Genomic DNA, 68,978 nt, shown 5'->3' on the forward strand with positions numbered 1-68,978 from the left:
ACTTTGAACCTAAGGCTAGAGAGGGTTTCTCTGGGCTCTATGAATCTGATTACCCTGTAAAGTTATTTTCCATCCTGATTTTACAAAGATAATTTTTACCTTTCTTTAATTAAAAGCCTTCATTTTAAGAACCTAATTAATTTTTCCATGTTTTAAGATCCAGGGGGGTTGGATCTGGACTCACCAGGAATTGGTGGGGGGGAAGGAGGGAGAATGGTTAATTTCTCCTTGTTTTAAGATCCAAGGGTTTGGATCAGTGTTCACCAGGAAATTGGTGGACAAGTCTCTCAAGGCTGCCCAGGGAAGGGTTACAGTACTTGGGGGGAAGTAGACAAAGTTTCCCAAATAACTCATAAATAATTTGGGTGGTGGCAGCAAAACCAGATCTAAGCTGGTAGTTAAGCTTAAAGGTTCTCATGCAGGTCCCCACATCTGCACCCTAGAGTTCAGAATGGAGAAGGAACCTTGACAGGGGATTTTAGTGAGACACTCGATCTCCATGGAAGGACTCAAAGTTTGGAGAATCTGCTCCCTCCCTGGGGTAGTTGTTGGGACGGTCAAGTCCTCTCCTTGAGGAGAACCTGCCCCTTATTTCCAGTCTAGATTTGTCTCTCTTCATCCCCCAGCCAGCGGCGCTCGCTTTGCCTTTGTAGGGTGGGTTAAACAGCCTCTGCTCCCGAAATCCCCTCCCCAGAGAGGTGCTGATAGCCCTGGACCAAGGCACCTCCCTACCGCCTTCGAGCCCTGGACCAAGGCACCTCTCTACCGCCTTCGAGAGAAACTGAACAGCTCCGGCTCCTTCTGTCTCTCACTCCCCTACAGGAGTGTAGCAACCGCAGGTGAATTATTCCTCAGTTCAGGGCTAGTCACTTTCATTGGCTCATAGAATGAGGAGAGCCGGGTTCTGCTGGCTCATTGGGTCCATCGTCCGGAGCTAAGATTTCTGCGCTAAGCGGTGTCCAGCTCACCCCGTCCTGCAGGAGGCTGGATCCCACCCCCTCGGCTGTCAATCTTCTCACTTCCAAATAAAGTGCCCCCCTGTTCTCAGGGAGACATGGAGCCCTGCCTCAGTGTATTTTCTACCCCCGAGTGTTGTGTATTCGGTGTCTGGGGTAACACGTAGGCGTACCGCTCACGGGACAGCGTGCCAGGTGCTGTACAAACAGAGCAAAACCCTGCTCTCCTGCCCGACGAGCAGCTGAGCGAGCCGTGGGGTGTCTGGACAGGAGAAATTTCCCCAGGGTTGTCCGCAGTCCTGGGGGTGGTTTAACTTGTCGGGTGCTGAACTTCAGCTGCTGCCCAAGGGCTTGGTTTTCAGCGGTTGGGGGGTTTGCTCCAAATCAGGTCTGGAGGTGGCGCCTCACGGGGCAGCACAAAAATAATCAGTTCCCAGATCACTGGGAGGACATGAAAATCCAGGGTTGGCAGGCAGCTGGTGGGGGGTCCAAGGAGCGATGGATCTCAGGATGCACAAGGCGCAGGATGGGGAGTAACCAGGGAATGGAGTCGTGCTGAGATCTAGAGATAAATGGGGCAGCCTCCTGTGGCTGGGGCTGGAGGTGGGGTTTGGTGTTTGGTTTTGTTCTGTGATGAGGTAACCGAGACTGAATTTTTTTTATGAAGAACCACAGAGAGAGACAGACCCAGAACAGCCAATGGGCCAGTGGGGCCGGTGCTGTGGGAGACCCAGTTTTAAGCCCTTGCTCCGCTTGATTCACATTGGGGCATTGGGGCCAGCCCTGAGAGCCAGGGGAGAGCCCCCACTCTGCCCCTCTGCAGCACAGTGCCCCCTACTGCTGCCCTGAGGCATCGGGGCCAACCCGCCTGGGAAGAGCACCTCCACCCTCCTTCCTGCAGCATAACGCCCCCTAGTGCCGCTCTGGGGCATCAGGACAGCCCTGACTGCTAGGTGACAGCGCCCTCACCCTGCCCCCTGCAGCACAGCACCCCCTAGCGCCATGTTGTGGCATTGGGAAGACCTCCCCCCCCCGAAAGGGAACACAATGCTAGACACCATATGGATTTGTAAAATACATTTTACTTCCTTGGGAATACAAAGTCTGCTGGGTTAAAGTCATTAAACAGTTGGCACCTCACGGAACAACGATACACAATGAAACTGACATAACCTTGGAATTAATCCAGCTGTCCTGATATGTTCGCGAGCCTAGTTCTACCTGGGAGCAGGGCTGCCTAAGCCAGTGGCACAATTTTGTCCTGTAACACACGTGCACACGCGCACACATACTACTGAAAAGTTACTGCGCTAATCCTGGCTTCAATTATTTTTTACATTCTTTCCTATTTACATAGAAGCCAAGAACGGGAATTGTCCACACGACTTAGCGTAAATCGACGGAGGAGGCGTTCTGGGTTAGGCTGCGGATCTTTTACAAAGCTCTGGGAACACAAAGCCAAATATCAGGAGATGGAAACGAAAGCTGGTTGAATTTAAATTTTGGTTGGTGGGGCGGGGGGAGGGGGGATTCTGTGTTTTCAAACCAAAGAAGGCTCCAAATCGGAACAAAATGGCAAAATTTCCTGCAAAATGAAAATTTGCAGCAAAAATTTTTCTTTTTGGGTCAATGGAAACTTTCTGTTTCCATTTCAGCTTTTTTATTTGCGAGTTGACGTCATTCTGGGCTGTGGAAACAGGAGTGTCGGACGTACGAAACGGGCAGGAACATGCTCTGGGGAGGCCGAAGCTGGAGAACCGTGTCCAGGTGGGGGTGCTGCCCGTTCAGAAAGGGGTGGCCCGAATGGAGAGTCCAGGGCAGAGTCAGGAGTGCTGGAACAGGGGGGCCATGGGGCCATGGCCCCAGCACTTTCTACCAGACATAAGGGTCAGTGCCAGGGGGAGGGGAGGGGAGAGAGGAGCGAGAGGTGGGGTCTTGAGGAGAAGAGGTGGCCTGGGAGCAGGGCATTGGGGGAGGGGAGGGGAGCGGATGGGGGCAGGGAGAAAGAGAGAAGGGGCAGGGCCTCAGGAGGAGGGGCGGGGCCATGGTTCAGGAGCTGGTGGCCCCCCCACTTTTAGACAGTTTCCGCTGCTCCTGGGGAGAGCAGCGGAAAGGATCAGAGGTTTAGAAAAGTTGACCATTGAGGAAAGATTAAAAGAACTGGCCCTGTTTAGTCTAGAGATGAGGAGGCTGAGGGCGAACCTGAGAACAGTCTTCAAACATGTTCTGGGCAGGGGAGATTGAGATCAGGTATTAGGAGAAACTTCCTAACTCTCCGGGGGGAGTCCAAGGGAGGTTGTGGGATCCCGTCAGTGGTGGGTTTTAAGACCAGGTTCGAGAAATGCCTGACGGGGATGGTCTGGGGTTACTTGGTTCTGCGTCAGCGCGGGCGGCTGGCTGCCTCGCGAGGCCCCTGGATTCTTTCCACCCAGCCCTCATGTCAATGTAATTCATGTGGTTGGTTCCTTTACCTGCCAGAGCTCTGTGAAGTGGCCTTATTATCATACCAGAGCCTCAAGCTTTATTTTATTTAACATCTAATCATGTCACATCCAGCTAATCAATAAATAGAGCCTAGATCCGGGTGCCTGGAAGGGTTAACAAGGTTAGGGGGCGGTTTCTGGGGAGAAGTAAGCGCTGGTTAGAGAGCTTTGACCTTGTTAGTTTGGGCTTTTTATTTATTTCATTTTCTATCACCAGGCAAATATCTGTACAAAAATGACGCCAAAAATAAATGACGATTTGTTATAAATTTCCCCCCAGCGTGGCTTGTGCCGATGGAGCACAGAATTCCAGGAGGTCGGACCCAGACCGTGAGCACCTGTTTATCCCAGTGGGAAACAAAGATTACAGCTGTGGGGTTTTTTGGGCTCCTGATTTACATCTGAGCCACCCCCCCTCCCAGAATAACTGTCAATTAGACGTGGGATTTTCTACTGATCTAGTTATACCAGTAGGACAGGGCTGATCTGCCTACACCAATACAGCTGTGAGGGCCGTTATCCCAGTAGGACAGGTCTTTATCCCAGGATAGTGTATTCCCCTTCCTGGCTGGGGATGGCGGTGCTGATCTAAGTAGCTTTGTACCATAGACAAGTCTTTGCTCAGCAGAAAAAGGGTGTTGTTCCCTCGGCACGTGGAAAGACAGACTGGGGGAATTAGACCAAGGACTGGATGAGTTTAGGGAGGATCGACACAGGTACTTGTGTGGCTCCTACAGAGATAGCTCAACGGGATCATTAACGATTCAACGGGGCTTTGGTTGAGCTTCCCAATCGGTTCCAAATTTAGCCTCACAAAAGCCCGGGGTGGGAGGGAATTATAAACCACATTGTGCACAGGGGAAATTAAGAGATTTGGGGAAACTGAGGCACACAGAGAGGTTAGGACATACCTCAAGGTAGTACAAAATCTGTAGCCTAGGTGAGATTTAAACTGCAGGTCTTCCTGGGTCCCAGTGCAGGGCCAGACCCACATAACCAGCCATAGGGCTGTCAAAGAAGGGGCATCAGGATATGAGGCACTGCCCAGACACACAGCAAGAGATAGTCCCTGCCCCAGCTGAGATCAGGGCCCCATTGTGCCAGAAGCTGCCCAGACACATAGAGAGACAGCCCCTGTCCCAGCTGCATTCAGTCGGAGGTCCTGATTGCAGTGGGTGGGGTTTCCATGGCAGGGTGCGTGTCCTGCCAGTGCTGGGCAGGGCAGGACCTGCACTCTGCATGGGGTTGATCCCGGCAGATGGGGTTTCCATGGCGGGAGCGTGCCTGGTGATTTGGGGGCACAGACAAGTCCTGATTCTGGTGGGCGTGGTTTCCGTGGCAGAGGGCGTGTCACTGGGGGGGGCAGGGGGCGCTCACTTGACCCGGATCTCTGCATATTCTGCCAGCTCCTCCGTCAGGGTGTAGCTGTCCTTGGTAGCCAGTTTGGTGAAGTCAATGTTGGCATAGTCCACGTTCAGGTCCAGGGAGCCCTCGGGCTTGTTCAGGAGGCATTTGTCAGAGGCTGGGCGCCGCTCATACTGCGGGGAAAGCAGAGCAACGTCAGTCTGGGTACGATTGGTGTGTTCACCTTTGGGACTCCCTGCCACTGGATATTACAAGGTTAACCTGAGGGATTCCTTGTCAATGGATATTAAAGGGTAAACCTGTGAGACTCCCTGCTGGTGAAAATTATAGGCTTACCTGTGAGACTTCCTGAGCCTGGATATGATAGGGTTATCTGTGGGACTCCCTGACACTGGATATTAACCCACCGGAGTCCCTCCTGCTGAGTATTATATGGTTAACTCACAGGACTCCTTCCTCCTGGATATTATAGAATTAACACATAGGACTCCCTGCCACTGGGTTTTAGTGGGGTTAACCATTGGGACTCCCTGCCACTGGATACTAGGGGCTCAACCTATTGGATTTGCTTCAGGAGGATACCATTGGGGTTAGCCAGTCCAATAATACCATCGTTTACATACGAAACTCACTGCCACTTGATCTCTCTGGAATTAGGCTGTGGGACATTATTGGTGTTAACCTGGGGAACTAATAGCTGCAGGATCTTTTCCAATGTATTGCTAATCAGAGCTCTCCTGGGCAGGGGGTGCCAGGGGTGCAAGGACTGTCGGGGGTGTCTGTTAAGATTTTACGCCACAAAGAGACGAGACCATGGAATGAGCAGAGAGGGAAGGGAAAACACCACAACACTGCAAGGGACCTTGCTGCCAGGACAAGGGGCTGCCAGTATTCCAGGAAGACACCTATGCCCTGCCCCACAGCTGACCTGTGAGAGCTGCCCAAGCAACAGGATAGAAACCATAACCAGCGCCCCCTAGAGGGGAAAGGCCCCATGCCCTATTCCCCACCACCATGAGCCCAACAGTCCCCGGCTCTCAGGCCAGATCAAAGCTAGTACCCGCTAGGGGAAAGGCCCTGTGTCCCATTCCCTGCCCAGCCAGTCCACTGCATGACTGGGGTGCAAAGGGGGTCCCCGTGTCCAAGCCAAGGTGTGACGCACACTGGTAGGGGGTGACACAGACTGGGGAATCCAGACTTACCCTGGGGTCAGTGGCTCTCCAGGGAGCAGATCTCCTTAGACTAGCGGAGAAGGAAGAGCTGTCACTGTGTACCTGGGGGGACAACCCCTTGCTGCTGCCCCATATGGAGGATGCCTCTGGGGAGCACCTCCGAAGCCGCAGCTTTTGGACTGGGCCTGGGATGCAAAGGGATGGAAGAATCCCTTCCCCCAGCCCCATGCACCAGCCTGGGGCGGGATCATAGGAACATAAGAGCGGCCAGACTGGGTCAGACCAAAGGTCCATCTAGCCCAGTGTCCTGTCTGCCGACAGCGGCCAGTGCCAGGTGCCCCAGAGGGAGTGAACAGAGCAGGGACTCATCAAGTGATCCGTCCCCCGTCGCCCATTCCCAGCTTCTGGCAAACAGAGGCCAAGGACACCATCCCTGCCCATCCATTAGTCAGGATTATCATTGATAGACTGAACCTCCAGGAACAAATCTAGTTCCCAAGAGGGGAAAGACCCCCACATCCCATTCCCTGCCCCCCTGAGCCAGCCAGTCCGGGCTAGATTTCCTCTCCGCTTATGGACACTAAATAGTACCTGACAACATAGAGGGATCAACTTTATCTAAACTATCCATCCCCATCCACACCCCTCCACTTATCCACCCCTCCATCCATCCATCCATCCCTATACACACCCCTGCCTCCCTCCATCTGTCCATCCCTATACACACCCCTCCCTCCATCCCCATCCACACTCTCCACTTATCCACCCCTATATCCACCCCTCCATCCATCCATCCACCCCTATACACACCCCTGCCTCCCTCCATCTGTCCATCCCTATACACACCCCTCCCTCCATCCCCATCCACACCTCTCCACTTATCCACCCCTATATCCACCCCTCCCTCCATCTATCCATCCCTATACACATTCCTCCTTCTCTCCATCCCCACCCACACCTCTCCACTTATCCACCCCTCCATCCATCCATCCACCCCTATACACACCCCTCCCTCCATCCCCATCCACACCTCTCCACTTATCCATCCATCCATCCCCATCCACCCCACTCCACTTATCCACCCCATATCCACCTCTCCATCTATCCATCCCTATACACATTCCTCCCTCCCTCCATCCCCATCCACACCTCTCCACTTATCCACCCCTATATCCACCCCTCCATCCATCCATCCACCCCTATACACACCCCTCCCTCCATCTATCCATCCCTATACACATTCCTCCTTCTCTCCATCCCCACCCACACCTCTCCACTTATCCACCCCTCCATCCATCCATCCACCCCTATACACACCCCTCCCTCCATCTATCCATCCCTATACACATTCCTCCTTCTCTCCATCCCCACCCACACCTCTCCACTTATCCACCCCTCCATCCATCCATCCACCCCTATACACACCCCTCCCTCCATCCCCATCCACACCCCTCCACTTATCCACCCCTCCATCCATCCATCCACCCCTATACACACCCCTGCCTCCCTCCATCTGTCCATCCCTATACACACCCCTCCCTCCATCCCCATCCACACCTCTCCACTTATCCACCCCTATATCCACCCCTCCATCCATCCATCCACCCCTATACACACCCCTCCCTCCATCTATCCATCCCTATACACATTCCTCCCTCTCTCCATCCCCACCCACACCTCTCCACTTATCCACCCCTCCATCCATCCATCCACCCCTATACACACCCCTCCCTCCATCTATCCATCCCTATACACACCCCTCCCTCCATCCCCATCCACACCTCTCCACTTATCCACCCCTATATCCACCCCTCCATCCATCCATCCACCCCTATACACACCCCTCCCTCCATCTATCCATCCCTATACACATTCCTCCCTCTCTCCATCACCACCCACACCTCTCCACTTATCCACCCCTCCATCCATCCATCCACCCCTATACACACCCCTGCCTCCCTCCATCTGTCCATCCCTATACACACCCCTCCCTCCATCCCCATCCACACCCCTCCACTTATCCACCCCTCCATCCATCCATCCACCCCTATACACACCCCTGCCTCCCTCCATCTGTCCATCCCTATACACACCCCTCCCTCCATCCCTATCCACACCTCTCCACTTATCCATCCATCCATCCATCCCCATCCACCCCACTCCACTTATCCACCCCTATATCCACCTCTCCCTCCATCTATCCACCCCTATACATACCCCTGCCTCCCTCCATCTGTTCATCCCTCTACACACCCCTCCCTCCATCTCCATCCACACTCTCCACTTATCCACCCCTATATCCACCCCTCCCTCCATCTATCCATCCCTATACATGCCCCTCCCTCCCTCCCTCCCCATCCATCCCACTCCACTTATCCACCCCTCCATCCATCCATCCATCCACCCCTATACACACCCCTCCCTCCATCTATCCATCCCTATACACATTCCTCCCTCTCTCCATCACCACCCACACCTCTCCACTTATCCACCCCTCCATCCACCCCTATACACACCCCTCCCTCCATCTATCCCTCCCTATACACATTCCTCCCTCTCTCCATCCCCACCCACACCTCTCCACTTATCCACCCCTCCATCCACCCCTATACACACCCCTCCCTCCATCTATCCCTCCCTATACACATTCCTCCCTCCCTCCATCCCCATCCACACCTCTCCACCTATCCATCCATCCATCCACCCCTATACACACCCCCCCTCCATCTATCCCTCCCTATACACACCCCTCCCTCCCTCCATCCATCTCTCCATCCCCATCCACACCTCTCCACTTATCCATCCCTCCATCCATCCATCTCTATACACACTCCTCCCTCCCTCCCTCCCTCCATCCCCATCCACTGCTCTCCACTTATCCATTCAGCCATCCGTCCATCCCCATCCACCTCACTCCACTTATCCATCCCTCCATCCTCCTCCATCCTGCTCCACTTATCCACCCCTATATATGCCCTTCCCTTCCTCCCTCCATCCATCCCCATCCACCCCACTCCACTTATCCATCCCTCCATCCTCCTCCACCCCACTTCACTTATCCACCCCATATCCACCCGTCCCTCCATCCATCCATCCACCCATTGATCCCTATCACACCTCTCCGCACCCCTCCATCCATCCATCCACCCCATACACAGTCCTCCACTTATCCACCACTATACACACCCCTCCCTCCATCCACCCCATACACACCCCTCCATCCATCCACCCACTCATCCCCATACACACCTCTCCACTTATCCCCCGATACACACCCCTCCCTCAATCCATCCCCCCCATACACACCCCTCCATCCATCCATCCATACACCCATTCATCCCCATATTTTCCTCTCCATTTATCCCCCCCATACATACCCCTCCATCCATCCATCCATTCCCCCCACACACCCCTCCCTACCCACACACCCAGCACTCTCTGCACCTCCCTGTTCTCCCGTCATGCCAGTCCCATCGTCCCACCTCGGATTTGTCCAGGGCCCCTGGGGGCCGGTACTCGCCGCTGTACGCCACGGGCGGGTGCTCCAGCTGCACAAAACTGGAGTTTACATTCACGTTTTTCCTGGGGAGAAAGAGACGACAAAGACACCCTTGTCACTGGGCGACCCCCACAGTGGGGGAGGGGGGATTCTCCATCATTGGGCAACCCCCACAGCGGGGAAGGGGGGGATTCTCCATCACTGGGCGACCCCCACAGCGGAGGAGGGAGGAATTCTGTCACTGGGTGATCCCCACAGTGGGAGCGGGGGGGATTCTCTGTCACTGGGCGACCCCCGCAGCAAGGGGAGGGGGGATTCTCCGTCGTTGAGTGACCTCCACAGTGGAGGAGGGAGGGATTCTGTCACTGGGTGATCCCCACAGTGGGAGCGGGGGGGATTCTCTGTCACTGGGCGACCCCCACAGTGGGAGCGGGGGGGATTCTCTGTCACTGGGCGACCCCCGCAGCAAGGGGAGGGGGGATTCTCTGTCGTTGAGTGACCTCCACAGTGGGAGGGAGGGGAATTCTCTGTCACTGGGTGACCCCACAGCAGGGGGTAATTCTGTGTCATTGGGCCATCTCAACCGCCCCCCCTCCTTATGACATTACATATCTCATCACTCAATTAACAATCTGCATCGGGTAACTGCATCTGCATTAACGACATAATTTAATAATGATCTTAATAACCAAAAGGTAGCAGTTTGCTCCTGATGTATCCGTAGCTGATAGTTGCTAATGAATTATCAATCATTAATTACCCACCAACCATCTTTGATTAGGATCAATTAATGGCTAATGCCCTGGCCTGGTCAACAGGTGACTGCTAATGACCAAACACAGTTTAACATTGGTGCTTCATTAATTAGTCATTAGAAATGCCATTTAACCAGCGATTGTGGGTTACCAATCTGGATATAAATATTTATCCTTCTCCTCCAAAAATGCTCCTTAGTTTTAAGAGAAGAACCGTCATGTGTTAATTGTTACCCTGCCTTTATTTAGAGGTACCAAAAATGGAGTCCTCTCTCTGCCAAAATCGCCCTGTCTAAAATAAATGACGAAAACGCGTTTAAAACGATTGTGGCGACTGACACTTATTTCGGTGGGTGGCCACTTGCCGGCCGCCCCAGTAAAAGTGCCCCTCATTTGAGAACCTGACTGGATCGGAAGATCCACCTGCTGATGGCAGTTAGGCCTGAGGTTGGTCCAGGAAGGATTTCAGAACAGCTGCTCTCCCTTTAAGGGCAGTTCTGCCTCATACTGGCAAGAGGACGCTCTGCAATCCCGTCTGGCTCCGGCTTGGATTTGGACCCCAGCGTCACCCTGCTCCCGGGATGCCCCGTTCGTTAGTACAGCTGAACCCTGGGGGGCTCTGCACTTACTTTTTCCGCGTCTGACTCACGTAACACACGGCGGCGATGAGAATCACAAAGGCCACCACGGCGCCCACCGGCCCCACCTTCGCCCACATCAGATTGTCTGAAAGCAGCATGCAGGCTGGGATTAGTCCCGGCCTCTCCCAGCAGGGGGCGCTGTGGGGAGTCAGGGGGTGGAGGGTGCTGGTTGTGGGGGAGCTCCCAATTATCCCAGTCCCAGCCTCTCCCAGCAGGGGGCGCTGTGGAGAGAGCTCCCGGTTAACCCAGTCCTGGCCTCTCCCAACAGGGGGTGCTGTGGGGAGAGCTCCCAATTACCCCAGTCCCAGCCTCTCCCAGCAGGGGGTGCTGTGGGGAGTCAAGGGGTGGAGGGTACTGGTTGTGGGGGAGCTCTCAATTACCCCAGTCCCAGCCTCTCCCAGCAGGGGGCGCTGTGGGGAGTCAAGGGGTGGAGGGTACTGGTTGTGGGGGAGCTCTCAATTACCCCAGTCCCAGCCTCTCCCAGCAGGGGGCGCTGTGGGGAGTCAAGGGGTGGAGGGTACTGGTTGTGGGGGAGCTCTCAATTACCCCAGTCCCAGCCTCTCCCAGCAGGGGGCGCTGTGGAGAGAGCTCCTGGTTAACCCAGTCCTGGCCTCTCCCAACAGGGGGTGCTGTGGGGAGAGCTCCCAATTACCCCAGTCCCAGCCTCTCCCAGCAGGGGGCGCTGTGGAGAGAGCTCCCGGTTAACCCAGTCCTGGCCTCTCCCAACAGGGGGTGCTGTGGGGAGAGCTCCCAATTACCCCAGTCCCAGCCTCTCCCAGCAGGAGGTGCTGTGGGGAGTCAGGGGGTGGAGGGTGCTGGTTGTGGGGGAGCTCTCAATTACCCCAGTCCCAGCCTCTCCCAACAGGGGGCGCTGTGGAGAGAGCTCCCGGTTAACCCAGTCCTGGCCTCTCCCAGCAGAGGGCGCTGTGGGGAGCGGGAGGGAGGGATGCTGGCTGTGGGAGAGCTCCCAATTACCCCAGTCCTGGTCTCTCCCAACGGGGGGCGCTGTGGGGAGAGCTCCCAATTACCCCAGTCCTGGTCTCTCCCAACAGGGGGCACTGTGGGGAGAGTTCCCAGTTAACCCAGACCCAGCCTTTCCCAGCAGAGGGTGCTGTGGGGAGTCAGGGATGGAGGGTGCTGGCTGTGGGGGAGCTCCCAATTACCCCAGTCCTGGCCTCTCCCAACAGGGGGCACCTTGGGGAGAGCTCCCGGTTAACCCAGCTCCGGCCTCTCCCAACAGGGGGCGCTGTGGGGAATCGGGGGGGAGTGCTGGCTGTGGGCGGAGCTCCCAATTACCCTAGCCCCAGCCTCTCCCAGCAGGGGGTGTTGTACGGAGCGGGGCAGGAGCACTAGCCCTGGAGTGGAGCTCTCGTCTCCCCCAGCGCTCCCCCAGCCCTGTCTGTTCCCAGCAGGGGGCGCTGAGGGGAGTGGGGCAGGAGCACTGGCCCTGGAGTGGAGCTCTCGGCTACCCCAGCTCGGTCTGTTCCCAGCAGGGGGCGCTGTGGGAGCGGGGCAGGAGCACTGGCCATGGGGGAAGCTCTTGGCTATCCCAGCTCAGTCTGTTCCCAGCAGGGGGCGCTGTACGGAGAGGGGCAGGAGCACTGGCCATAGGGGGAGCTCTTGGCTATCCCAGCTCGATCCGCTCTCAGCAGGGGGCGCTGTATGGAGCAGGGCAGACACTCACTGGAGTGGTGGAACTGGAGCTGCTGGTTCTTGGTGCCGTACAGGTTGCGGGCGGAGCAGACAACGAAGAGCTGAGAGTCCAGCTCCCCACGCAGCGTCAGGATGCTGGTGACTGTGTAGCCCGTCTTCTGGGAATAGACGAACTCCTGGTCAGTCTCGTTGACCGTCACGTTCCGGGTGGGCAGCTCGAAGGAGATCACGGGCTCCGGATTGGCCAGCACGGCACAGACGCACTGCACCGTGTCCCGAGCAGCCGTGCACTTCGACTCCAAGAGGATTATGGGAGCGACTGCGGGGAGAGATGCAGCATCAGCATCACAGAGATGCAACCAGCTCTGGGGTGGGGCAGCTGGGGAACAGCCACAAATAACACTGCACCAGGATGGCATGTGCCAGAGCTGCCTGAGATGCAGCCTCATTTGTGGTGGGGCAACTGGGGAACAGCCACACATAATGCTGCATGGAAACAGTTAGGCTGGTGCTGAAATGCAGCCAGCTCTGAGGCAGGGCACAGCCACACATAACCCTGCACAAGGATGGCCTGTGCCAGAGCTGCCTGAGATGCAGCCACCTCTGGGGCAGGGCAGCTGGGGAACAGCCACACTGCAATGCCACACAGGTACAGCTCGCTGGGCTGAGATGCAGCCAGCTATGGGGCGGGGAAGCTTGGGAAAGACACACAACACTGCACGGGGATAGCCTGCATGAGAGCTACCTGAGATGCAGCCTCGTCTGGGGCGGGACATCTGGGGAACAGCAGCATATAACATTGCACGGAAACAGCTAGGCAGGTGCTCAAATGCAGTCAGCTCTGGGGCAGGGCAGCTGGGGAGCAGCCACACATAACGCTGCCCAGGGACAGCTCATCTGGTGCTGAAGTGCAGCCACCTCTGGGGCGGGCAGGAAGTGGGGGAAAAGCCCTGACACTCTCTCCCACCCGGCATGGGTGACTCACACTCCACGGTGAGGTTGAAGGCAGAGCCACGCTGGCCGTACTGGTTCTCCGCCACACACCAGTACTCCCCGTCGTCCTCGTGGGTCACGGCGGGGATCTCCAGCAGCAGCTCGCTCTCGTAGACCACCGTGGCCACGATCTGCTTCTCCCTGAAGATGGTGATGATGGGCTCGGGGTTGCTCTCGGTGGTGCACAGGATAGTCACCGACTCCCCCTCCATTGCCACCACCGAGGTGTTCACCGACGGCTTCCGCGGGGCGTCTGCAAGGGAGGGCAGGGGTTCACTGACCCACAGACCCAGAACTATAATCACTAGGCCTCACTCCCCTCCCAGAGCCAGAATAGAACCCAGGAGTCCTGGCTTCCAGCCCCACCCCACTCTAACCCCTAGATCTCAATCCCCTCCCAGAGCCGGGATAGAACGCAGGACTCTGGGCTCCCAGCCCCTCTCCTCTGCTCTGACCACTAGACCCCACTCCCCTCCCACCCAGGCACTCACACATGACGGTGAGGGCCAGGGAGCGGTTCACCCGCCCGTACACGTTCTCCGCCACGCAGGTGTAGATCCCGTCATGCGCGTGGGTGACGTTGTCCAGCTCCAGCGTCAGGTTGGTGGACGGCTCCTCCCGCAGCACGGCCTCCTCCTTGAACCACGCCAGCAAGGCCATGGGGTTGCTGTCTGCCACGCACACCAGCACCACGTGCGAGCCCTCCGTGATCTCCACGGATGAGTTCACCTGCAGGATCCGGGGCACATCTGCAGTGGGGGAGGCAAAGCTGAGCCTTAGCCTGTGGGACTCCCTGCCACTGGAGGTCAACGGGGTTAACTTGCGGGACTTCCTGCCACTGGGTGTTTGGAGGTCTGGGTATTAGTGGGGTTAATCCACGGGACTCCCTGCCACTGGGCGCCAGCAGGGTTAACCCGCAGTGCTCCTCTTGCTCTAAGCACTCGCCTCCAGTCCCCTCCCGGTGCCAGGGCCAGACCCTAGCGGGCTGAGGGGGGCGGTGCTGGAGACTCACACTTGACGTCCAGGGTGGCGAAGGCTTCGAAGAGGAAGGTGGTGTTGGGGTAGGTGACCTGGCAGCCCAGCTCGTGCCTGTCGTTCTCCCGCAAGGGCTGGAACTTCAGCAGGGACACCTGGCTCCAGGTGCTGCTCTCCTCCTCCAGCTGGCCGAAGACAGTCTGATCCTCCAGCACCTCGTGGTTCAACCAGCTCACCACAGGCTTCATGGTGGGGCAGTTATCTGGCACCACGCACCGCAGCTCCGCCTCCGTCCCCACCACTACGGCAGCCGGGGGCACAATGGTGGGTTTGTCTGGCGAGGGAAGAGGCTGGGTGAACCCAGGGACTCAGTCTCCAACCCACTGGACCCCACTCCCCTCCTGGAGCCAGGGATAAAACCCAGGAATCCTGGCTCCCAGCCTCCTGCTCCTCTAACCACTAGACCCCATTCCTCTCCCAGAGCCAAGAGTAGAACCCAGGAGACCTGACTCCAAGTCCCTCCACCCCACCACTATAACCACTAGACCCTACTCCCCTCCTGGAGCCAGGGACAGAACCCAGGAGTCCTTCTCCCAGTCCCCGCCTCCCCGGCTCTAACCATTAGACACCACTCCCCTTCCAGAGATGAGAAGAGACCCAAATGCCCCCGATACACTAGGGGGTGCTGAGCTCCATGGCACAGGGTGCATGATTTATTGCGGGGGGCTCTCTCATCACTGTTAATTCTGAGCCCCTAGAGGGGCAAGAGCCCCGTGACCCATTTCCCGCCTGCCCGAGCCAGCCAGTCTCTTGCCCTGAAGCTGGATGGCAGCCGGTGCCCCTAGAAGGGAAAGGCCTCGTGTCTCAGCCCCCGATTCAGCCATCCAAGGGGCCTTGCCCCAGCGCCCCCCACTCACCGACGATCTCCAGGTTGCTGTGCTCCGAGTATGTGTACTGGTTGTAGCCGCCCAGGTCCCCGCGGAAGAAGTACTTCCCCGCCAGTTCGGGGCTGAGCCGGCTGAGCTGCAGGGTGCAGTTGCGGGCCTGGAGGTCACCCAGCAGGCGGGTGCGGCCCTGGAAGCTCTCGTGAACGATGCCGGTGCGCGACTTGTACACCACGGGCGGGTAGTTCCGGGGGTAGGGGCTGTTGAAGTACCAGATGCCATGCACGGCCGAGGGGCGCAGCTCGTCCGGGTAGTCGAAGCGGCACGGGATGGCCACGCACGTGCCCTCGAAGGCCATAATGGTCTGCGGCATCCACGCGCTCCATGGCCCACCCAGGGTGCCTGGCGGGCAGACCAGAGCGACAGGTGCTGGGCGGTGGGGACAGGAACCCGCACGCCCGTCTCCTTTGCCCCCAACCTCTCCTGCCACAGTCTGCTCTCCTTCCCGTTGGTTTCCCCACTGCCTCTTCTCTGCCCAACTGCCAAACCTGCCAGTCCCTGCTTTGTTACCCGTCTGTCCATCCCTCTTTGTCCAGCCCTCCCTCTCTAACCATCCATCCATTTCCATCCCTCCCTCCCTCCCTGCACCTGTCCATTCATCCCTCCCTATCCATCCATCCCTCTCTCTGCTTATCCATCCATCCATCCCTCTCTCTGCTTATCCATCCATCCATTTCCATCCATCCATCTCCCCCTCCACCTACTCAACCCTCCCTCCCTCCACCTATCCATCAATCCCTCTCTATCCATCCTTCCCTCTCTAACCATCCATCCATTTCCATCTCTCCCTCCCTCCCTCCACCTGTCCATTCATCCCTCTCTATCCATCCATCCCTCTCTCCACTTATCCATCTATCCATCTATCCATTTCCATCCATCTATCTCTCCCTCAACCTACCCAACTCTCCCTCCCTATCCCTATCCATCCCTCCCTCTCTAACCATCCCTCCCTCCCTCTACCTATCCATCCCTCCCTCCCTCTCTAACCATCCATCCATTTCCATCTCTCCCTACCTCCCTCCACCTGTCCATTCATCCCTCTCTATCCATCCATCCCTCTCTCCACTTATCCATCTATCCATATATCCATTTCCATCCATCTATCTCTCCCTCAACCTACCCAACTCTCCCTCCCTCCCTATCCCTATCCATCCCTCCCTCTCTAACCATCCCTCCCTCCCTCTACCTATCCATCCATCCCTCCCTCTCTAACCATCCATCCATCCCTCCCTCCTGCACCTGTCCATTCATCCCTCCCTATCCATCCATCCTTCTCTAACCATCCCTCCATTTCCATCCATCCCTCCCTCTCTCCACCTGTCCAGTCATCCCTCCCTATCCATCCATCCCTCTCTAACCATCCATCCATTTCCATCTCTCCCTCCCTCCCTCCACCTGTCCATTCATCCCTCCCTATCCATCCATCCCTCTCTCCGCTTAGCCATACATCCATACATCCATTTCCATCCATCCATCTCTCCCTCCACCTACCCAACTCTCCCTCCCTCCACCTATCCATCCATCCCTCTGTCCATCTCTCCCTCTCTAACCATCCATCCATTTCCATCCATTCATCCCTCCCTCCACCTATCCCTACCTCCCTCCACCTATCCATCCATCCCTTTCTATACATCCATCCATCCATCTGTCCCTCTCTCCACTTATCCATCCATCCATCCCTCCTTCCCACAAAACATTTATCCACACATGCATTCAATAAACTGTTTATCCACCCACCCATCCAACAGTCCATCCACCCAACCATTTAGTCATCCATCCATCCATACGTTCGTCCATCCATCCACCCATCCAAACAATCCACCATTTATCCATCCACCTACCCACCCAACCATCTGAACAACCATCCATTTGTATATTTAACCATCCACCCAGCCAATCGACTGTCTATCCTGCCACCCCCCCACCTTCCAGCCATCCATCCCCCTCATCCAATCATCCATTCATCTATCCCACCATCCAGCCACCCTGCTTTCATCTCTCTCTAGTTACTTCTCAGACACTTGGCAGCGCCATATCTAAAAGCCACCCAAGCCACAGGTGCAATGCAAGCTATATAAAATTACAGTTCTGACCCTTGCGGCCTCCTCTTTGACTCACCGCAATGGATCCTGCTCTGGTGAGGACACCAAGCAGGGCTTCCTGTAGGGTCCCCCCAGCAGGGTCCCCCGTTCTGTGAGCGCAGCCCAAACCCGAGGCCTTTGGGAACCCTCTTCCGGCAGAGCTAGTTCAGGGCTATTCCCGTGCTGGGAACGTTAGACCTGAATGAACACTCATCTGACCCTGGAACTCCTCCCGTGCCTCAGTTTCCCTGCTGACCCAACCACCAGTTTTCAGCGCCCAGTTAGAACCTGGATACTACTCCCCAAGCTCTCATCATGGCTGGTGGGGCAGGGGAGGGGGTATCCCATGGAGAGCATCCCTCTGTTTCCCCCCAATGTGGAGAGCTGCCTCAAACACCCACCCGCAGCCCCCCACCTTGGAGGACACCCCCCTCCCACATCAGGGAGTGGGTAGTTTGTTCTCCTGGGACCACCCACGCCCTCAGTACAAAACAGCTAGACAAGGTCCAGCAAACTCAGCTCACGTGCCAGGAAAATTTGAACCGTCGATGGTGAGCTGATTGTCAGGGCTGGAAAATCAATCAGATGCACCATCCCGCCCGCTTGGATAGGTCTGTGTGATGACGCAGGGCGAGTGGATAGTTCATGCATTGAGGCATATGAGCCACCTACTCCCATTTGGCTCAATAAGCACCAGCTCCAGCTGTCAGCTGCCCCAGGTTCAAACCCACCCTCTGGAGCCAGGACGGTAAAAGACAGGATCGCTGTCTCGGGGTCCTCTCAGTACCTCCAAATAGGATCCACAAGATGAGCAGAGCCCCAGCAGCCTTCATCTTCTCAGGGGCGGTGAGGTTGTGTGAACTGGGGAGAGAGGAAAGGGGCTTAGAGGAGGTGTGGTTGGTGTTTTCCCATCTTACCCCCAGGGCAAATGTGACCTGACCAAGCAGAGAGCACTATGTGCCAATGGTGGGTCTGATCCCATCCAGCAGGGGGCAGCGTGCACCCAAACATCAGATTTATTCCTCTGCGCAGGAGGTGCTGGGGCCTTCAAACAAAGTTGGGGAGAGACCAGGGCAAATGGGCACCAAAACTAGAGGTCATTCATTGCACGCAGCAACTGCTGTGATGCCCCCTAAGGGCCATGCTGGGGATAGAACCCAGGAGTCCTGGCTTCCCCTCCCACACCCCACCCTCTGCAATCAGACCCTTCCCCTACAGAAGTAAGGATGAAATTAACTGGAGAGAAACTTTCAGGGTGGATCTCAGGGGACAGTTCTCCCAATGCAGAGGTGTGGGGGGAGCCTCTGAGGTTGGGGAATCACTTCCCAACAAGGGAAAGGAAGTGGGGTCTAGTGGTTAGAGTGGGGGGGGGCTCTTGTGAGCCAGGACTCCTGGGTTCTGGAATTGGGAGGGTAGTGGGGTCTAGTGATTAGAGCGGGGGCGATGGGGGCTTGGGAGCCAGGACTCCTGGGATCTCTCCCTGATGCTCAGGAGATTTAACCCCAGGCCCAGGTAGGTGTTGCCCCACAGGCTCTCAGCTGTAACTCTAACGGGGCAGGGAGATCCCTGGCCCAGGGGTGGAGAAATGCAGCCTCAACCCAACCCAAGGAAACGTGGGAACAGAGCAGTCGCTGCTGTTCTCACAATGGCCGCACGATGGCAGTGGGGCCTCGCAGAAAAGCAGCCACATTCACACACAGTAAACTAGTAGCAGAGCCAGAGAGAATCCAGGAGTCCTGGCTCCCAGCCCCTCCTGCCCTAGCCTCCACTCCCCTCTCAGAGCTGGGCAGAGAACCCAGGAGTCCTGGCTCCCAGGCCCTCCTGCCCTAGCCTCCACTCCCCTCTCAGAGCTGGGCAGAGAACCCAGGAGTCCTGGCTCCCAGCCCCAGCCCCCACTCCCCTCTCAGAGCTGGGCAGATAACCCAGGAGTCCTGGCTCCCAGCCCCTCCTGCCCTAGCCCCCACTCCCCTCTCAGAGCTGGGCAGAGAACCCAGGAGTCCTGGCTCCCAGGCCCTCCTGCCCTAGTCCCCACTCCCCTCTCAGAGCTGGGCAGAGAACCCAGGAGTCCTGGCTCCCAGCCCCAGCCCCCACTCCCCTCTCAGAGCTGGGCAGATAACCCAGGAGTCCTGGCTCCCAGCCCCTCCTGCCCTAGCCCCCACTCCCCTCTCAGAGCTGGGCAGAGAACCCAGGAGTCCTGGCTCCCAGCCCCTCCTGCCCTAGCCCCCACTCCCCTCTCAGAGCTGGGCAGAGAACCCAGGAGTCCTGGCTCTCAGCCCCTCCTGCCCTAGTCCCCACTCCCCTCTCAGAGCTGGGCAGAGAACCCAGGAGTCCTGGCTCCCAGCCCCTCCTGCCCTAGCCCCCACTCCCCTCTCAGAGCTGGGCAGAGAACCCAGGAGTCCTGGCTCCCAGCCCCTCCTGCCCTAGCCTCCACTCCCCTCTCAGAGCTGGGCAGAGAACCCAGGAGTCCTGGCTCCCAGGCCCTCCTGCCCTAGCCTCCACTCCCCTCTCAGAGCTGGGCAGAGAACCCAGGAGTCCTGGCTCCCAGCCCCAGCCCCCACTCCCCTCTCAGAGCTGGGCAGATAACCCAGGAGTCCTGGCTCCCAGCCCCTCCTGCCCTAGCCCCCACTCCCCTCTCAGAGCTGGGCAGAGAACCCAGGAGTCCTGGCTCCCAGGCCCTCCTGCCCTAGTCCCCACTCCCCTCTCAGAGCTGGGCAGAGAACCCAGGAGTCCTGGCTCCCAGCCCCAGCCCCCACTCCCCTCTCAGAGCTGGGCAGAGAACCCAGGAGTCCTGGCTCCCAGCCCCTCCTGCCCTAGCCCCCACTCCCCTCTCAGAGCTGGGCAGAGAACCCAGGAGTCCTGGCTCCCAGCCCCAGCCCCAGCCCCCACTCCCCTCTCAGAGCTGGGCAGAGAACCCAGGAGTCCTGGCTCCCAGCCCCAGCCCCAGCCCCCACTCCCCTCTCAGAGCTGGGCAGAGAACCCAGGAGTCCTTGCTCCCAGCCCCTCCTGCCCTAGTCCCCACTCCCCACTAAGAGCTGGGCAGAGAACCCAGGAGTCCTGGCTCCCAGCCCCTCCTGCCCTAGCCCCCACTCCCCTCTCAGAGCTGGGCAGAGAACCCAGGAGTCCTGGCTCCCAGCCCCTCCTGCCCTAGTCCCCACTCCCCTCTCAGAGCTGGGCAGAGAACCCAGGAGTCCTGGCTCCCAGCCCCTCCTGCCCTAGCCCCCACTCCCCTCTCAGAGCTGGGCAGAGAACCCAGGAGTCCTGGCTCCCAGCCCCTCCTGCCCTAGTCCCACTCCCCTCTCAGAGCTGGGAGGAGAACCCAGGAGTCCTGGCTCCCAGCCCCTTCCACCCCAGCCCCCACTATCCTCTCAGAGCTGGGGAGAGAACCCAGGAGTCCTGGCTCCCAGCTCCTTCTGCCCCAGCCCCCACTACCCTCTCAGAGCTGGGGGGCTAGCGATGGAGCACCCCTGAGAGACACAATGGCTTTGAAGGCCCAGACCTTGAATGGTCACCATGACACAGGGCCTGGAGGGGGTAGCTAGGGCCGACTCTACCCAGAGCTCCATAGGCCTAGACCTTGAGTAGCCCCACGGCATGGCCAACCCCACTCAAGCCTGGACTATGAGTAGGGTTGCCAGGCATCCAGTTTTTGACCAGACTGTCCGGTCGAAAAGGGACCCTGGTGGCTCTGGTCAGCACTGCTGACTGGGCTGTTAAAAGTCCGACCGGCGGCGCAGCAGGGCTAAGGCAGGCTCCCTGCCTGCCCTGGCCCCGCGCCGCTCCCAGAAGCATCTGGCACGTCCCTACAGCCCCGAGGTGCAGGAGCGATCAGGGAGGTTCCATGTGCTGCCCCTGGCCCCCGCCACGGCTCCGCAGCTCCCATTGGCCAGGAACCGTGGCACGGAGCCAGGGCAGCAGGGAGCCTGCCTTAGCCCCGCTGTGCCGGGAGCTGCCTGAAGAAAGTGCCACCCACACACCGATACCCCTCGCTGCCCCAGCCCTGAGCCCCCTCCCGGAGCCTGCAGTCTGTACCTCCTTCCTCAGCCCAACCCCCTGCGCCGTCCCAGAGCCCCTCCTGCACCCCAAACCCCTCCTCCCCAATCCCACCCTAGAGTCCTCACTCCCTCCTGCACCCCAACTCCCTGCCCCAGCCCAGAGCCCCCTCCTGCACCCCAAATCCCTCCTCCCCAATCCCACCCTAGAGTCCTCACTCCCTCCTGCACCCCAACTCCCTGCCCCAGCCCAGAGCCCCCTCCTGCACCCCAAACCCCTCCTCCCCAATCCCACCCTAGAGTCCTCAACCCCTCCTGCACCCCAACTCCCTGCCCCAGCCTGAAGCCCCCTCCTGCACTCCAAACCCCTCATCCGCAATCCCACCCTAAAGTCCTCACTACCTCCTGCACCCCAACTCCCTGCCCCAGCCCAGAGCCCCCTCCTGCACCCCAAACCCCTCCTCTCCAATCCCACCCTAGAGTCCTCACCCCCCCTGCACCCCAACTCCCTGCCCCAGCCCAGAGCCCCTCCTGCACCCCAAACCCCTCATCCCCAATCCCACCCTAGAGTCCTCACCCCCTCCTGCACCCCAACTCCCTGCCCCAGCCTGGAGCCCCCTCCTGCACCCCAAACCCCTCCTCCCCAATCCCACCCTAGAGTCCTCACTCCCCCTGCACCCCAACTCCCTGCCCCAGCCTGAAGCCCCCTCCTGCACCCCAAACCCCTCATCCCCAATCCCACCCTAAAGTCCTCACCCCCCCTGCACCCCAACTCCCTGCCCCAGCCCAGAGCCCCCTCCTGCACCCCAAACCCCTCCTCTCCAATCCCACCCTAGAGTCCTCACCCCCCCTGCACCCCAACTCCCTGCCCCAGCCCAGAGCCCCTCCTGCACCCCAAACCCCTCATCCCCAATCCCACCCTAAAGTCCTCACCCACCCTGCACCCCAACTCCCTGCCCCAGCCCAGAGCCCCCTCCTGCACCCCAAACCCCTCATCCCCAATCCCACCCTAGAGTCCTCATCCCCTCCTGCACCCCAACTCCCTGCCCCAGCCTGGAGCCCCCTCCTGCACCCCAAACCCCTCCTCCCCAATCCCACCCTAGAGTCCTCACCCCCTCCTGCACCCCAACTCCCTGCCCCAGCCTGGAGCCCCCTCCTGCACCCCAAACCCCTCCTCCCCAATCCCACCCTAGAGTCCTCACCCCCTCCTGCACCCCAACTCCCTGCCCCAGCCTGGAGCCCCCTCCTGCACCCCAAACCCCTCATCCCCAATCTCACCCTAGAGTCCTCATCCCCTCCTGCACCCCAACTCCCTGCCCCAGCCTGGAGCCCCCTCCTGCACCCCAAACCCCTCATCCCCAATCTCACCCTAGAGTCCTCACCCCCTCCTGCACCCCAACTCCCTGCCCCAGCCCAGAGCCCCCTCCTGCACCCCAAACCCCTCATCCCCAATCTCACCCTAGAGTCCTCACCCCCCCTGCACCCCAACTCCCTGCCCCAGCCCAGAGCCCCCTCCTGCACCCCAAACCCCTCATCCCCAATCCCACCCTAGAGTCCTCACTACCTCCTGCACCCCAACTCCCTGCCCCAGCCCAGAGCCCCCTCCTGCACCCCAAACCCCTCCTCCCCAATCCCACCCTAGAGTCCTCACTACCTCCTGCACCCCAACTCCCTGCCCCAGCCCAGAGCCCCCTCCTGCACCCCAAATCCCTCATCCCCAATCCCACCCTAGAGTCCTCACCCCCTCCTGCACCCCAACTCCCTGCCCCAGCCTGGAGCCCCCTCCTGCACCCCAAACCCCTCATCCCCAATCCCACCCTAGAGTCCTCACCCCCTCCTGCACCTCAACTCCCTGCCCCAGCCCAGAGCCCCCTCCTGCACCCCAAACCGCTCCTCCCCAATCCCACCCTAGAGTCCTCACCCCCCCCTGCACCCCAACTCCCTGCCCCAGCCTGGAGCCCCCTCCTGCACCCCAAATCCCTCATCCCCAATCCCACTCTAGAGTCCTCACCCCCTCCTGCACCCCAACTCCCTGCCCCAGCCTGGAGCCCCCTCCTGCACCCCAAACCCCTCATCCCCAATCCCACCCTAGAGTCCTCACCCCCTCCTGCACCCCAACTCCCTGCCCCAGCCTGGAGCCCCCTCCTGCACCCCAAACCCCTCATCCCCAATCCCACCCTAGAGTCCTCACCCCCCCTGCACCCCAACTCCCTGCCCCAGCCCAGAGCCCCCTCCTGCACCCCAAACCCCTCATCCCCAATCCCACCCTAGAGTCCTCACCCCCTCCTGCACCCCAACTCCCTGCCCCAGCCTGGAGCCCGCTCCTGCACCCCAAACCCCTCCTCCCCAATCCCACCCTAGAGTCCTCATCCCCTCCTGCACCCCAACTCCCTGCCCCAGCCTGGAGCCCCCTCCTGCACCCCAAACCCCTCCTCCCCAATCCCACCCTAGAGTCCTCACTCCCCCTGCACCCCAACTCCCTGCCCCAGCCTGGAGCCCCCTCCTGCACCCCAAACCCCTCATCCCCAGTCCCACCCTAGAGTCCTCACCCCCTCCTGCACCCCAACTCCCTGCCCCAGCCCAGAGCCCCCTCCTGCACCCCAAACCCCTCATCCCCAGTCCCACCCTAGAGTCCTCATCCCCTCCTGCACCCCAACTCCCTGCCCCAGCCTGGAGCCCCCTCCTGCACCCCAAATCCCTCATCCCCAATCCCACCCTAAAGTTCTCACCCCCTCCTGCACCCCAACTCCCTGCCCCAGCCTAGAGCCCCCTCCTGCACCCCAAACCCCTCATCCCCAATCCCACCCTAGAGTCCTCACCCCCTCCTGCACCCCAACTCCCTGCCCCAGCCTGGAGCCCCCTCCTGCACCCCAAATCCCTCATCCCCAATCCCACCCTAAAGTTCTCACCCCCTCCTGCACCCCAACTCCCTGCCCCAGCCTAGAGCCCCCTCCTGCACCCCAAACCCCTCATCCCCAATCCCACCCTAGAGTCCTCACCCCCTCCTGCACCCCAACCCCCTGCCCCAGCCTGGAGCCCCCTCCTGCACCCCAAATCCCTCCTCCCCAATCCCACCCTAGAGTCCTCACCCCCCCTGCACCCCAACTCCCTGCCCCAGCCTGGAGCCCCCTCCTGCACCCCAAACCCCTCATCCCCAGTCCCACCCTAGAGTCCTCACTACCTCCTGCACCCCAACTCCCTGCCCCAGCCCAGAGCCCCCTCCTGCACCCCAAACCCCTCATCCCCAATCCCACCCTAGAGTCCTCACCCCCTCCCGCACCCCAACTCCCTGCCCCAGCCTGGAGCCCCCTCCTGCACCCCAAACCCCTCCTCCCCAATCCCACCCTAGAGTCCTCACTCCCTCCTGCACCCCAACTCCCTGCCCCAGCCTAGTGCTAGTGAGTGAGGGTGGGAGAGATCGAGCGATGGGGCGGGAGGGGGGATGGAGCGAGTGGGGGATGGGGCCTCTCGAAGGGGCAGGGCAAGGGGGGGCCTCAGAGAAGGGGCGGGGCAGGGGTGTTTGGGTTTGTGTGCTTAGAAAGTTGGCAACCTTAATGAGAGGCCTATAGGGCCCCACTCTGCCGAGGCCTTTGCAGGCCAGAGGCAAGATGGCTGCTGGGCACCACGGCTCCAGCCCCTTGCCCGCATCAGGCCCCATTTCCAATCCTCCACAGCTCCCCAACCCCCTGGCACAGGCTGGTTGCCAGGGCCCAGCCTTGGCGTGAGCCCCAGGGGCCGAGGAGCCAGCCCCATCTCGATGCAGGGCAGCCCCGTAACCCTTTGGGGTGGGGACCTCGGCCCTGCTGATCCCTCCCCCATGACTCTGCCCCACCCCGCTCATTCCTGATCCTCCCCCCGGGTCCCCTCCCCAGAACAGCTCTCCTGATCTGCCCCCCAGCACCTCCAGCTGCCCACGCCCTAAAAAATCCTGACCCCCATTTCTCCTGAAGCAGCTAGCCCCCCCCTTTCTCCCCTTGAATCACCTCAACACCTCATGTCCCCTGTGGCCCCATCTCCAAACCCGGCCTTCTGCCCCCCCAATCCATTGGCTCTCCATCTGCTCCCCTAAATTCCCTGAACCCCTCTGGTCCTCAGCCTCTGGTCCCCAAGCCCCAGACCAACCCCAGCTCCAGCTCCCCACAAGCCCTCGCCTGGCTCTATGCCCACCCAATGCCCCTCCCACCAATCCCATCCGCTGCAGGGCGGGGGTCTCCCATCCAAGCCGTGACACACACACCCCCGCCACCCACGCTCAGCCGGGGAGAAAAGCCAGGGGCAGCAGGCCTAGGCCATGGGGTAGCCAGGAGACGCGGGGCTCGGCCTCCCGGCCATGAGCGCAGCTACCATCAGCTTGGGTTACGCACACTGAGAAAGCTTATCAGGAGACCCTGTGGAATGAGTTGGGGGTCAGGACACCTTGGTTCTGGCTCCAGGAGGAGAGTGGGGGCTAGTGGTTAGAGCAGGGGGGGCTGGGCACCAGGACTCTTGGTTCTAAGTGACTAGCACAACCCCATCCCGCTTGCCCCCACGTGTCCCAGGGAGATAAACAGGCGACTTCTCCCCATCTGAGGGACAAAGGCCTTTGTGCCTCCAAAGGGAAAATGTGACCAGAGCAACAAGGCTCATTAACCATCCAGAGTCTGGACTCTCAGCCCCTTTGTTCTCACCACTAGATCCCACTCCCCTCCCAGAGCTGGGGATGGAACCCAGGAGTCCTGGCTCCCCCCCCAATGCTCTAACCACTAGGCCCCACTCTCCTCCCAGAGCCAGGGACAGAACCCAGGTATCCTGGCTCCCAGCCCCCTTGCTCTAACCACTAGACCCCACTCCCTTGCCAGAGCTGGAGATAGAACCCAGGCATCCTGGCTTCCACCCCGCCCTGCTCTAACCACTAGACACCACTCCCCTCCCAAAGCCAGGGACAGAACCCAGGCATCCTGGCTCCCAGCCCTGCCTGCTCTAACCCACCGGAGCCCACTCAGGCACATGGCAACGCTCCACAATCTCATACCTTTCGGTGTCCTCCTGGCTTTCTAACCCGTCGGCAACTCCAGCATGAAGGTTGCAAAATCCCAGCACCTGTAACCGAAGGGACCAGCAGGGTCAGAGCCACGGATGGACCCTGGAGTGATCAGAGTCCCTGGTCTGAGGCAGTGGCCAGAACGCCCCCCTCTGCACAGCTGGGACCGGCCCTTCCAGAGAGAAGCTCCTATCTGGGTCAGCAGGAAGGGGGGATACCAGGTATGGGGAACCCTAGATCTGATCCCCAGCAGTGGGGAAGGGGGACACCGGGCTAGCAGGCCCAGGGATTGATCCAGGATGGGGGGGAGATACCATGTTAGGGGGACCCCAGATCTGATCCCCGGCAGTGGGGAAGGAGGACCACCAGGCTAGCAGGCCCAGGGATTGATCCAGGATGGGGGGGAGATACCATGTTAGGGGGACCCCAGATCTGATCCCCGGCAGTGGGGAAGGAGGACCACCAGGCTAGCAGGCCCAGGGATTGATCCGGGGTGGCAGAGAAGAGGGGAACCCCAGGCTAGCTGGTGACTGAGCTGGGGGGCAGCAGACGATACCGGTGCAGAGAGCTCCCACGGTGTGGCGCCAGCCTCCCACTCACGGATCCCACCGCTGGCTCTCAGAGGGGCAGCATCCCATCCCGGGCCAGCCGCTGGCACTGGCGTCCCCTCTCGCAGCCGGCGAGCCGGGGTGCCCGTAGCTCTGCGTTGCTGCGAGCGAGCGGAGCCCACACATAAATTCCTCCGGCTCAGCGTGTGCGTGGGGGGGACCTGCCACCGGGGGGGAGGGGGAGCCAACTTCATGTGCTGGCTGCTATTCCCTGCACAGCTCTCTACCTCCAGGGCTGTGGGACTTGGGGGGTGGCCCCACAGGGCCCCAGCGGGTCTGGTCCCACTGGGCTGGAGGAAGGATAGTTCTGCTCTGAGTTTATTGATGCATCTTCCCCGGAGAGGAGATCAGAGACCGCAGGACTCCTGGGTTCTCTCTCAGCCCTGGGAGGAGAAGGGTCTCGTGCGTGAACGGGGGGGGTGGCGCTGGGAGACAGGACTCCTGGGTTCTATCCCTGCCATGGATGGGGTCTAGTTGTTAGAGCAGGGGGCGTGGGAGACAGGACTCCTGGGTTCTATCCCTGCCCTCGATGGGGTCTAGTGGTTAGAGCAGAGGGGCAGGGAGCCAAGACTCCTGAATTCTATCCCTGGCAGATACAAGTCCATGGCAGTTTGAACTGAAGACCTGGATTTCCCTGGCCACAGTCACGTGACACCCTCACCCCATGGATTCATTCCAGGGGCAGGAATTCCTGGCATGCCTGTCGTGTGCTACCAACACATTTCCTCCTCTACGCTTCCCCAGCTCCCCCCCTCCCTGCCCAGGGAGACACAGCTGGGCACAAAGGAGCCTGTGTAATGCCCCCACGCTGGGCACATGCTGGGCACACCCAGAATCTCTCCAGCTGATGGGACCCACGCCAGTCCTGGGCTCTAATTCACAGCGTTTCTCTTCGCAAAAAGCACAAACATTTTGAAATGTAGGGACAGGGAGGGTTTGCCCGGTGCTGAGATGCAGCCACTCCAGGGGAGAGGTAAAGCTGGGAAACAGCCGTACAGCAAGACTGCACGGCCTCAGCTTGCCTGGCACTGAGATCTCCATGTGGTGTCACTGTGCAGCTGTTCCCCAGCTGCCCCACCCCAGAGGTGGCTGCATCCCAGCACTGGGGGAGGCCTGCCCTGTGCAGCGTTATGTGCGGCTGTTCCCCAGCTGTCCTGCATCTCAGCACTGGGCAAGCCATCCCCATGCCTATGTGGCTGTTCCCCAGCTGCCTCGCCCCAGAGGCTGCTGCATCTCCCGCGTGGGCAGATTGAATTTTCAAGGCTCTTTGCAAAAATCACTGCTGATCTCTGAGTCATCGAGGCAAATTCTGCTCCCAGTTACACCCCCCGGGCTCTGCCTGACTGAACCGGCGCCGCGGGGAGCCAGGTCCCTCCGGATACGGCCCCTAATAATTATAAGGATGATGACGCTTCGCTCCACAGAGCAGATGGCAGCCGGCACAGCTGACTTCAGCTAAGGAACAACTCTGTCTGCCTGTGCCTGTGTGACAGGGACTGCCAGGGCCAGTTCCCAGCTCCAACTCAGAGCCAGCCTGATCGACCCATCCCTGGGCCAGCTTCCCCAGCAAACCCAACAGCCCCTAGGGTCAGGGGAATAGTGTGGGGGGGGGAGTAATCCCACTCCATGCCCCAGTGGGAGGAGATTAGAGAGAGAGAGAGAGAGAAGGGATGGATGTATGGGAAAACAAAAGGAGGGAGGAAGGGACGAAGGGAGGGAGGGATGGATGGATGGGGAAGCAAAGGAGGGGATGGATGGAAGGTTGGATGAGTGGATGGATTAAGGAGGGAGGAATGGAGGGAAGGCGTGTAGATGGATGGATGGATGGGGAAGCAAAGGAGGGGATGGATGGAAGGTTGGATGAGTGGATGGATGAAGGGGGGAGGGAAGGATGGAAGGAGGGCATGTAGATGGATGGATGGATGGGGAAGCAAAGGAGGGGATGGAGGGAGGGTATGTAGATGAATGGATGACCCTGGTATCTGTGGCAGCTGGGCTATTACCTCGGACAGTGGCACCGACAGGAATCGGCTGATCCGTCGAACTGCCGACCTTCCCCAGGGCCGAGGGAGCTGCTGATGGACTGAGGGGGGTGGGGGTTAGTGACACAAGACAGGGCAGAGCTGTTTAAATGCAACATGTCAGCTAAGTTCAAGTCGAAGCCCTCTCCAGTGGCCTGGCCCACACTGAGGACAAAAGCCTACTGCTGCTGCCAGCTAATGGAGCAACTCCTTTATGCCACCTAGAGGATAACAGCCCTGCTACAGCTGCCAGCTAATGGAGCGACTCCCTTTAGCACCATCTCTAGCAGATCACAGCCTGGCTGCTGTTTCCTTAGTAAGTGTCCGTGCGTTGCACAGGCAGATTCCTGGTTCAAAGCCAGCTCGGTCGCACAAGCACATGGGGCAACTTCACCCGCAGCCCGGGGTGCTGCATCGAGGCCAGGGGTAAATCTCGGGGAGCTGTTGTGGGCACTGGGATGCAGCTTTCAATCAACAGCTGGTCTGTGCAGTGTGTGTGCGTGTCTCAGATCCCTGCCTCCAGCGTGTGTCTGTCTACGGGGCTCCCCAGCCCCTCACGTGTTCTCCCAGCTGCTCTGCACCGGGGGGGGCAGGGGGTGACCAACTCCCCTCCCAGCAGCAGCTGTGCTCCTGCCACACAGCTTCGGGGCTGCCCGCTCACGGCCTGGGGAAAGGATCTCAAGGCCTTCACTGTACCCCCTGCTGGCAGGGGCCGATGCAGCCAAGACAGTGAGTGAATGTGAGGAAACACCCCCCACCCAAGGGAGACAATGATACATGTGAATCATTCTTCTGCCTACCCCTCCACTGCTGCATCTGTCTCTCTAGCCCCCCACTCCCCTCCCAGAGCCTGGGACTGGAGCCAGGAGTCCTGGCTTCCCCAGGTAGGTATAGGCACAGACTACATGGCAGGGATCTTTGGAAAGTCACAGCAGTAGCACTGGGACTGACAACTCTGGGAGAGGAGTGGGGTCTAGTGGTTAGAGCAGGGGGCACTGGGAGCCAGGACTCCTGGGTTCTATCCTCAGCTCTGGGAGGGGAGTGGGATATAGGGGTTAGAGCAGGGGTGTCCTGGGAGCCAGGACTCCTGGGTTCTATCCCCAGCTCTGGGAGAGGAGGAGGGTCCAGTGGTGGGATCAATGTGCAGATCACATTTCTCTCTGGGGCCCCATTCCTTTTGCCCCTCGATGGCTGGTTCTTGAGCACCAGGCTCCGTGAGGCTCTTCCTAGCAGATGGTGGCAGCCCCCGAATGGCACAGCCTGGCAGCGCCACGCTGCGCCCCTCCAATAACAAAGCTGTTTGTCTGGGGCTGGGCTGATAGCTGGGCTGTGCAATCTGCTGATGTCACATGGCAGGGGGAGGGGGCTGCGGGTCAGGAGTGAGGGGCACCGGAGGGGTTGGGGGGAGCCCAGGGGCTGGGTTAGCAGGGGGCTGTGGGTCCAGAGTGAGGGACACCGGCAGAGCTGGCTTAGGGAGCCCAGGGCTGGGCTAGCAGAGGCTGCAGCTTGGAAGTGAGGGGCACCAGCAAGGGGGGGTGAGAGCACTGCCCCCTGCTGGATGAGATCTATCTGTGTCACCTACCAGGTGTGGGGGTACGACAGGGGTACCCAGCCTGGCATCGTGTTGTGATTCTCTGTGACGTGCTAAGGGGAATCGTTCTCACTCGTCCCGTCCCCACTGGGGTCTCAGGCATACCCTTGCCAGCAGCCCTGGCTCTCCCTGTTACTACAGCACCAGGGTCACACTCGACAATAACAAACCAGGTTCTGCTCTAAGCAGAAACCCTACAACAACAAACCAAACTGCACCAACCTAGTGCATGGAGACCCTACAATAACAACCAGGCTGCACAGTCCCAGCGCTCAGGAGAGACCCTACAATAACAAACCAAACTGCGCAGCCCTCAAACTCACAAGTCTTTGCAGCCCCATTGCTAAGGCACAGCCCACGCTGTTTAAAATTCAGATTCTGGTGCAACCTTAACTGAGGCAGAGTAAGCACCCAACTGAGTTGTTAAACACAAAGTGATCCCTTGCCTAGCTCTGAGATGCAGCCACCCTTGGGCTGGGGCAGCTGGGGAACAGCCACATAACACTGCACAGGGATGGCTTGCCTGGCACTGAGATGCAGCCACCTTTGGGCCATGGGGAATTGAGGCACAGAGCAACCAGGCACCTAACTCCCAGTAGGGGGTCTGGGGGCAGCACTAGGAATTGAACAGGGGGTCACTGAAGTACTAGGCTGGAGCCCCAACCACTGGCCCATCCTGCCTCTCTGCTACTGAGTCTGTCGCCTAAGATCCATGAGCCTGATTTGCTCGGGAGAGAAGCCAGGACTTTGGGGTAACATGGGGCCAGAACCTCGCTTCTGGGCATCTCTTGGTTAAAGGCGGCTGGGCTGAAACTCCGAGTCCCTGGCTGGGAAGTCATTGCGGTTACACTGAAAGGGAAACTGAAGCTAACAGAACCCAAGACTCCTGGCTCCCAGTCCACCCACCCTCCCTCCCTCCCTAAGCACTAGACCCCATTCCCCTCCCAGCAATGGAGATAGAACCCAGGAGTCCTGGGACCCAGTACAGCAACTGTCCACCAGCCTCATAAAAGGGAAACATCAGCCCCTACCTTAATTGTGCCAAATTACTTCCTGACCTTGCCAGCTGGGGTCCATCCATGCCCAGAAGCATAAGCGTGGCCACCCGCCCAGGTTCTCCTGTCACCAAGTCCTAATGCTGCCCCAATGCTCCCTCATCGCATGGGGACACCTACCCAGAATCCACAGGATGTCTCCAAGCGTCCGATCTCCGGGGTCCAGCCGAGATCTGGGAAGGGTTTATGTCCCTAGGGGGGGTACCAGCGTCTGTCAGCCTCGACGGCCGGCTCACCAGAGCCAGATGGGCACGACGAGGAAGCGACAGAGCAGGCACGCAGCACAATGGCTCCCTTTGTAGGGGAGTTAGGGGCCAGATGTGGGACAGGGCTTACGTACCGATGGGAGGAGCGGCAGGGAGGTGGGGAGGAAGGAAAAGGGGGTTTGGGTGGGATCTGGGAGGCAAGGGGGCTGGGACCAGAATCTCAGGGGCGGGGGGGAAGACAGGCAGGAGAAACTCCCTCCTCCACACACATAGAGCCCCTCTACACCCTCCAGATCCCAATAGACACACACACACTAAAATACAGCTGCCACTCCCCAAAAGACCCACCACACCAATATGCCTCAATTCCCATCCAGCGCCAGGACATGGCTTGCAGGGAATGGGGCAAGGGGTCCCCTCTAGGGAGCTTCGGCTCTGTTTCAGCCCCATGGCAAGGGACAGGCTGGCTCAGAGGGGCAGGAAATGGGGCCTGGGGCCTTTCCATCTAGGGGACACTGGCTCCCTGGACTGAGAATGGGGAGCTCTGTGTCCACAACCATCAGCCCCTTCCCCAGGGGAGATGAGTCCTGCTGGGATCTGGGGCTGAAGCCTCATGCAGTGCATTACGCGGGGCACTCTGAGCAGGGGCTGGATTTGACCCAGGGACCGGCGGTGAAAGGCCAGCCAGCCCCCTGCATGGATCATCGCAGCTCAAAGGCCAACCCTGCCGTACTGCCAGGTGGACTCAGACGCTGCAGGTGCAGCTGGGCCCACGATGCCACTGGTAGGCTCCATAAAGACGGGCAAAACATCACAAAATGTGGGCCCAGTGTAACTGGGGAGACTGATCCTTTAGGAGCCATAGATTCTGGGGCCAGCCAGCTTGATATGCAATTGATTAGACCCAGCTGAGATGCATCTGGTGTTTTCTATGAAGGATTAAGCTCTGGGGGGGATGCAGGAAGGTGCATAGGTGACTGATTGACTGATTGGTTGCACTAGCAGTGGAGCTGAGTGAACTGCCCCTGCAGCCTGCATCTTCTGTGCTACTTTGCCAGTGTTGTTTGTGTAAATAGAGCAACACCCTGGAAAAGAGACCTGAAAGATTCAGGCAGACCTGCCGTGGCCTAAGAAGCATACAAGGAATCATTGCATTCGGTTATACCCAGTGGGGCAGTGTTTACAGCTCTAAAACAGAGATCCCCCATACAGGGTGTTTGAACCAGGTGCCCGGCTAGCCACGGACAAGCATCTTTTGGAAGGAAGCTTTCTATGAAGGAACAGCATCCTTGGCCCATTTTATTCACCCCATTGCTACACTATATACATAGGCTTGGAAGGATTAGCTTTTTATCGGTAAATGTCGATTTCACCAGACACACACAGTGGGGTGGCCAGTTTTGGTTGGATGTACTCCTGGAGTTTCATCATGTGACATAATCTTTCATTAAAGGTTAATCTTGCATTCCAGGAGTCTCCAGGGCAATCCTAGAGGGTTGGCGACTCTACACACAAACCGATGAAAAATTATTCCCATCGACAAAAATCCAAACTTATCGACAGGCAAAGTACGAAAACAGCAGCTTGCGAGATTATCAAGCTGTACATTATCATTTATTAGGTGCATTACAGGAGCAGTAAACAGCCTTAGGCATGGTCTGTGGCTCCATTGTGCTAGGTGGTGTACATTATTAGTACAATTTATTAGGTGCATTACAGTAGCATGTAGGCGCTCCAGTCGGGGACCAAAACTCCCTGTTGTACATTAATAGTGCAATTTATTAGGTGTATTATGATAGTGCCTCGGCCTTCCATTCTTGGCCCGGGGACGGTTGCGCTAGGTGCTGTACAAACACAGAACAAAAAAAGATAGTCTGGAAGGGGACTGGTCTCATCACATTGCAGTTTGCTGATCCACATCTGCGGTTGGCCCCGGAGCTGAAGTGGAAACTGAGCCACAAATCGCCTGACGCCAGATGGGGCAGTTGGTGAGGTGCACCCAGCCTGCCTGCACCAATGCAACACGTGCCCGACTCAGCGTGCCCTAGCACAGCATATGCCAGCGCCTGGAGTAACCCTCTGCTTGCCTGCGGTTTAAATCCGCCTGCGTGCACCAGAGCCCAGGGAAAGTGCTACGTGGCAACCAGCGGGGTAGTGCGCGTACTAGTCTCTGTCATTAACCCACCTCTCGGAGTGGCAGTGGCTAGATGGACGGAAGAAATCCACCGCTGACCTAGCTGCATCTACACTGGGGCTTTACCTAACTAACTCGCACTGGGTCGATCTGATTTCTAGATGTCAAGTCAATAGTTCTTCCCCTTGCTGCTGTTCACCCTTGAAACATTTGGCGGGCTAAGCCAGCCAATCTCTTTCAGTCAGTCCCCTCTCCTAAGATCCGCTTTACATTCCCCTGAGCCTCGGAGCCGACCACCTCCATGCCTGGGCCAGCGTGAAGCCAAGGATTTCGAGATGAACGTCAGCCATTTCTTGTGTGGCAGCCGTCATGCCAGCAGCCCAGAAACCTTCTTTTGTGGTTTGTTTGACCTCAGAGGCCAGGTGGCTAAAGCAGGAGAGTCCGTCCCCGCTGCATCCTGACACGCGTCCCTCAAATGTTTGAGGTGCCAAGCAGTGCGGGTGCCCCGTGCAAAGCACCGATCTTGATTCATGCACGCACGTTCCTGGGGCCCACGTAGGGCTGGTTTCAGGCAGTCAGAGAAGTGGCGGTATCTGAAGACCCCCTCAGTTGGCTGGCCCCAGTGCGGGGCGAGAAAGCTGGTGGCAGTCACGGAGTGTCCCGTCCCGCTGGACGGGCACACAAAGGCCGCGCTTGTGAGCGCCCATGAGTCACGGCGATCCTGCAGAGCAGTGTGACTGATTCATCGCGCAGACAAAGGCAGCAAGGAACAGGATCACCGGCCACCAACCCCTTGCAGTTCGGAGTAGAGAATTGGCTAATTGTTCCGGGCAGTGGGGCGGGTAATTAACTCACCCCAGAGTGTGCTGACTGGACCCATCTGGATACCTGCATCCTTTCTCCTCCTCCCCTTGTAAACACAAGGCAGCAGGACATGGGAGAGAGTGGGGGGAGGGGAGGAGTCAAGACTCCTGGGTTCTATTCCCAGCTCTGGGAGGAGAGTGCTGTCTAGTGGTTAGAGGACGTGGGGCTGGGACTTCTGGATTCTATTCCTAGCTCTGGATGGGAACTCTGGTGGGTCAGATAAGGGGGGGCTGGGCTGGAAACCAGGACTCTTGGGTTCTGTCCAAAGCTCTGGGAGGGGAGTGGGGTCTAGTGGTGGAAGCTAGAAAGGCGGTGAGTCAGGACTCCAGGACTGTAGCCCCAAATCTGTAGGAAGTGTGGTGTTTAGTGGATAGAGCCAGGGGGACAGCGGTTGGGAACAGGACTCCTGGATTTATCCCCAGTTCTGCTCCTTAACCAAGGCCTGGGCTAAATGGACCTCTTGCCCTGGGGCAGCGTGGTGAGGAGGGATACCAGGGTAGATGGGCCCATTGCTTTGATGCAGCGCAGAGAGGGTTACACAGCTGATAACTGGCCAACGGAGAGGAACAGAGGCAGGGAGCTGATTGTGGACAATCCCACACCAACCTGCTGTGCCCATGGAGCAAGGAGAGGCTGCTAAGTCTCTGGGAACGGTGACCCCTACTGGCCATGTGGGGCGCCTACCTCGTGATGGCACTTTAAAGGTGGCTGGGGCACCTATATCTGAACACTGGCTTTTTAGCGCCCTCTGCTGAGTGGGGTAGGCACCTAGGCTTGGCATGCAAATAAACTTAGGGCTGCAAAACCCTGCAGCACAGCACCCCCTAGTGTCACGTCAGGGCATTGGGCCAGCCTTGACTGCCAGGGGAGAGCCCCCCACCCCACTCCCTGCAGCACAGCACCTCCCAGTGCTATGCTGGAGCATTGGGGCCACCAGCCCTGACTGCCAGGGGAAATCCCACCCACCCTGCAGCATAGTTCCCCCTAGTGTCACGTCAGCGCATTGGGGCCAGCCCTGACTGCCAGGGGAAATCCCACCCACCCTGCAGCATAGTTCCCCCTAGGACATCAGGGCCAGCCCTGCCTGCTAGGGCAGAGCCCCCATCCTGCAGCACAGCAGCCCCTAGCATCACTCTGGGGCATCGGGGCCAGCCCTGCCTGCCAGGCGAGAGCGCCCACCTCACCCCGCTCCCTGCAGCACAGCGCCCCCTAGTGCACACCTAGCCAAGCTGCTGGTCAATATGTTTATTCCCCAGCCCCTCGCGATGATGTCAGCTGCAGCCCCCTCAAGCCATGATGGTTCCTGGCTTCCTGCGGCAGGATTGCAGGATGCTGAGGAAGAGGAGGAAGATGAGGAAGATGGCCAGCCCCACCACCAGGGATTCGATGGCCGAGTAGGCTCGGGTCAGCTCTGGGGCGGGGGCCAGCACCCTAGGCGGGGTGACCAGGAACCGGCCCACCAGCCGCCCGCCCACGTAGCACTGGTAATAGCCGGCATCGGTGCCGTTCCAGGAGGAAAGCAGTAGGGTCCCGCCGCCGGTTGCCTTGTCCAAGCTGATGGAGCCATTGCGTTGATGAAGGTCCAGCCAGGTCAGGGCGGTGGGGCCTTCCTGCCAGTACACGGGACTGGGAGCAGACAGAGAGAGGTTAGCAGAGTTGGGTGTGGGCCTTGCACATGCTCACTGGACAGGACTCCTGGGTTCTCTCCCCAGCTCTGGAAGGGGAGGGGAGTCTAGAGGTTAGAGCCAGGGGGCTGAGGGTAAAGCATTACCCTTCGAGGGGGGGCACCAGCTCCGATCCAGCCCCAGGGCGAGGAACTGGCTGGCTCAAGGGGTAACGAAAGGGACCCCTTTAAGGGGTGCTGGCTGGAATGAGTTCACCTGGTCTCTGTCCATTTCAACTGGCACTAACCAGCCCCCTTGCTCTCATCACCAGAGGCCGAAGGCCTGGCTATCCATGGAGCCTGCTCTCCCCTAGAGGGAGACCCTGGGGGTGGAGGTGTCTGGGGTGCTGGGATGGGGGGGCTAAATTGGTCCAGGTGGCCAGGACTAGAATAGAGGGAATCGCTCCCTCCTCCTGTGCTTATCTATGGGCTTACCAGGCAGCAAAAATGTCAGAGTCAGCATCTCCCAGGGGAACTACCTGAGAACTACCTGGCCCACAAGATATTAGCATCCCCACAACAGCAAATGCCAAGCCTACCAGAGCCTTAAGCACAGCCTGGGGCTAGAGTGGGATCAGATTTGCCAGTGAGACGTCTGCAGCCGGTAGCTAAACTCATCTGCACTCGTGTTATGAGCACACACAGCTGGGCAGGGCTGAAGCAGGGATGCCACCAAAACAGGCCTCAGGCAGGATTCTGTGCATGATTTGAACCCTAGACACTAGTGCTTGAGCTACAGGAGAAGCATGGTTAGCTGATAGCAGTAGTAGGTTATTCTCCAATGCATCAGCCACAAGAGGACGACCTGGCGTTCACTTTTAATGAGGTGTTCTGTCGAAAAATTGTGAGATTGCCTTAAAAATTGCGAGATCGACTTAAAAAAACCCTTTGGTTGGTTTAAAAAATGGTGAGATTGGCTTTAAAAAAAAGTCTGAGGTTGGCTAAAAAAAACCCGTTAGAGCAGCTTCCAAAAATCATAAGGTTAAAGAAATTATCTGCGTCAGGTCGGTTTTAATTGGCCCTCTGATGTTGGAGGTGGGAGGAGTCACATTTCCAAGGTTTTCTGTGTAGCCATGTAGACTAGTCATGTGTTTTCCGTGAAAGCAGAGGTTCGAGCGCTAACATGATTCCAGTGGTGGAGGGCTTTAGGAAAATTGGGAGTCACAGTAAAATCATGAGGGCTGGCACCACTGGATGCTACCAGAAACTAGCACGTGGGGAATGAATTAACGAGGTGTGATTTTCCTGTCGGGATCTGGGATGATGTTAGTGGATGGTGAAAGCTACAGGTCAGAAGCCCCCAGAGGTGGAGTTTGTATCCCTTGAGCAGGAGCTAGACTCATTTTGGAGCCAAGACGCCTGGGTTCATAGCCAGTATCTCTTGTATTCAAGTTTGCTGGGGTTTTAAAAGACCATACATGGGCAGGGACTTGGTGTTACACTTTGCTAAGGATGGCATTGACATCAGCACTGGTTGCGAGGGGGGAGCGCCCCCACTGCACACACACACCCCCCCCGGAGCACTGCGCTCCTGACTGCCAGGGGAGAGCCCCTCCCTTCCCCCTGCAACACAGCCCCCCCGGGCATTGGGGCCAGCACTGACTGCCTGGGGAGGGCCCTCACCCTGCTCCCTGCAGCACAGCGCGCCCTAGTGCCATGCTGGGGCATCGGGCGCCAGAGGAGAGTGCCCCTACCCTGCTCCCTGTGGCACAGCGCTCCCTAATGCCGGGCTGGAACCCCTTTGTTCCAGGCACTGTCTCCTGATCCCACAGCTCAGTTTCAACCAGGGTGAAGGTTCACTGTGGTGGTAAATTATTAACCTGGCTCCCGTTCCCAACACCCACACAGGAACCAGCTCAGTGCAAATAAGCTGACTCCTTCCAATCTACCCCGTTCCCTCCCCAGGGCCCCTCCAGTTTCACCCTACCAAGGAGCCTGGATTTATCCCCGTACATGAGGGCTGGATTCTGCAACAGACCTGAGCTCCTGGCTAGGGGACAGATTTTTAGAGATGGGGGGGGGATATTGCTCTAGATAGGCCGCCCATGGGTCTGATCTGGGGTGAGGTGGGAATACCAGCTGAGGTGGGACCATGGGTCTGATCTGGGGTAGCAGGGAGAGGGCCTGATACCAGGGTAGATGGGCCCATAGGTCTGATCCGGGGATGGAGGGTGGCATACATGGCTGCACGGGCCCCTGGGTCTCCACAGCAAGGCCTGGCTACTTGTACCTGTATATCGAGGCCGTTGGGCACCTCAGCCTGGCGCTGGCGTAGGGCAGGGCTCGGTAGCGAGTGATGACAAGGAGGGGGGCCTTGCCCCATTCATCCCGGCTGAGGGTGTAGGCCCTGTCACATGGCACCTCACAGCTCTCCACCCGCAGCTCCGGCCCCCGCTGGGGCAGCCCTCGCCCGGTCAGCCCGCATGGCAGGGGCCCCTGGGGGCGTGATGCCAGCTGAGCATAGCAGAACCCCACCCGCTTCCTCTCGCCGGGGCCACCGCAGCGGTCGCAGGGCTGCCAGCGCGCCCAGGCGGTGAACAGCTGCCTCTGGTCTCCACTGGCCAGCTCCACGGTGGTGTTAGCTAGCGGGGGCTTTCCCAGGCTGGCGTGGCTGATGTGGAGACGCCCGGCGTCCTGGAAATCCACCTCGTAGTAGGCCAGCATGGCGTCGCCGCGGCGGCAGGTGTAGATGCCCGAGTCCTCCACACTGGGATCCAGAATCCGCAGGTCACCCTGGAGCATCCGGGTTTTCAAGCGCAGCTGCCACAGCTTGGCGTGAATGGGGATGAGCGCCAAGGGGTGCCCGGTGCGGATGAAGGTGGCCGGCCGCTCCCCAGGCCGGGAGGGATCCACATACTGCCAAGAGACCGGGCCCTGGTGGGGGGCGCCTGGGCACCTCAGGGTCACAGGGTTGTCTGAGATCAAGGCCAGCGTGCATGGGTGGCCCGGGAGGCAGGGCTCTGGCAGGGAGACGCCTTGGGATGGGTCGCCATTGGCCACGGCAGAGATCCAGGCAAAGAGGAAGCTGAGGGCCACTGCTCGGGGGCACATGGCTGGCTGGGGTGTGCCCAGAGGCTGAAGCAGGAGGCAACGGCTTGCTGACCTCATTGTGATCTCATCGGTCTGAGAGTGAGGTCATAATTGCCCTAGCTCAGCAGGGGCCAGCTGGGGAGCCCCAGGGAGAGCACGCTGGATTCTCAGCTCCCTGGAGTCAATCTGGAGTCACCTCTGACTGCAATGGGGGCAGGGCTGGGGTCTGATCTCAGTTCCCCCGGGGTCGATCCGGAGTCACCCCCTGACTGCAGCAGGGGCAGGGCAAGGTTCTGATCTCAGCTTCCCTGAGGTCAATCCGGAGTCACCCCCTGCCTGCAGTGGGGGCAGGGCTAGGTTCTGATCTCAGCTCCCCGCAAGTCGATCCGGAGTCACCCCCTGACTGCAGTGGAGGCAGGGCTGGGTTCTGATCTCAGCTCCCCTGGGGTCGATCCGGAGTCACCCCGACTGCAGCGGGGGCAGGGCTGGTTCTGATCTCAGCTCCCCCCAAGTCGATCCGGAGTCACCCCTGGGGTCGATCCGGAGTCACCCCCTGACTGCAGTGGGGGCAGGGCTGGGTTCTGATCTCAGTTCCCCTGGGGTCAATCCGGAGTCACCCCCTGCCTGCAGTGGGGGCAGGGCTGGGTTCTGATCTCAGCTCCCCCAGGGTTGATCCGGAGTCACGCTCTGCCTGTAGTAATTCTGATCTCAAGTACACACGTGTAAATTCAAAATGCATCCACACACTCTGGGCATCCCTAGCCTTTGTTTGCCAGAATCTGGGAATGGGCCACGGGGAGGAGGGTCTCAGGGCTTCAGTCCTGCTCCTGCTAAACATGTGCCTGCTTTAAGGCTATGTCTACACTGCTGCTGTAAGGTACTCAGTGTAGCCGCTCTTTGTGGCCTGGTCTACACTACACGTTTAAACCGAATTGAGCAGCGTTAAACCGAATTAACCCTGCACCTGTCCACACAATGGGGCCCTTTATATCGATATAAAGGGCTCTTTAAACTGGTTTCTGTACTCTTCCCCAAGGAGAGGAGTAGCGCTGAAATCGGTATTGCCATGTTGGATTAGGGTTAGTGTGGCCACAAATCGACAGTATTGGCCTCCGGGCGGTATCCCACAGTGCACCATTGTGACTGCTCTGGACAGCAATCTGAACTCGGATGCACTGGCCAGGTAGACAGGAAAAGCCCCGCGAACTTTTGAATTACATTTCCTGTTTGCCCAGCATGGAGCTCTGATCAGCACGGGTGGCGATGCAGTCCCAAATCCAAAAAGAGCTCCAGCATGGACCATACGGGAGATACTGGATCTGATCGCTGTATGGGGAGACAAATCTTTTCTATAAGAGCTCCGTTACAGAAGACAAAATGCCAAAGCGTTTGAAAAAATCTCCAGGCTATGATACATGGAGGGAGGGAGGGGGTACTGAGGACTCCAGCTATCCCACAGTCCCCACAGTCTCCGAAAAGCATTTGCATTCTTAGCTGAGCTCCCAATGCCTGAAGGGTCAAAAACATTTTCCCGGGTTTTTCAGGGTATATGTCATCAATTTACACCCTTCCCCCACCCCGGAAAGAAAAGGGAAAAAAAAATTTCTCGCCTTTTTTCAGTGTCACCCTATGTCTACTGCATGCTGCTAGCAGACGCGGTGCTGCAGCGCTGAACACCAGCATCCCCTCCCAGTGGCAGATGGTACAATATGACTCATATCTGTCTTCATCATCAGCCCGTGAGTGCTCCTGGCTGGCCTCGATGAGGCGCCTGGGTAAAAATGGGAATGACTCCTGGTCATTCCCGGCAGATGGTACAGAATGGCTGGTAACCATCCTCATCATAGCAACTGGAGGCTGAGCTCTATCAGCCCCCACACCCTTTCATGTCTAAAGAAAAGATTCTGTACTGCCTGGACTATCATAGCAGCGGGAGGCTGTGCTCCTCTCCACCCCCCCACCGTTTAATGTCCTGCCTGGACTATCATAGCAGCTGGAGGCTTCTTCCTCCTCATTTTATCTCACTAAAAAGTCAGTGTTTCTTATGCCTGCATTCTTTATTACTTCATCACACAAATGGGGGGACACTGCCACAGTAGCCCAGGAGGGTTGGGGGAGGAGGGAAGCAATGGGTGGGGTTGTTGCAGGAGCACCCCCTAGAATGGCATGCAGCTCGTCATTTCTGCGGGATCTGACATGGAGCGGCTGTACTCTCTGGTACACTGGTTCTCTAGTAGACTTGCCCCATATTCTAGGCAGGACTGACTCTATTTTTAGACAAAACATAAAGAAGGGAATGACCCAGGGAGTCATTCCCATTTTTGTCCATGCGCCCCTGGCCGACCTCAGCGAGGCCAGCCAAGAGCACTCATGACAACAGCAGACGATACAGAACAACTGATAACCGTCATCTCATCACCAATTTACAATGACATGGCAGACGGTGCAATAGGGATGGTAATCATCTCTGCTACCTTGCAAAGGCAAATGAACTCTGCGGTGTAGCACTCCAGTACCGCCTCTGTCAGCAGCATCCAGCGCACATATGGTGACAGTGACAAAAGGCAAAACGGGCTCCATGGTTGCCGTGCTATGGCGTCTGCCAGGGCAATCCAGGGAAAAGGGTGCGAAATGATTGTCTGCCGTTGCTTTCATGGAGGAAGGATTGAGTGACGACATTTACCCAGAATCACCTGCGACACTGTTTTTGCATTGGGATCTCAACCCAGAATTCCAATGGGCGGGGGAGACTGTGGGAACTATGAGATAGCTACGGGATAGCTACCCACAGTGCAACGCTCCGGAAATCGACGCTAGCCTCGGACCATGGACGCACACCGCCGAATTAATGTGCTTAGTGTGGCCGTGTGCACTCGACTATATACAATCTGTTTTACAAAACCGGTTTATGTAAAATCGGAATAATCTCATAGTGTAGACATGCCCTGTGACAAAATAAAACCACCCCCAACGAGGGGCGGTAGCTTTTTTGGTGGCAGAGTGTCTCCAGCGCTGTACACACCAGCACTTTACATGGGTAAAACTTTTGCTGGTCAGGGAGATGTTTTTTTCACACCCCGACTGCCAAGTTTTATTGACAAAAAGGCAGTGTAGACATAGCTAAGCGAGTTCCCAGCGGGAGTGAAGTAATTCTGCTGCAAGCACATGCATATGTGTTTATAGATTTGGACTTTAGTTTTCTCTGTGAAAAGTTTTTGAAAACTTTTCTCCCCTCAATAAAATGATTCCCAAAAACTTTCCCAAGGATTCTCAAAACCTTTTTCTGCCCTCCAAAAATAAATTTCACAAACGTTTTCGTCCTTAAATTCAAAATCTCTCCCCCCCCCCCCATGAAAAGACTCAAATACTTTTTCACAGCCCTCAACAAAAGTTTTGGAAAACATCTCCACAAAGTTTGAAAACATTTTTGTCCCAGATTTTCATAACTGAAACATTTCTCCTTTCAAAACCTGTTCCTTCCTCAAACAAAGAAGTTTTGAAGAGTTTTCCTCCATTAAAAAGGAGTTTCTGAAGGTTCTCACTCCTCAAAGTAAGTTTTTATAACTTTTCTGCCTCTCGGGTAAAAAAGTTCTGAGGGAGATAAATATTTGGTGGGAGTTGGATATTATCTCACTGTTTCCTTGCACTCACCCGTGGGTCTATCTGAATCCATGTTGTCTCTTCTCTTATATTTACATTGAAAGCTCTTTGCAACAGGGACTGTTTTTCTGTCTCGTGTTTGTATGTCACCTAGCACATTGGGATCTTGGTCCATGACTAGGGCACCTAGATGTTACATCAATCTAAATAAAATTAATAATAATTAATAAACATTTTTAAACAATTGGAAGGGGAAAAAGTTTTGAGAACTTTTATTGTGCCGAGAGTAAAGTTTAAAAAAAATTTTTTTAATAGGAAAAGTGTTTTAAACTCTTTTTGGGAGGTAGAAAAAAATTTAAAACTGTTTTTTGGAGGGGAAAATGTTTTTGAAATTTTTGTGGAAAGAGAAAAAGTTTTGGAGACTCTTCTTGGAAGGGTAAAGGGTTTTCAAAACTCGTAGTAAAGTTTCTGAAACTTTTTTTTTAATAGGAAAAGGTTTGGAAACTCTTTTTAGAGGCAAAAAGTGTTTGAAGCTTCCTTTTTTTGAGATGGTAAAAATTTTCAAAACTTATGTTGAGCAGGGAGGAAAGTTTCAGATGCTGTTTGCAAAAAACGTTTTCAAAATCATTTGTTGGCAGTGGAAAAAGTTTCAGAAACTTTTTTGGAAGGGGAAAAAGTATTGAAAGTTTCCCCTTCCCCCTCCAAAAAAAGTTTCTAAAACTTTTCAGTGCCAATTTTGTTTCCTTCCTTTTAAAGTCTTTAAAACTTGTTGGACAGCATATGTTAGAGCAAGATGGCTTTAGGCCTGAGGCAAAACTCCACTTTGATCCCAGTGCTACTGACCCCGTAAGAAAGAAAAACAACACACACACACACACACACTTTGCCTCGCTGCACCTGAGGCAGTCCATTTCCCAATTATGTGAGAGGTGCTATATGAGTCACAACTTCCCTCCCCCCAATTCCTTTAAAAAGTTACTTTGGTTTCTCCCACCCCTTTCTCTAGGGTGTGCCCCTGGGACAGTCCATTTTCATAAAGGGGGGTAATATTACATTCATCCTTTCCCCTTTTTACAGTTACTGTGGTTTCTCCCACAACTTAGTCTAGGATGTGTCCCTGGGCCAATTCATTGGCATGGGGGGAGGGTAAACAACCAAGTTCTCTCCCAATTTCCAAACTACAAATTGGTTTGCCCCAAGTACCCTCCTATGGGTACCTGGGCCAGACCATTTTCAACCCCGGGGGGGCAGCAAGACAGGTGTAGTGTTTATTTTAAACCCCAGCTTTAAAGGGAAAGGGGGGGCAGCCCCTGATTCAAAGACGCGATGGAATCAGAGTTGACAGCCCACGCCTGAAGGGCTGCTGAGCAAGACGGAGGTATTTCTCACCCCCCCTCCACTCCCGCGAGGAATTGGTACGTCCCGCGCCTTGGGCGAGGCTGCAGCACCTGAGCTGGAGACAGACGCGCGGAGCGAGCGGGCGAATCAATCGGGAATCGGACGTGACCGAATCAAGCGGGCAGCGTCCCTGCCCCCCCCTGGCGGGAGCCCGACGCGGGCGAATCAACCCGGCCGCCGGCTCCGCGTTGCTTGGAGGAGGCGGGGATGGAGCCCCGGGGACCCCAGCCGGCTCTGCGGACTCTGCTGTGGCTTCTGGTCGGCGCGTGGGTCTCAGGTAACCGCCCTGCTCGGCGGCCGAGAGAGCGGCGGCGCCATACCCCCCTGCCCTCGCCCCTCCACCCGCCTCTGAGGGGGCGTTGCGTGCTGCGGGGTCTCCTGCCCCCAGCTGCAGGGGGGCGGGAAGGGAGAAACTCGACGCCTGATTGGAGGGGCGAGGTGGGAGGGGGGATTAGCCCTGCCCAGCTGTGGCTCCCGGGGGGGGGTTGCTGTGCCCCCATGGGGGAAGGGGGGTTGGAGTGGGCTCTGAGCTGCCCCCCCCATCTGGGTGGGCTCTGAGCTGCCCCCCCATCTGGGTGGGCTCTTAGCCCTACTAGTCGGAGTGGGGGAGTCTCTGGGCTGCCCCCTTAGTGGGTGTGGGGCAGGGTTAGTGTGGGTCCCTGGGCTGCCCCTTGCCTGAGACCTCACTAGTGGGCATGGGGGGGTTGGCATAGGGGTCCCCTTGAGCTACTGGGGCAGTTCAGGGCCTAGCTTGGGGGGTCCCAGGTAGCGGGGTGGGGTTAGCTCGGGGGTAGGATTGGGGGGGTCTCAGGTAGCGGGGTGGGGTTAGCTCGGGGGTAGGATTGGGGGGGTCCCAGGTAGCGGGGTGGGGTTAGCTCGGGGGTAGGATTGGGGGGTCCCAGGTAGCGGGGTGGGGTTAGCTCGGGGGTAGGATTGGGGGGGTCTCAGGTAGCGGGGTGGGGTTAGCTTGGGGGTAGGATTGGGGGGGTCTCAGCGGGGTGGGGTTAGCTCGGGGGTAGGATTGGGGGGTCCCAGGTAGCGGGGTGGGGTTAGTTCGGGGGTAGGATTGGGGGGGTCTCAGGTAGCGGGGTGGGGTTAGCTCGGGGGTAGGATTGGGGGGTCCCAGGTAGCGGGGTGGGGTTAGCTCGGGGGTAGGATTGGGGGGTCCCAGGTAGCGGGGTGGGGTTAGCTCGGGGGTAGGATTGGGGGGGTCTCAGGTAGCGGGGTGGGGTTAGCTCGGGGGTAGGATTGGGGGGGTCTCAGGTAGTGGGGTGGGGTTAGCTCGGGGGTAGGATTGGGGGGGTCTCAGCGGGGTGGGGTTAGCTCGGGGGTAGGATTGGGGGGTCCCAGGTAGCGGGGTGGGGTTAGCTCGGGGGTAGGATTGGGGGTCCCAGGTAGCGGGGTGGGGTTAGCTCGGGGGTAGGATTGGGGGGTCCCAGGTAGCGGGGTGGGGTTAGTTCGGGGGTAGGATTGAGGGGTCCCAGGTAGCGGGGTGGGGTTAGCTCAGGGGTAGGATTGGGGGGTCCCAGGTAGCGGGGTGGGGTTAGTTCAGGGGTAGGATTGAGGGGTCCCAGGTAGCGGGGTGGGGTTAGCTCAGGGGTAGGATTGGGGGGGTCTCAGGTAGCGGGGTGGGGTTAGCTTGGGGGTAGGATTGGGGGGTCCCAGGTAGCGGGGTGGGGTTAGCTCGGGGGTAGGATTGGGGGGTCCCAGGTAGCGGGGTGGGGAAGTGGGATCAGAGACTGCAAGTGTCCTTTCACCTCCCCCAATACTGTCTAACCAACCTGCGTCTCTCTCTGTGTGTGTTTAACTATTCCCTCCAAGGTAAACAGGTAGCACAAGAAGCTGCCAAATATAGCTCTGTCCTCAGCCCTCACCTTTCCCACAACCCTGGGTTTCATGCCCGCTGGCCTGTTCTGCTTCCCACGCCAAGTGAGGTGATGGCGGGGTGTCCTGTGTCACCCGCATACAGCTATCTCTGGCGCTGGGCGCACCCCAATGGAGAGACACAGGTGTGGCCTCCTTCCCGGAAGGGCAACGGCCCTATCCTGGTGAGCTCACGTCTGCCGAAACTCACCGCTCGGTGATGTACCTCAAGGGAGGGGCTTTCTGTTACCCTTATCCCTGCGGGGTGGTGTGAACGCAGGGTGCTGGGAAAGCACTATGATCTCTCAGCAAAAGATAGATATAGCTGAGATCTCTGGGCAGGATCCGTCCATTCCCCTGAGGCATGGACCCTGGTCTCCTGGCCCTGTTCCCGGTGTAATTGGTGACCTGGCTTTCCTCCTGCGCTTTAGTTGGAATGCATGCCGTACTGTGCACAGAGAACGTTTGTTGGCGTCATGACCTGGAAAGTGTTGGGGTGGCGGGTGGTGGTGTGGCTGGTTTTAAAATGGCTGCTGTGGGGTCACAGTAAAGGAAGCTGCATTTCCTCACTGGGGGCGTGAGATCTGTTAAATCTGAAGAGTCGCAATTCTGTCTCCTGTGTTCTAGCCCTGGGTTTGGGAGGGGAGTGGGGTCTGGTGGTTAGAGCAGGGGAGCTGGAGCCTGGACTCGTGGTGTCTGTCCCCAGTTCTGGGAAGGGAGTGGGGTCTGGTGGGTTAGAGAAAGAGGAGTTGGGGGCCAGGACTCCTGAGTTCTAGTCCCAGTTCTGCCACTCATCTCTAGAATATCCTGGCTGTTCTTAGACATGAAGCCGTGTGGGTTAGTAACTCGTGACTTTGAAAAGCACCAGGCGTTCCTGTTATGAATACAGTGAGGTCAGGGATTGAGCTATCATGGGGTTGGGTGTCTCACAGAGTGGCCCATGGGCCAGGGGAAGTGATGGTGATCCAAGTGATGACGAGTTAGCCCTGTGATGGCTCTGTTCCTGATTTGTCCTGTAATAGGGTCACTTGAGACCTCTTACGCTTGACTCTTCAATGGCTGTTTAACCTCAAATGGGGGCGAACAGAGAAGTTAGTCTGGTCATGTCTCTGAGTCAACCACTGTAATGGAAATCTGACTTCTAGAGTGACTAAAGTGTGACTTAGTAATTAGAGCAGGGGCCTGGGAGTCAGGATGCCTGGGTTCTGTTCCCAGTCCTGGGAGGGAAGTGGTGTCTAGTGGTTAGAGCAGGAGTGTCTGGAAGGCAGGACTCCTGGGTTCTTTTCTGGCTCTATCATTCACTTGCCTGGGGCACACCCCCTTCCTCATATGTGACCCTCTTTGGCCCATCTGACCTGACTGCCCAGCTGACCCTGCCCTTACCCTGTTCTAGGTCCTGCCCAGGGGATGCAAGTCACGGTGCTGAACCCTTTCAACGTGGTGATCCTCTTCCAGCCTGTTACCCTGCAGTGCAACTATCAGACCTCAGCCACTCAGCCGCCCATTGTCACCTGGAAGTATAAGTCCTACTGCCGGAGCCGCCTGGCCGATGCCTTCAACCCTAGCAGTCAGGCGAACCAGATCAACAACCAGCTACAGCAGAACAATCCTGGCTACAACCCCTATGTGGAGTGCCAGGACAGCACTCGCACCGTGCGGGTGGTGGCTACCAAGCAGGGCAATGCCGTGACACTGGGGGACTTCTATCAGGGGCGTCGGATCACCATCACCAACAGTAAGTTCCAGAGAAGGATGGAGGGTTTTCTTTACTAATCACTTATTAGCTAGATCAGTGGGCCCCAACCTTTTTGTGGCCAGTAGCACATTCATGTTTTCAGAAGAGTGTGGTGGGCGCCAACAACTTTCCAAGGCTTATTTTTATTGTACATTAAATAATACGAAAACATCATATTTAATATACGTAATATATGAATCCATAAGATAAAAAGGGTAATTTTACATGTAAAAGGTATTAATTAAATTATTTGGCAGTTACTCTTTCACCTTACCATGGGAATTTTCTTTTTTATCTACCTGTATGAAAAATTAAGGAGTTTTTACAAAATAAATATTTTAAACAATTTTTATTATTTATTTTTAAAAAATTAAACATTGTTGAACTGCTGGTTCAAATATATTTATTATTCTTACTTTAACATAGAATGAAGCCTGGAGCCCCGGAGTTCTCTGTCCCTGGCAGGTGCGGGGCCGCAGTTTCTCTCCGGCTTAAGCCGCGGCCCCGTGCCTGCCAGGGACCGAGAACACCGGTGCCCACAGCCCCAGAGTTCTCTGTCCCTGGCAGGCGTGGGGCCATGGCTTTTCTCCCTTGCTGGGCACTGGGCAGGTGCACATAAATGCCCGGCAGGCACCACGTTGGGGGACCACTGAGCTAGATTACAGTAGCATGCCAGGTGGAGGGCTTATGAGATGTAGTATGGTAATACACTGGGTGCTGGGAACTACAGCACTGTGTGCTCCTGGGGGAATTCTGCACCACTGTGCATGTGCAGAATTTGTCCCCTGCAGACTTCTTTGCTTCCCCACAGAAAAATGCCCTTCTGACGGAGAAGGAAAGAGAAGCCACAAGAGTGGTCATATGATCCTCCCCAGCAGTATGTTTTAGGTGGACATGGCAGCTGGCAGAGAGGTGAATCATTGTGGCGCAGGGGATGGGACTGGGGAAGACTCGGATAGTGACTCCTACCCTGTGATGGTCTCAGCTACTACACCTGGTGGGCTGGGGATGACAGGACTTCCTCTTCCTCTGCAGAGCATCTAGGGCTGTCAGACCCACCCCCCAGATTCCTCCTCTGGCTGTAGGAAGCTCTGCAAACTCTTCCCATGCTTCTGGCACCCATAGCTCCTCAGTTGCAGGGGGAGGGATCTCTGTACAGGGTGCTGCTCCACCATCCACCCAGACCCTTTTGTCTCCAGACCCTCCTGCTGAGTCCCCAACTCCCCCTGCTTCTGGACCACCCCAACAAGCCACTCACACCTGCATCCCCACTCTGTGGAGTCCAACCAGCTGTATCTGGATCCTCGCCCCTCTCCCCCAGCATCTGAACCCCCCCCCCCCCACACTGAGCTCACATCCAGACCCCACCACCGAGCTCTCACTCTGACACCCAGACCCGCTGCTGAGCTCTATCCCCCACACACACACACCTAGACCCTCCCCGCTGAGTCTCAACCACTTTCACCTGGATCCCCCTGCAGAGTCCGATTACCATGGCACCCAGACCCCCCAAGAAGCCCCTGTGTATCCAGATCCCCCCTGCACCCAGATTGCCCCACACAGAACCCTCTCAACCCCCACCTGGATCCCCCCCCCCTCACTAAGCCACTCCACACATGGATCCTGCCTTGCTGAGCTTGGCTGCCCACACCTGGCATGGAGGGGCAGGGCCTTGGGGTGTTTCTGGGGCAGGCCCGGTCCTTGCACTGTGTCAGGGTTGAGTGCAGCCTCACCATTGATTCTGTGTCCCAGAGGGGAGCAGCACAGTGATCTCTCTCCTCTGTGCAGTCAGTAGCCTCTGCTTCCCAGTGCCATGCTGGAGCCTCCACATTTATTGACAAGTAAAATTTGCAGAATTTTTAGTTTTTTGGTGCAAAAAGCCCTCAGGAGTAATTGTGCCAGGTAGAGGGCGTGTTGTGCAGGTCATTTATTAGGTGTTTCATGGTAGCCCCCAATTCACTTATTAGGTGTATTGCGGTAGCGCTCAGGGGACTTCTATGAGTGGTGTCCGATCACCATCACCCTCAGTATGTATGGGGCAGAGGAACTGCTGTGTGTTTGTTTGTTAGGTGCATTCTGGTGGGGTCTAGGGATCCCCTAGCTGAGATGGGGATAACATGAGGCGGGGCGCAGAGCGTTTGTACTGCTTGCTTATTAGGTCTTTTATGGTAGCAGCCAGAGAAATGGGGGGCAGTCCCCAGCCCAGCTGAGATTGGGGCTGTTGTGTCAGGTGCTGCACAGACACAAAGTGAGACACAGTCCCTGCCTCACAGAGCTCATAGTCTAAAGATACAGAGCAGGGATTATCATCCCCATTTAATAGTTGGGGAAACTAAGGCACAGAGTGATGTAGTAATATACCCAAGCCCACTCAGGGTGCCTGTGGCAAAGCACCAACTGAACCCAGATCTCCTGAGTCCCAGTTCAGTGTCTTAACTCCAAGCCAGATAATTCCTGTTTATGCCCGTGGCATATTGGTTTCCAGAAGCTTGGAACTAATACAGCAGTGGCTTTGAAACTGAAGTGGGAGCTCTGAAAAGAAAAGGCTGCCATAAGTTATTGGAAAAGAGTTCTCCATCATGGAAATGGAGCCACCTCTGGGGTGGAATGCTGCAACTCCTTAATAGCCCTTCAGTGTCTCTCACCCAGTGCTGAAATGCAGCCACCTCTGGGATTTGGCAAAACAAATATTTAACAGTGACAATAACAGAAGAGAGTTCAGGGCAGGTAGCAAAGAATGCTCTGTATGACAGGAAGCAGGTGGAGAAGTTGAGAGAGGCAGAATTGAGCTCCCTATAATAGCAGGAGCGTTGTGGCCAAACTCCAACAATACTAGGGGATGTTTAACCATTGTGCAAACTGTCACAGTCTCTTACACATTTCACCATGCTGGAGCATTTGAGCCAGCGCTGACTGAGGGGAGAGCGCCGCCACCACCCAGCTCTTTGCAGCATAGCGCTGCTGGGGCATTGGGTTAGAGTGTGGGTGTAGAGTGTAGAGTCCTGCCTCTGTGATTAGAACTCCTGCATCCTGTTCCAGCTGTAACCACTCATAGCCCTGCAGTGACCCACCCCTGGGTATCAGAACAGCAGTATCTGGTTAAGGTTAAGCTGAGTGCTGTGGTGTCAGATGCTCTGAGCTCCATTAGGAAGGGGAGAGGGACACTATCCTGTGGTTAAGGCACAGACTAGGACTAGGATCCTGGTTCAATTCCCAGCTCTGCGATGGACTCATTATGTGATCTTGGAAAAAGTCATTTCCCCCTGCCTCAATTTCCCCATCTGGTCATAATAAACCTGCCTTTGTATAATTTTATTGGAAATGGAGCCACCTCTGGGGTGGAATGCTGCAACTCCTTAATAGCCCTTCAGTGTCTCTCACCCAGGGCTGAAATGCAGCCACCTCTGGGATTTGGCAAAACAAATATTTAACAGCGACAATAACAGAAGAGAGTTCAGGGCAGGTAGCAAAGAATGCTCTGTATGACAGGAAGCAGGTGGAGAAGTTGAGAGAGGCAGAATTGAGCTCCCTATAATAGCAGGAGCGTTGTGGCCAAACTCCAACAATACTAGGGGATGTTTAACCATTGTGCAAACTGTCACAGTCTCTTACACATTTCACCATGCTGGAGCATTTGAGCCAGCGCAGACTATGAGGGGAGAGCGCCACCACCCAGCTCTTTGCAGCATAGCGCTGCTGGGGCATTGGGTTAGAGTGTGGGTGTAGAGTGTAGAGTCCTGCCTCTGTGATTAGAACTCCTGCATCCTGTTCCAGCTGTAACCACTCATAGCCCTGCAGTGACCCACCCCTGGGTATCAGAACAGCAGTATCTGGTTAAGGTTAAGCTGAGTGCTCTGGTGTCAGATGCTCTGAGCTCCATTAGGAAGGGGAGAGGGACACTATCCTGTGGTTAAGGCACAGACTAGGACTAGGATCCTGGTTCAATTCCCAGCTCTGCGGTGGACTCATTATGTGATCTTGGAAAAGTCATTTCCCCCTGCCTCAATTTCCCCATCTGGGCATAATAAACCTGCCTTTGTATATTTTATTGGAAGCTTTTGGGGGCAGGGACTGTCTTTCTGTGTCTGAGCAGCGCATGGCATGAGGGGGGCTGTTTCTCAGCTGGGGCAGGGACTGCATCTCAGCAGTGCCTGGCATGATGGGACCTGGATTTCGGTTGGCTCTACTCCAAGACAAATATTTTCAGGTTCTACTGCATTTGCTTTAGTTTCACAATGTAAATTAACCATATTGTGTTATGGTGGGTCAAAAGTCCACAACGAAACTCTGCCCTGCGATCATGTGTCTAAAACCAACTGGAGCTGTGCTTCAACTGTCTCCAGCCAAACTCTGTTAAATTAGCACGCCTTTTCTTTTTGTGTTGTCTTACCCAGAGGCGTTTCTGTGATAACAGCAGCTTTGTCGTAACCTGGCCCAACTGGTGTGTGATTCATGCAGCAAAAATCTTCAGTTTCTAATACTCATCTAGAGTCTTGCACTTCATAAACTGTGGTTCACTTCCACCTACCAAAATGCAGCCAGCTCAGGGGATGGAACACTGCAACTGGCTAACAGCACTACCCAACAGTTAAATCATAACCCTAATTACAGCTGATCACAAGTCTAATGATTCTCTTACATAACACTTTCCATCCTTGACGTGCTTTGCAAAAGTTTAATTACCATTTGGGGCAGGAAGCATATGAGTCTAATTGAAACTCTGGCTGACAATGCAGGTCAGCAGAATTGAACCAATTAGCTCAGGACTCCAGTGATGTCCTGGTTAGACTGCTAGGTGTTGTGGCTGGATTTTATGATGAGTGTGTGATGTCACAGATTCCAGATTTCAGCATCACTCTGTGAATTGGAGCAAGGGGGAAGACTGCTTGTTTATGAAGTGTAAAAAGCTTGCTGGCATTGGGGAGAGCAATACTGGAAGGCTGCGTCCAGCTCGGGGGTGTGCTTTTTATGAAGGATGTTGGAAAAACTGCAGAGGGTGTAGAGAAGAGCCGTGAAAATAATCCAAGGGCTGGAGAAAAGTTTGCCAGTGAGAGAGTGTGAACGTTTGATCCATTTAGTTTGTCCAAAAGAAGATAGCGGGTGATGTGATCTCTTCTTCATGGGGAGTAAATCCCAGGTACTAATAAGCCCTTCAGTCTAGTGGAGAATGGTAGAACAAGAACCAACATCTGGAAGTTAAAGCCAGACACACTTCAACTAGAAAGAGAGTGCTTTAACAGCAGGGTGATTCACCGTTATGACTTCCCCAGGGAAGTGGTGGATTGTCCATCTCTTGGGGTCATTCAATCCAGACTGGAGGCTTTTCTGGAAGATGGTTTTATCCAACACAACCCGTGGGTAACAGAGTGAAAGTCCCTGGCCTGTTATACAGGAGGCCAGATGAGGAGACATCCAGCCAAAGTACAAGATGATCTAATGAGCATGCAGCAAAATCCTAGACCAAGTTTGTCAAAACCATCTCAAGGTTCAGGTCCTAAACCAACAATATACAAGATCTTGGGCATAGAGAGGTGTCTGAGGTGACACAGCAGGTCATTGGCAAGAACTGGGGATAGAACCTTGGTGTCCTGACCCCTGGTCTAGTGCACTATCCATTATGCCACACGGCCAGGCTGAGTTTCCTCTAAGCCATGTCGCCATGCAGCAGGCTGTCAAGGGCTGCTCAGGGGCAGGAGGTGCCTCACCTCCAGCCCTGGGACTCCTACAACCAGCGAGAGGCGCCTCTGCCTCTGCCCCAGGCCCGCTATGGCGAGAGAGAGCTGGAGGGAGTCCATGTTGTCTGTCTGTGTGTCTCTCAGAGTCCTGGGGCAGCCTGGACCCCAAACCCTTCATCCTTGACCCTACCCCAGAGCCTGCACCCTGACCCTCTGCCCTAGTCCTGAGCGCCCTTCTGCACCCCAAACCTCTGACCCCACGACCTGCACCCCCAGCCAGAACCCTCTCACCCCTGCACCCTAGCCCTGAGCCCCCCCACACTCCAAACCCCTCAGCTCCACCCCCACCACACATTACCTCCATATTGGTGCACATAACAAAATTCATTCCACATGTAAACAATTAAAGGGAATATTGTACATTGGGCTGAAATTTTCAGAAGCAACTAGTGATTTGGGTGGGACTCCTTACAGAGACCTGACTTCTTTCTTTTTTGGGGATTTGGGGCTCAGCACATTCTGAAAATCCAGGACCAGAATCACTAGCCACTTCTAAAAAGTCTTGTCCCAAAGCTGCCCAGGCCAGGATTCTGGACACCTGGATTCCAGTCTCAGCTCTGCCACTGGGTTGCTGAGATCAAACGGACTTGTTCTCTGGCTTCCTGCTACCCTAGCCTGTTCCCGATGGCAGGGCAGGGCATAGTGGCTTGTGTGCATACTTGAGGGTTTAGTGTTCATTTCAGTTTTCAAAGCCCTCAATTGGTGGAAGTGCCATTGTTCGAGATCAGCAGGCAGGGGCTGCAACCGTTGAACCCAGTGGGGAGTATTCCGCTTTTAATTTCTCTGCATAACTTTGTCCCACAAACCCTAGATAATTCATAGATTTCCCCTCCCTCCCCCCACACCACAGAGGCCAGCAGGGACTAATATGCCCATCTAATCTGCCTTCCTGCACAGCCCAGGCCAGAGAGCCTCCCCCAGGGACCCCCCTTAATTATTGTTGCTGTTTCTCTAAACACTGTCCAGTTGGCTGGTATCTTAACAATAATGTGAAGCCCTGACTCCCAGCCTCCTCAGTTCTAACCCAGTAGACCCCACTCCCCTCCCAGGAGGCCTGGCTCTGTTCTAACCACTAGACACCACTGCCTTTGCCTAAACTGTGCTGAAAGGGCTCGTTGGTGCACTGGCTCACCTGCTTGGAGACCCCTCCTGCATGTTAGCCTGTGACCCTGATGCTCCCATCCTGGCTTCTCCAGCTTTGCCTTCCTCTCTCCCCCACAGATGCTGACCTCAGTATTGACCAGACAGCCTGGGGCGACAGTGGTGTGTACTACTGCACCGTCACCTCTTCACAAGACCTGCAGGGCAACAATGAGGCCTACGCTGAGCTCATCGTGCTGGGTAAGTGGCCAGGACTGGGACACAGGCAGGTGAGGAGCAAGATGTTCTAGTGGGGTTGGGAGGTGCTGTCGAGACGGAATGCCAGGCTAGATGGAGCCTGTGGGTCTGCTTGGGGTGGCTGGTAATGGGCAGGATACGGGGCTAGATGGGCCCAGGGGACTGATCTGGGGAGGAGGTCGGAGACCAGGCTATATGGGCTCCCCACTCTGCTCCAGGGCAGTGGGATTCGTAGACTGTTGCAGGGGCAGATACAGGGCTAGACAGGCAGCTACTTCCCTTTCCACACGTAGCTGGTAAATCAGTGCGTGCCATTCTCTGCCCAGTGCCTAGCTTCCCTGAAGGTGGCTTTTGGAGCACAGTAACAGCAGCACCAGTCGGAGGCATCAACAGCCTTTTGGGCTAGGAAGAGGGTAACCAGAAAGGGGAAGCAGTGACTCCTGCAGCCCATGCAGGGCAGTGCTGTCCTGCTCGTGCACAGCTCCTGCCTCCCTTCCTCATCCCCAGGGCCTTTCCGATTCTGCCCCACGGCATCTTCCTCATGGCCCTTTTCTCTCTGTGCTGCTTGTACTGCTTCACAAACACAAACAGGAATTTCAGCCTCCCAGTCAGGTAAATAGCAGAGAGGACAGGAGTTGATACAAAGGGACTTAGGGAGCAGAAACTAAGGAGGTCTTCCAACAAAGTCCCTTTGTATTAACTTCCATCCTCTCTGCTGTTTCCAATGAACTCCTTCCCATTCAGTGTTGCCTGTGAGCTGGCATGTCTATCCAGCATGGGAATAGTACCCAGGTGTTATAGATTCATAGATTCATAGACTCTAGGACTGGAAGGGACCTCGAGAGGTCATCGAGTCCAGTCCCCTGCCCTCATGGCAGGACCAAATATTGTCTAGACCATCCCTAATAGACATTTATCTAACCTACTCTTAAATATCTCCAGAGATGGAGATTCCACAACTTCCCTAGGCAATCTATTCCAGTGTTTAACTACCCTGACAGTTAGGAACTTTTTCCTAATGTCCAACCTAAATCTCCCTTGCTGCAGTTTAAGCCCATTGCTTCTTGTTCTATCATTGGAGGCTAAGGTGAACAAGTTTTCTCCCTCTTCCTGATGACACCCTTTTAGATATCTGAAAACTGCTATCATGTCCCCTCTCAGTCTTCTCTTTTCCAAACTAAACAAACCCAATTCTATCAGCCTTCCTTCATAGGTCATGTTCTCAAGACCTTTAATCATTCTTGTTGCTCTTCTCTGGACCCTCTCCAATTTCTCCACATCTTTCTTGAAATGCGGTGCCCAGAACTGGACACAATACTCCTGACTCCCAGTCACAGTGCTAACCATCATGCAGCACTATCTGGCAACACTCGCAGCTGGCATAAGATGTGACTTTCCACACTCCCCTCCCTCCAAATCTCCTGAAACGTCTCTTCTTCCCTACTGCCCGTCTCATAAATGTACTGTCTCCCTCCTGGCTTGATTGCTAACAGGCATGGGAGTTAGAATCTAGCTTCCCTGCTGGAGCTAAAAGGGCTTATGTATTCTGCAGTTGGTTTTATCCCAGGTTCTGAAAGGGATATGGACTCTAGTGCATTAAAGTAGGGGCTGGGAGCCAGGACTCCTGGGTTCTATCCCTGGGGGAGTGGGGTCTAGTGGGTTAGAGCAGGGGATTGGGAGACAGGACTCCTAGGTTCTGTGCCTGGTTTGGGGAGAGAAATGAAGCCTAATGGATTTGGGATTGGGAACCAGGACTCCTGGGTTCTATCCCAGCTTTGAGGGGCATGGGGTCTAATGGGTTAAAGGAGGGGGGCGCCCAGGAAACATGACTCCTTCGTTCGATTCCTGGCTGTTCCACTTTGTTGACCATGGGAATCAGGAGCGTTTTGCTGCGGATCGTGCTCTTATCCTCAAATGTCCTGCCTGTTTCAGCGTTCAGAGAGCAGCCCTCTGGGCACTGGAGCTCCATGACCTAATAGTAATTAGCCCTGTAATAATTTTGATCCTGTTGGGCTTCCCCATGGTTATGTTACTGATACCAGTGTGTCACTCCTCTGAGCAGTGCCACAGCTCCCTGCCACTAGGGCACAGCAAAGGAGGCTGTGCTGTGGAGATCTGGTGGGCGGGGGCTGGGAGTCAGGACTCCAGGGTTGTACCTTATCAGACATATCCATCCCCCTCTCTCTTGTAAAATGGAAGTGCAGCGATGCAAAAGAGCTCAGTTTAGGTGTAAAATTGCCATGTCTGGAGAAGCTTTTCCAGCACCCTTACTAAGCAGCCGCCAACCTGGGGGCCTCCCACAGGACAGCTGTGCCTGTGGAGCCCTGATCCCAAAGGAGTGGTCTTCTGTAGTCTCCCATCACCCACTGCAGTGGCCTGACTGCCCCCAAATTCTCATATCCTAGAGCCCACCTGCCCCTAGTGCACTCGTGCTCATGGGTTGGGCCATTGTGGGGATAAGAGGTGTCCTGGCTGGATGGCTGCTCAGATGTAGGTACCATCATCCCACCTGGAAGGCGAAACCTTCACCAGCACCCCGCCCAGAGCCGCCATGGCACAACAGGAGGAGGTGGACTGCTTGGCAGGGAGAGGGGGTGCTGGCTCGATTGGAGACAGAGACGCTAGGAGCCACAGGGAGAGGGGAGCAGGAGAGAGAGTCTAGTTGGGGCAAAGGGATTGGTGGTGGTGGGAGCCTGGAGGCTGAGGTCCAAGAGAGGCATTTGGAGATGGATGGAGTTGTCTGGTGCTCTGGATAAAGTGCCATTGGTCCAAACTGTTATGGATCCTGTTATGGAGGTCCTGGAGAACATAATGGATCTACAGTCAAATGCATTTTGGATTCAGCTGAAGGGTTCTGGAGAACAGGGCCATGTCGATCTGTGGCCAAACCCACCCTGGCTTTGGTTCTGCCGGAGTACGTAGCATCGGCTCCACTTCCCAACTGTAGGATACGCAAGACTGTCCAGACGGCTGTGCCAAATCTTGCTGCAGCAGGAGTTGAACGCCGCATCCGTGAAGTTTGGAAGCCTGGCTTGAGGATTTGTTGCTAGATAAGTGGAAAAAGAGGAGTTCAGTCTCTTCCATTCTGGACACACAATGCCCATGTGGCAGAGCCCAATCAGTGACGATCTAGCTTGCTGACAGGGTTACCTGGCTGTAGCTACAGCCCAAATCTTTTTCTTTTCCTGTGTGAGTGAGATCTCTAAAGTGCCAAGCACTCGGATGCCAGTTTGAATGCCCACCTGGGCCAGCATGCTGCTTACTGTCCCCACCTCCACCCTTATAGCACAGTTGGCTTCAAATCGCTTGCCTTTACGGCGTTCGCTTACATCTCTAGTAACTGTCTCTCTCTCTCTGTCCCGTAGGCAAATCATCCGAAGTCTCAGAGCTTTTGCCAGGCTTTCAGATAGGGCACATGGAAGGTACTTTCCTTGATAGATTTTTTTTTTTTTTTTAAATTTTGGGGTGTGGGGGGAATTATGCCACCACTTAGCTTTTATGCAGTGCACATTACTCTTAGCCCATGACTGAGGCAGAGCTAGAAGGAGGTGAGAGGAGAGAAATAGCTAAAAGGGCTTTAATTTGCTCTTTGGGAGAGTATATTTCATTTGGTTGCGGGCCAGAGCCTTATAACACACTACAAGTCTGCACAGCAGTACGTCACGCAAAATCGGTATCTTCCTGCTAAACGCTTTGATTTCATCAACATGACATTTTCTGATGGAAAACTGTCCTGATGGAATATTTTCAACCTGGCTTTACTCCTTAGTGCAAGGATCAACGGGGCCAGACTCAAGGGGACAGTCCCTCCAGAGCCTGAACTCTGCATCTCCTGGTGCATTCAGGTCTGAGTATTTAGATTGCACTCACCTTGTGGTAGGGCACAGGGCAGAGGTGAGCATGTACCCTACTTCCCTTCCAGAGCCAGGGATAGAACCCAGGAGTCCTGGCTCCTAGCCCCTCCTGCTCTAACCCACTTGACCCCACTCCCCTTTCAGACTACAAGATATAGGCCTGATGGAGTGGGTCAGACAGACCATGGTGGTGGTCTGCTTGTCTGGCCTCCATCACTGATATCTAAGCATCTCATAATCTTCAGTGTATTTATTCTCATGCTATTTCAGAGATTCCCTCCACCTTCCCATGCCAGGGACTCTGTGCCCCCCATGACTGCACCCTCCCACCCCCCAATGCCAGGAGCTAAGTGTGTACCCAACCAGTCTATCTGGGAGACTAGTAATGCAGGGTGTCTAGATGTTAAATTGCATCTGGACACTGAGCTGGGGGCAGGGGAGTTATGCCTGAAGATAGGTGTTAATGGCACCAGAAACTGGTTCCTTCATTTATAGACAGACAATTGCAGAGCTACTTGAAGCTGTATCTTTACTAATCAGATGCTGGGGCCTCTGTGTCCTCCATTTTCCCCCTTCTGGACTTTTGATTTCTCCCCAAAATCAATAAGGTTCCACCCACGGGTGTCTAGAACATTCCCTGGAGTTTTGGAGTAGATTGCATGCAGCGTTAACACTTTTCTGTGTTAGACAGATGCCATCAAGTTGAGTATAGGGCCTGGCCTAGGTTGTCCAATCATCCACTCCCTCTTTGGATCTTACTAAATTCTTGGTCTCAACAGTATCTCGTGGCCGTGAGTTCCGCAGACTAATCACACACCAACTGGCTCTGTTTTGTATATGCCACCTCTCCCAATTTATTGTGTCTTTGTGTTGGGAGATGGGGAGAGCGGACGTGGCTCTTTTGAAACCCCCTACCCAACAAGGGCGATCAGCGCTCTGGTATCAAGAGACTCTATCTGTGGAGTTTCTCCTAGAGAATTTTCAGAGGTGACTTGATGCTAGTCTATCAGCACCTCCCTGGGGAGCTCTTTAACCTAGCATACAAAGGCGAGCGAGATCCGGTGGATGAAATGAGGCAAATCCAGAGTAGAAATAAGGGGCAGATTTTTCCCCAGGGGGCAGAATTAACCCTGGGGCAACTTCCCCCAGGATGGGGCAGATTCTCCAACCCTTGGAGTCTCTCCACTGAGATCAGGTATCTCTCTAAACTCCACTCTACCGGATCAGGGTTTGAAGTTAAGGACGCTCTTGTTGAACCTCAGATCTGGGCTGCAGGCAGAAATTGCTGGTGGAGGTTCTCAGCCTGGGCTATGCAGCAGGGCCGAATGGTCCTGTCTGGGCCTTAAAATCTGTGAAAGTTCCCCTAGTGATTTTTGTGTATCTAGCTCCAGATGCCGCCTAATAATCCCTAGCTCCTTCAGAGCGCACTCTGTGAGCAGATCTTTACAAAGGTGGTCAAGATCATAATCCCTCCCCCCACCTTTAGAGAAGGGGAAACTGAGGCACGAAGTTGTGATGTATCAAGTCACCCAGCAGGCCACTGGCAGAACCAGGAATAGAACTGTGTGTTTTCCACTAGGCCATGCTGCCTGCCAGCTGGGCTGCTTCGTTTCCCATGGGGCCTCCTGTAAATCACCCCTCTTAGGGTGTCTCGACCCCAAACCCCCAGGTCAAACCTTGGCCTTGGTGTGTGCCTCAGTTTCCCCAGGGCAAGGAGACCCTGATGCTGATCTGCTGGGTGGGTTCTGTTGGCGACTGGGTCCATAACGAGAAACCTTTTCCTCTTTGCAGACTGGCTCTTCGTCGTCCTGGTGGTGCTGGGATTCCTGCTCCTCTTCCTCCTCTTCGGCATCTGCTGGTGCCAGTGCTGCCCCCACACCTGCTGCTGCTATGTCCGGTGCCCCTGCTGCCCTGAGAAGTGCTGCTGCCCAGAGGCTCGTGAGTTCTCTCCTTTGTCTCATGCTGCATGGGGAACTTACCGAAAAAAAAAAAGAGGGGGTGGGGGCTGGGAGCCGGGACTCCTGGGTTCTGTCTGTAGCTCTGGGAGGGGAGTGGTGTCTAGTAGTTAGAGTGGGGGGGCTGGGAGCCAAACTCCTGGGTTTTCTCCCTGGTGCTGCGAGGCAGTTTGGGGAAGTCCTCAATGGGAGCTATTTCTGCTGATCTGCATATTCCAATCCCTCAAACTACCCCTGCTTTCTCTTTTCAGTCTACGTTGCTGGAAAAGCTGCTACTGCCGGTGTCCCCAGTGTTTATGCTCCGAGTGTCGGTGCCCCCAGTATCTACTCCCACCCAAACCCCGTGAAGCTAGGTCCTCCCGCCACCACAATCCCCATGGGCCCCATGTCGCCCATGTACAACGGCTATGGGGCGGAATACGACAGAGCCAGCTCCGGTAACTTTGCATTCTATGTCAATTCTGTGCTGCCACCATAGTGACTAACTGTGCTGGAGTCAGTGACCGCAGCTGGGGAGCTGCCAGTTGGCTGCAGCTCCACTGGTGTCAATCGGCTGTAGTGCCGCTGGAGTCAGTGCTGATTTACATCCCCCGTGGCTACCTGGAGGGTAGAGTGTAAACTGGATAGCGGCATGCTCAGTCCTAGTTACAGTTACGGTGCTCAGCTGACTCTCATTTGGGGGGGCAGGGACTGTCTCTCTTTGTGTCTGTGCAGCACCTGACACTATGGGGCCCCGATCTCAGCTGGGGCAGGGACTGTGTCTCTTTGTGTCTGGGCAGCACCTGGCACAATGGGTTCTACCGTATTATAAATACAGGTTTTCTAGTCACGTGCTAGAACTAAGGACCCTGATCCTGCAACCCTGGAGCGCTGGGACTTGCAGGACTGGGGTGCATAGATGGGGAAATCATGGCACCGAGCAGCAAGGCTGAAGCTGTTGATGTCTTTAATTTCTCTTGATTTCCTTGTAGTTGGAGGGAACAGCTCCAAGGTGCCCCTGCTCCGGGATACGGATAGTGGTGGGAACTCAGGTAAGGAGAAGCCAGGCTGTGAAGCAGAGACTTGGCAGATGACAGTATAGCAGTGGGAATTGATGTGATACTCTTGCCCCCTGCTGGATGGCGTTGGCACTGCTCCCCCATGGCTCATAGTGCCCTCTTCAGCTCAGGCAGCCACAGTTATAGCCCCTTCCTGGCCTGAGCCATGCGGCTAAGCAAGCTAAGCAGAGTCAGGCCTGGACAGTGCTAGGGTGGGAGACCTATGGTGCAGGGAGTTGTCCGAAGGGCACCCTTGCCTTTTGGAGTCAGGGGCAGTGCTAGGGGGTGCTGTGCTGGGAGGAGGGGCACCCTTGCAGTCAGTACTGGCCCCAGTGCCCCAGCGTGGTGGTAGGGGGCGCTATGCGGTGAGAGGTGCTCACCAATCATCATAAAGATTGCTTAGCGTGTTGATTCTTAAAGGTCTGTAAGTGCCCCATACGCCCAATGGCCAAATCCCATGTTGGGCAATTCCATTCCACCCCCCTTCATTTGGATCTGAGATTCTCCTTCACTTGCTGTTGTGCAGCGTTATGTGCAGCTGTTCCTCAGCTGCACCTTCCCAGAGGCGGCTGCATCTCAGGCATCGCTATTAAGCTGTACCTAGCGGCCTTGCCTCAGAGGTGGCTTCATCTCACTGGTTGTGCCTGCCCCTTCCAGACAGGTTTGGCACTAAGGGGGTCTCTAACTCACTCCCCTCTTTGGCTCCCTCTCTTCCCAGCAGTGCGGAGCGGATATCGGATTCAGGCTAACCAGCAGGACGACTCCATGCGGGTCCTTTATTACATGGAGAGGGAGCTGGCCAATTTTGACCCTACGCGGCCAGGCCAGGCCAATGGCAAGCTGGAGAAAGGTGAGTAGCCTCTTGGCTGTAGATTCCTCTTCTCCTTCCACCCAGCAAGAAACCCAGGGGATGCCAAGAGCTCCCTGCAGCACAGCACCCCCTAGCACCATGCTTGGGCAGCGGGGCCAGCCCTGTCAGGGGGGAGTGCCCCCATGCTGCTCCAAGCACAACAGCGCCCCTTAGTGCTGCCCTGGGGCATCGGGGCCAGCCCTGTCAGAGGGGAGTGCCCCCAGGCTGCTCCAAGCAGCACAGGGCCCCCTAGCGCTGCCCTGGAGCATCGGGGCCAGCCCTGTCAGAGGGGAGTGCCCCCAGGCTGCTCCAAGCAGCACAGGGCCCCCTAGCGCTGCCCTGGGGCATCGAGGCCAGCCCTGACTGCTGGGGAGTGCCCCCAGGCTGCTCCAAGCAGCACAGGGCCCCTTATGCTGCCCTGGGGCATCGAGGCCAGCCCTGTCAGAGGGGAGTGCCCCCAGGCTGCTCCAAGCAGCACAGGGCCCCCTAGCGCTGCCCTGGGGCATCGAGGCCAGCCCTGTCAGAGGGGAGTGCCTCCAGGCTGCTCCAAGCAGCACAGGGCCCCCTAGCGCTGCCCTGGGGCATCGAGGCCAGCCCTGACTGCTGGGGAGTGCCCCCAGGCTGCTCCAAGCAGCACAGGGCCCCCTAGCGCTGCCCTGGGGCATCGAGGCCAGCCCTGTCAGAGGGGAGTGCCCCCAGGCTGCTCCAAGCAGCACAGCGCCCCCTAGCGCTGCCCTGGGGCATCGAGGCCAGCCCTGACTGCTGGGGAGGCCTGTTTAACCCTTTCTCTTTCCTCCCAGCCTCAGTGATGAGTGAGATCAGCTCCCTCCACGAAGACGACCGGCGCCAGGAGCTGCGCCAGGGGCTGGGGCGGCTGCGGAGCCGGCCCATGTCACCCATCAGCGACGTGGGGGAGGGGGACAGTGGGCGGGGGAGCGAGACCCGGCGCCTCGTCCCCACTCCCCGGCGGGGCGAGCGCTATGAGGAGGAGCACTACGCCCGGCGGCCCCGCTCCCACTCTGTGGATGACCTGGACCGTGACTGGTCCCCACAGCCTGAGGGACGGGGCAGGGGACGGGGCAGGCAGCATCGGGACAGCTCCCCCAACTGGCGAGAGGAGGAGTACTACGGCCGGCAGCGCAGCCGCAGCAGGGACGACCTGCGGGAGCTGGATAGGAGCCACTACGATGGGCGGCTCCTGCAGGAGGCGCTGCGCAAGAAGGGGCGGGCTGACAGCCGCGAGGACTTGGATGGGGGCAGCAGTTCCAGCGCGCGATCGGGAAACAGGAGGGATCGGGATGAAGACGGCTTCCCCCCACCGCCGCCACCCTACACAGAAACAGAGTCGGTCTCCTCCCGGGGCAAGAATGACCGCAAGCTCCGACGGGTAAGTGGATGGGATGCAGGGCCTCGCCTCTCTAGGGGGCACCAGCTGCTATCACACTCCACAGTGTGCCACTGGCTCAGGAGGGGGAGGGGGGCATGGCAGTAAATGGGACATAGTGCCCCCTAGAGGAGAAAGGCCCCACCAAGTTGCAAATCCATGTCAGGAATGGCAGCAGCACAGCTGTTGCTCACAAATCTAGCTGTGATCTAGGTTCGTTGTTCCTCCACATAAGGGCCTTGGGCAGGAAGCCTTTAACTGCCGGAGGATAAAGCTCTGCTCAGGGGATAGAGGGGCAGGCAGATGTGCTCTCAGTTATGTGGGCCCGTGTACAAGACTCAGTCTTCCAAGCCAACCTGCGGCTCAGGGCTCTGCTGTCCTGTTCCTCTTTGACTCTGCCTTCCCCAGAAAGCCCTGGTGGCTGGCTGGCTGTTAGGGTTTCATCACAAGTCTCCTATTGTTCAGTGTGGGGATTTTTAAAAGCCATTTTCTTGTACTCATGGCTGGGGAAAGAGGGTTGGGTAGGCATTTCCCTTCACACCCCTCAAATCTTGGGGCATGTACTGATTTTTCTCTCTCTGAAACACAACCCTTTTGAGACTCTGGAACTAAACAGCAAAAGTAGTACCCAACATGATTTTTTTGAGCTCCCGGCCTATGGTGTCTGTGCACCTGTTGGTGAAGGAGGCAAGCTTCCAAGATTTTCCTTCACCCCCCCCTTGTCTCGCTACAATGCTAGTGCTTTGGATTTTCCCCCAGTGAGCAGCCTTTAGACCCACCCCCGAGGAAATCACCTCTTGATCTTTATGGGCAGCTCAACGGGTGGTGTGCTCTGAGTCTCACTGGAAGGCATTTCACCTCTGTAGGGTCTCTCTCTTTTTGCTGATCCTGCCACATCTGTTTCCCTTCCAGAACCATGACCTCAGCAGAGAGAGCTTGGTGGTTTAAATGCAGCCTGCTTTCCTTCCCGATCGCTTCCCAGAAGCACCACCAGTGCAGAAGATGGAGGCCGTGGATCTGGGATAGTCACCTCCTTTCCTTGGAGGGCACACAGGACACTGGCTGGCCCGTTGCCACAGGGTTTGGCAAAGCAGTTGGGGCCTTGTCTACCTGATACTTTTATTATGAATTCGATCAGTGTATAGCCTGAGATTTCTCAAGTCAGGCATGGGACAGGGGCTCCTGATTGCCACGGAAAAACAGGGCATTACTGGGGGAATCTGGAGTCCTTGTGGGGGAGGAAGAGGTCTCTAAATTCAAGCCTTAATTTTAATATAATATTTGAAATATTTGGACCAACTCCTCAACTGGTATCAATTATCTCAGTTGAGTGACATCTGCTTGACACCAGCTGGAGAACTGGCCTATTATTTTGGCTCCAATTCCCAGCTGGTCCATAGAACTGTAAATTCTGTTTCCCTGGATATTTTCAAATATTTTGATGCTTTTAAGACTAACTTTTTTCCAAAGCTGTCTTAAAATTACATGTATTTTAGTGGAGTTGTGGAATCCCAGATGCTGTACATACTCTTGCAAATAGCTGGGCTGGTTTTTTATCAGTAGCTTTTTGAGATTTTTCTGATTGTTGTAAAAAATAAAAAAATCATCTAAAAAGTTTGTGTGTGGGAGGGGCGGAATTAGGGGAATTGGACACGGTGCCTTTTCCCCTCTAGGGGGTGTTGGCTCCAGTCTGGTTCCAGGACTCAGGGAGCGGCTGGCTCCGGGGGTGGAGAATGGGACTTGGGCTTTTTTCTCTAGGGGGCAACAGAGCCAGCCACACTGAGGGCTACAGACTCCAACATTGTGACTGCAGCTACTGTGATCCAGTGGGCGGAGACAGAATCGCATCAGCTATTGGCACCTGCAGCCCTGGGGCAGAAAGTTGGATTGGCCTCAGACACAGAGCCCAGTCTACCCCACCTCAGGTTGCTCCAGGATGATGCTGAGGCAACTGGGAGGGCTGAAGGGGACATGTGCAATTCTGCCCTCTGCAGAATGGGGTCAGACTTGCTTGCTAAAGGGGGAGCTTCTGTGAGTGCAGCTGATGCAGAACACTGCCTGAGTCTGCAGAGAGCCTGACCCTCTTGCTGTGAAGTCATATTCATTCATCCCCTGGATTCAGCCCACCACATTGTGGCCCTGGGGGAAGTAGCTGGGCTTAAGTTGCACCCTCAGCTGAATGCCTGAAGGCTCCAGGGGTTAATTTTTACATCCTGGAAGAGGCCCTTGGTCTGGTCGGGAATAATGAGATCCAGGAGCTGCCCTGAAGTGGACTGAGCAGCAGAGGCTGGTCAGCTAGCTCAAACCTTGTTTTCCTTGTTGGAAAAACAAAGGCTCTGGTGGCTGGGGGGCAAATGGGTTAGGTCTGTGCTTGTTTAAAAAGTATTAAAGGGGAAAAATTGGGGAGCAAAAAGAGAAAAGCAGAGGCTGAAAGGTGGCAGCTTGATTTACTGGCTCCACCTGGTGGTGGCTTTGGGAGCTGCAAGCACTTGGTAAGGAAACTGAGCAGGCGTGGGGGGATGGGGAATGTCCTTTCGTGGATCGGTAACTGGCCAAGACAGGAAGCAATGGGTAGGAGTAACTCATCAATTTTTACAGTGGAGAGAAGTGAAGAGTGGGGACTCCTTAGATCTGTGCTGTTCAGCGTCGTCATAATTTATCTGAAAAGGGGTGAACAGCGAAGTGGCAAAGTTTTCAGGTACAAAATTACTCAAGCTAGTGCAGTCCAAAGCTGATGCTGAAGAGCTGCAAAGCGATCTTACAAAACTGGGTAATAAAATGGCAGATGACATTGAATGTTGGTAAGTGCAGAGTAATGCATGTAGGGAAAACATAATCCCACCTATACATACAAAATGAGGGCATTTTAAAAAGCTGTTATTGCTCAGGAAAGAGATCTTGGAGTCATTGTGGATTGTTCTCTGAAAACATCAGCTCACTGAGGAGGGCTTGAGCATTGGCCTGCTTAACCCAGGCTGAGTTCAATCCTTGAGGGGGCCACTTAGGGCTCTGGGGCAAAAATCTGTCTGGGGATTAGTCCTGCTTTGAGCAGGGGGTTGGACGTAGATACCTCCTGAGGTCCCTTCCAACCCTGAGATTCTGTGATTCTAATGTGCAGGGGCAATCCGAAAAAGCTAACAATGTTAGGAGCCCTCAGGAAAGGTGTAGATAAGATGCAATATAATACCACTATGTAAATCCATGGTACTCCCACACCTTGAATACTGCCTGGAGTTCTGGCTGCCTCATCTCAGAAAAGATATTTCAGAATTGAAAAAAGAGCAATGAAAATTACTAGGGGTATGGAACAGCTTCTATAGGAGGAGATGTTAAAAAGACTGGGATTGTTCAGCTCAGAAAAGAGATGACTTGAGGGGGATATGATTGAGGTCTATAAAATCATGAATGGAGTGAAGAAAGTGAATAAGGAAATATTGACTATTTCACTTAATGCAAGAGCTAGAGTTCACATGATGAAATTAATAGGGAGCAGGTTTAAAACAAACAAAAAAGGGAATTACTACTTCACACAACACAAAGTCAGCCTGTGGAACTCACTGCCAGGGGACGCTGTGAAAGCCAAAAGTGTAACAAGTTTCAAAAAAGAACTGGAAATGTTCTTGGAGGGTAGGCCCATGAATGGCTTTTAGCCAAGATGGTCAGGGATGCAATCCCATGCTTTGAGTGTCCCTAAACCTCTGGGTGCCAGAAGCTGGGACTGGATGACAGGAAATGACTGCTCAGAGCTCTGGTATGAAACTGCAGAAAAACCTGAGTGTCTGGATTAAGTTTAGAAGTGTGAGCAACAAGGGTGATGTGGTGGGAGTCTGCTATAGACCACCAGACCAGGGGGATGAGGTGGATGAGGCTTTCTTCTGACAACTAGCAGAGGTTACTAGATTGCAGGCCCTGGTTCTCATGGGAGACTTTAATCACCCTGATATCTGCTGGGAGAGCAATACAATGGTGCACAGACAATCCAGGAAGATTTTGGAAAGCGTAGGAGACAATTTTCTTGGTGCAAGTGCTGGAGGAACCAACTAGGGGGAGAGCTTTTCTTGAACTGTTGCTCACAAACCAGGAAGAATTAGTAGAGGAGGCAAAAGTGGATGGGAACCTGGGAGGCAGTGACCATGGGATGGTTGAGTTCAGGATCCTGACACAAGGAAGAAAGGAGAGCAGCAGAATACAGACTGTGGACTTCAGAAAAGCAGACTTTGACTCCCCCAGGAAACTGATGGGCAGGATCCCCTGGGAGAATAACATGAGGGGGAAAGGAGTCCAGGAGAGCTGGCTGTATTTTAAAGAATCCTTATTGAGGTTGCAGGAAAAAAACATCCCAATGTGTAAAAAGAATAGTAAATATGGCAGGAGACCAGCTTGGCTTAACAGTGAAATCCTTGCTGATCTTAAATGCAAAAAAGAAGCTTACAAGAAGTGGCGGAGTGGACAAATGACCAGGGAGGAGTATAAAAATATTGCTCAGGCGTGCAGGAGTGAAATCAGGAAGGCCAAATCACACTTGGAGTTG

The 68,978-nt window shown here is 56.1% G+C and overlaps 3 protein-coding genes across 10 annotated transcripts; 1 reads left to right on the forward strand and 2 right to left on the reverse strand.

Moving 5' to 3' along the window:
• Positions 1–2,018: 2,018 nt before the first annotated feature.
• Positions 2,019–32,088, reverse strand: MAG (myelin associated glycoprotein). Of its 5 annotated transcripts, none has more exons than XM_030543254.1 (12): positions 31,922–32,088; positions 29,138–29,217; positions 26,518–26,585; positions 18,305–18,378; positions 15,410–15,778; positions 14,530–14,826; positions 14,009–14,266; positions 13,510–13,770; positions 12,556–12,843; positions 10,860–10,956; positions 9,459–9,558; positions 2,019–4,977 (listed from the first exon to the last, which is right to left on the reverse strand). In XM_030543254.1, exons 4-12 carry the CDS (start codon positions 18,348–18,350, stop codon positions 4,813–4,815), a joined length of 1,881 nt encoding a protein of 626 aa, XP_030399114.1. In that variant the 5' UTR covers positions 18,351–18,378; positions 26,518–26,585; positions 29,138–29,217; positions 31,922–32,088; the 3' UTR covers positions 2,019–4,812. The 5 variants fall into 5 exon arrangements, with proteins under 5 accessions (XP_030399114.1, XP_030399112.1, XP_030399113.1 ...); XM_030543257.1 differs by lacking the exon at positions 29,138–29,217 and adding an exon at positions 6,007–6,046 and having other exon boundaries at positions 4,891–4,977; XM_030543252.1 differs by lacking the exon at positions 29,138–29,217.
• Positions 32,089–36,291: 4,203 nt separating this feature from the next.
• FAM187B (family with sequence similarity 187 member B) lies at positions 36,292–39,719 on the reverse strand. The gene is made up of 2 exons (XM_030543150.1): positions 38,899–39,719; positions 36,292–36,631 (listed from the first exon to the last, which is right to left on the reverse strand). The coding sequence occupies exons 1-2, from the start codon at positions 39,717–39,719 to the stop codon at positions 36,292–36,294; spliced, it is 1,161 nt and encodes a 386-aa protein (XP_030399010.1).
• Positions 39,720–44,757: 5,038 nt separating this feature from the next.
• LSR (lipolysis stimulated lipoprotein receptor) lies at positions 44,758–66,000 on the forward strand. 4 transcript variants are annotated; one of them, XM_030543259.1, is made up of 10 exons: positions 44,758–44,973; positions 47,953–48,294; positions 55,251–55,370; positions 58,733–58,789; positions 61,013–61,159; positions 61,428–61,613; positions 62,148–62,207; positions 62,932–63,063; positions 63,864–64,450; positions 65,360–66,000. In XM_030543259.1, the coding sequence occupies exons 1-10, from the start codon at positions 44,904–44,906 to the stop codon at positions 65,393–65,395; spliced, it is 1,737 nt and encodes a 578-aa protein (XP_030399119.1). In that variant the 5' UTR covers positions 44,758–44,903; the 3' UTR covers positions 65,396–66,000. The 4 variants fall into 4 exon arrangements, with proteins under 4 accessions (XP_030399119.1, XP_030399120.1, XP_030399121.1 ...); XM_030543260.1 differs by having other exon boundaries at positions 62,935–63,063; XM_030543261.1 differs by lacking the exon at positions 58,733–58,789.
• Positions 66,001–68,978: the final 2,978 nt, after the last annotated feature.

This window comes from Gopherus evgoodei, unplaced genomic scaffold (genome assembly GCF_007399415.2).
Source record: "Gopherus evgoodei ecotype Sinaloan lineage unplaced genomic scaffold, rGopEvg1_v1.p scaffold_31_arrow_ctg1, whole genome shotgun sequence".
Classification (NCBI taxonomy): Eukaryota; Metazoa; Chordata; order Testudines; family Testudinidae; genus Gopherus; species Gopherus evgoodei.

Excerpts from the sequence above, each read along its gene's own strand:
- MAG (XM_030543256.1), bottom strand. The coding sequence starts at position 18,350 with ATGAAGGCTGCTGGGGCTCTGCTCATCTTGTGGATCCTATTTGGAG. Across the intron at positions 14,827-15,409 it reads CAGCAACCTGGAGATCGTCG|ACAAACCCACCATTGTGCCC; the intron begins GTGAGTGGGGGG and ends TTCCCTCGCCAG. Across the intron at positions 12,844-13,509 it reads CTTCAACCTCACCGTGGAGT|TCGCTCCCATAATCCTCTTG; the intron begins GTGAGTCACCCA and ends CTCTCCCCGCAG.
- FAM187B (XM_030543150.1), bottom strand. The coding sequence starts at position 39,719 with ATGTGCCCCCGAGCAGTGGCCCTCAGCTTCCTCTTTGCCTGGATCTCT. Across the intron at positions 36,632-38,898 it reads CCAACGGCCTCGATATACAG|TCCCGTGTACTGGCAGGAAG; the intron begins GTACAAGTAGCC and ends GTCTGCTCCCAG.
- LSR (XM_030543259.1), top strand. The coding sequence starts at position 44,904 with ATGGAGCCCCGGGGACCCCAGCCGGCTCTGCGGACTCTGCTGTGGCTT. Across the intron at positions 44,974-47,952 it reads GGTCGGCGCGTGGGTCTCAG|GTCCTGCCCAGGGGATGCAA; the intron begins GTAACCGCCCTG and ends ACCCTGTTCTAG. Across the intron at positions 61,614-62,147 it reads ATACGACAGAGCCAGCTCCG|TTGGAGGGAACAGCTCCAAG; the intron begins GTAACTTTGCAT and ends ATTTCCTTGTAG.